We start from the raw sequence: 72,089 nt of genomic DNA, 5'->3' as shown, positions 1-72,089 counted from the left end.
TTTCTGTCTTCCTGAAATGTATGAAACCCAACTGAAACCCAACCGTCTCAGGTGCACTTCCTCAGGACCTCTTGAGATTGTGTAACCCTACACCCTGGTCACTCATAATGACTCAAAATAAGCCTCTTTAACAACATATTTGGCAGAAATCAGTTTTTTCCCCATCTACCACCTACAAATGAGATTTAAAGCATCTCATGAATTTACACACAGTGCCATACTCACGCATACAGGTACACGAAGACCAGGTTAGGAGATTTAAGGAGAAGGTGAGAGGTCCACTCAGACGTCTTCTTCAACAATATACCCAAAATATGTCTCTCATATTAATACTCCTTAATGGAAAAGAATTACAAACATGTTACTCTCAGCTTTCAGAATGAAATAACATTCACCCCTTCAGCAAAATGGTAAAAGAAAAGAAAGAGAGAAAACAGCTAAGGAAACACATGAGCACCAGAATTTCGTTTCAGTTTCCTCCTGTGTGTTTCATGAGTATGACTGTTGGTGGAAAGAGGTGGAGGCTGTGGCTGAGATCAGCTTGTGGTAAGGCTGTGACCATTTGACTAGATTCTTTCACTGGAAGTGGTTATTTCTTTCCATGTCATGTCACGTGTTTGTGATTTTTGAAATCTCTCTAAATTCAACTGGATCCACAATTTAGTATGTGAAATGGGTAATTAGGCTAATGAGTAATTAGGTAATTAAGCTAATGGGTAATTAGGTAATTCAGTACTTTCAGTCCAAATTAAACTGACACTGCTTTGCTAAGAAACTGGCAATCTTGCAGGACGTAAACAGAGAACAAAAACAAGTTCAAAGAGTTTCCAAATGATTTGCCTCATAGTAGGGCAGTTAGAATGGCAGGATTCTCAGACTGGCTGCACCCAACACAGAGTTATTTGGATAATTTATGTCTCCTGACCTCAGGAGATACACCTGCATTGACCTCCCAAAGTGCTGGGATTACAGGTGTGAGCCAAAAAAAATTAGCCAGGTATGGTGGTGGGTGCCTGTAATCCCAGCTACTCGGGAGGCTGAGGCAGAAGAATCACTTGAACCCAAGAGACAGAAGTTGCAGTGAGTTGAGATCGTGCCATTGCACTCCTGAGCGACAGAGCAAAACTCTCTCTCAAAAAAAAAGGATAATTTATGTCTCATGTCTTCCAGTGTCTCTTCCATGCTAAACATTTGTGAACATAATCACACCTCAAACAAGCAAAATAATGTCTACACACCGCAGTGGCTAGGAATGGCATTGCACTATGTTTGATAGCTGGTCTCAAGACTCTCCTTGACCAAACTCTAGTCAGATTCATCTGAGCCCTCTTCTCAATGAGGCCTATGACTTTGGGCTTCTGTTTCTGTCCTTAGAGTGGGTGCTAGAGTTAGCAAGAATCATACTAAGTCAGTTTGGAGAGAATGACCCACATTGACATCTGATCACCCTTCATATCTTATCAAATTCCTTATCCTATACACTTCATATCTGATCACAATGGCCTGCCTTCAGCAAGAATCTCATTAAGTGGGTTTAGCAGACGCCTCCTATCCTTGATGGCTCTCTGAGTAATTTCCATCCACTGACCCACATATTCTGCTCTGTACTCTAAATCCCTATGTGATTTGCTATTTCCTGGGTTGAGCCTGGTCACTAAGGGGACCATTATGTTTAAAAAATAATTGAGTGCACATATACATATACACATAAACACATGCCAACATAAATGCATGCAAGCACACATACATATATATAACACATAAGTGTACAACAGGTACATAAACATGCATGTACATAAACTAACATCCGAAAGACATGACAGTGAGGGGATATTTTATTAATCAAATCTCATATTTAAGTGTCTAGTTTATATTTTCTCAGAAAATAAAGGAATATACTGAGAGAGGTACATGGATGGACTACGAGTATCTTAAATGTGGACTGAATGATGTAAATCTCAAAGAAGACTCAAAGGAAGGATACCAAGATGTCTTTGGAGAAGGGGATGAGTTTTGTAAACAATGTATGTAGAAATAGAGCCTTTTTTATTTTTAATGCATAAACACATCTTTAATGTTTGAATGCTTCCAAGGATGGAGAATTATTACTTTTGTGCTTTGTTAAATGATTCACATATTAATGTCCAAATACATCAAATGATTGACGTTCCATTAATGTGAAATGTTTGATATTTCTCTGCATGCTCACACAATATGTACACGGTTGTAAATCAAACTTTATTGACTTAAATTCAATTTCCCCAATTAATGACTCATTGAGGGAAGATTATTTAACCTTCTGGACATTGATTGAAGATTATTTAATCTTCTTTACATTATAAAATTACAAATACATTATGCCAGATTTTCTTAAATGCTTCAAATACTTGAAGAAACAAAACTCCCCAAATATCACAGTAATTAGCAACCTAATTGTTGAACACACTAAAACTCTTTCTGAAAGTCTTAGTGCCTGGATTTATTTGTAACACTTATTTTTAATTGACACATAATAATTTTACATATTTATGGTGTACGGGCTGATATTTCAAGAAATGTACACAATGTGTAGTGATCAAATCACAGTTATTAGCATATTCATAACCTTAAACATTTATCATTTTTCTGTATTGAAACAATTCAAAGTCCTCTCTTCAGTCTATTGGAAATATTCAATAAAGTACTGTTAACCGTAGTGAGCCTACGATGCCACAGAACACTAGAACTATTCCTCCTACCCACCTGTAATATTGTAACTGTTAACCAACCCCTCCTCAAAATTGACATGGAGTTCAACCAGCATCAGCAGCTCAGCCAGGAGGCCAGAGGGCTTAAAATCCCACTTACGTCTCTCCCCCAGGTTCAGGCCTCCTCACCAGGGAGCTGGTAGAAGGTGTCCTGTCTTCCTGGATGCAACTGTCTGCAGTGGAGTTTACATCATGCTGAGCTGGGATGTGGAAGGAAGGAAGAGCATCTTAGATCAAATACGATGACTGGCCTTACTGAGTTTTCTAGATTTTCTTGAATAAATGTTTCTTCACTTACTCTATGCTGATAGAGCCTTTCCAAACCCTGTAATTTTTCAAAATAATTTTCACTGGTGTCACGAGGGCATGGATTCATTGAGCCCCTCATGCTGTCGAAGAGAAATAGAACTGCTTTGTCTTCACTTTTTAGGGAACACAGCCATGGGTTATAAAATAATGAGTTGACTTTTCTTCCAACACTTTACAGATACCGTGAATTTTCCTGTTGCCTGTAAGGTTTTAACCAGAAGAAAGCTGTCATCATCTTTTCTGTTCTTTTGGAAGGAACGCGCGCTCTACTCACCTCCACGTGTCTGGTGTATTTCTATTTGTCTTTGCTTTTCAGCAGTTTTAATGAGATTTACCTAAATGTGTGTGTGTGTGTGTGTGTGTGTGTGTGTGTGTGTGTGTGTGTGTGTGTGTAGGCGTTGGGGGAGGGGTGTCATTCTGCTTCTGTGTTCTCTGAGATGCACGGATTCACGGTTTACACTCTCTCCATTTTGGGGAACACAATTAGAATAAATGTCAGTGTGAGCCCAGAAACAAGCCTCCCTGAAGGGGGAACAGAGCCACCTGGGGGCGCTCAGGACCCACTGAGCACCAGAGCCAGCCTCAGGGCAGGTGCAGATGGGGGTTAAGGTCTGGTTTCCTGTCAGCCCTGTGGCTTCCTCTCCATAAAGCAGTTTCCTCTGGGGCAGTTCTCTGGATTCTCTTCCTGCGAAGTCTCTGAAGAAGAAACATTTGTCGTAACAAGAGAAAAACTTCTTCACATGCACCAAAGACAGAGTCACCCACAGTCAGTTACTCCTGTTTCTCAGTATCAATAAGTTATCAATGCTTCTGAATTAAATCAGCTAAATCTATAAAAGATGCTGTGTTTAACTCAACACTGCAGCCCCGCTCAACAGAACTCCAAGGGCCAGTGGGCAGCAGGCAGGATAATGCGCAAGTCGTCATGGGGGCAGAGGGAGTTCACATCCAGTGCAAGAGAAGAAAGGCCCCGTGGTGGTCACTGTCAGGGCTCCAAGCCCACAGTTGCAATTACAGATGATCCCATGCAAAGGAAGAGAGACCCTACCAATGTTCAGTGTGGATGTCGAGAATGACGGCTCCACACTCACACCCCAAGTGAATACGAAAAGATTTACCTACTCTATTACTGAGGTGTCTGCTGAGGGCAGCACAGGCAGTTCCGAACCGGAATTTCCTCAGTAGGGCAGGAAAGGAGGCTGTCTCAGGGCTTTCTAATAATCTGGTGGTGGAGTCGGAGGGTGTTTGTACTCAGGAGAAGGAGCTTGTGTGATTTAAATCTCACGCTGGCATCAGATAAGGGAGCTTCCATGATTTCTTACTAGATTTCCCATGTGTGGGGGAAAAGGAGGAGAAAGAATAAACCTTAATTCATCAGCAGGGAGGCACCAAAAGTAAGACCTGACACTTTATTCTCCCTAGCAGCTTAAGAAAACGAGAGAAAAAGAGAGACAAGGGTCCATTGTGTGTGAAAAGCAAACAGATCTAAATAACATAAAAGTATTTATTACTATAAGCGCATAATAAAAAGAAACAGAATGAGGAATCAGACAGGCAGGGGTGCTGAATCAATGTCTGGAGCAGCCTTTTCATTTCTTAGAATTTCATCTACAGCTTTCAGACTCTCAGGTCTCCCAGTTAAGACTTTTATCCATATTGGGCTTATTTTTTGTATACAGTGAGAGAGATGGGTCCAGTTGAATTCTTCCGCAAATAGCTGTTCAGTTTTTCCTGCACAATTTATTGAACAAAGTGACGTTTTTTCTCCCAGTGCTTGCTTTTAATCCAGTTTGCCAGAGTCAGTTGGCTGCAAGCATGTGGCTTCATCTCTGGAATGTCTATTCTGCTCCACTCATCTATATGTCTGTTTTAACAACAGCACCGTGTTGTATTTGTTACAGGACTGTAGTACAGTTAGAAGTCAGGCAATGCATTTACACCACCTTTGTTCTTTTTGATTTGGATTTTTATGGCTATTGAGGCTCTTTTAAGTTTTCATATGAATTTTACTTTTTTCTAATTCTGTTGAAAATGATGTTAGTATTTTGATAGGAATTACTTTGATGCTGTAACTTGCTCTGGGCAATATGATCATTTTAACCTTTCAATCTATGGCCATTAATTATTTCCATTTATGATAATGGGATGTTTTTCAATATTTTGTGTCATCAAAAATTCCCATTATAAGTGTTTTGTAGTTTTTCTTGTGGAGACATCTTTCACTACCTTGGTCAAATTAATGTCCAAATATTTTCTTTTTTATGGCTATAGTAAATAGTCGTGTTTTTAATATGGTTCTTTGCTTGATTGTTACTTGTGTATAAAAATATTACTGGCATTTTTGTGGGTTTTTTTTTTCCTTCATTCTAAAACTTTACTGAATGAACTTATCAATTCTAGGAGAATTTTGAAAGGATATTAGTTTTCTAAGTACAAAATCATATTATCAGCAAATACAGAAAATTTTACTTCCTCTTTTCCAATTTGGGTGCCTTTATTTCTGTCTCTTGCCTAATTTCTCTTGCTAGGATTTCAAGTTCTATATTGATTAAAAGTAATGAAAGTGGGCATCCTTGACATGTTCTGAGTCTTAGGAGGCATACTTTCAACATATTCCTATTTAGTATAATGCTGTGTGTGAGTTTGTCATATATGATTTTTATTAATTTGAGGTATGCTTTCCTTCTATTCTAATTTTTGGAGGGTTTTTATCATAAAGAAATGTTAAATGTTATCAAACTTTTTTCTGCACCCGTTGACAGGATTATGTTTTTTTGTCTTGAATTCTATTTATGTGATGAATCACAGTTATTGTTTTGTGCATGTTAAATAGTCATTGCATCCCTGAAATAAAACTTAGTAGATTGTGGCATATTATCTTTTTGATACGTGGTTGCAATCAATTTTCTTGTGTCTTTGTGAGGATTTTTCCATCTATAGTCAGCAGTGATATTGATCTATAGTATTCTTTTTTTGTGTCCTTGCATGGAGGTGGTATCAGGTTGTTGGTGGCTTTGTGGAATAAGTTAGGAAGAAACACCGTCTACTCAATGTTTTGAAACAGGTTTAATAGAATTGCTAGCTGTTCTTTTTATATACTGGGCAGAATTCAGCTTTTAAATCCATCCATTTTAGGGCATTTTTGTTGAGATTTTCTTTTTAATTACTGCTTCAATATCACTATTTTTTGATCATCTCCTTAGGATTTTTATTTCTTCCTGTTTCAATCTTGGGTGATTTCATGTTTCCAGACATTTATCTGTTTACTCTAAATTGTCTAGTTTGTGAGCCTGGAGATGTTCATAGTAGTCTATGTTGATCGTTTATATTTCTGTGGCATCAGTTGTCATGTTTTAGTTTCATTTCTCATTCTGCTTACTTAGATTGCCACTCTACTTTACTTGCCTGATCTAGCTAGTGGTCTGTAAGTTTTGTTTGTCATCTCAAAAACCCAATCATTTATTTTGTTGGTTCTTTGTATTTCCTGGTTCTTCACTTTATTTCGTTCTGTTCTGGTCTTTGTTATGTGTTTTCTTCAGCTGTGTGTTTGGTTTGTTGTTGTTTTTCCAGTTCTTTGATATGTAATGTTAGGTTTTTAATTTGTGATCTTTCTGTCTTTTCGATGTAGGCATTTAACACTATAGTCTTCCCCCTTAGCACAGCTTTTGCTGTAAACTGGAGGTTTTGGTATGCTGTTTCTCTCTTTTTATCATTTCAAACATGTTACAATATCCTTCTTAATTTTATCATTGACCCAAAGTTTACTCAGTAGCAAGTTGTGGAATTTTCATCTGTGTGTAGTTTTGAGTATTCTTCTAGGGTTTAATTTCTAGCTTTACATTACTGTGGTCTGAGAATATATTTCATTTTCAAGAAGTTTTTGAGACTCTTATTTCTGTCATAGTATATAATTTATCTTAGAAAATATTCTGTGCTAATGGGAGTAATGTGTATTCTGCAGTCCTTAGGTAGAATGTTCTGTTAATATCTGTTAGGTTCATTTGGTCTAGAGTCCAATTTAAGTCTTGTGTTTCTTTGTTGATTTTCTATCTCAGTGATTTGCCTAGTATTGTCAGATGGGCATTGAAGTCCATCACAATTGTGCTGCCATCCACGTTCTTCCTTAGGTCTAATACCATTTGTTTTATGAACATGGGTTTTCTGGTGTAGAGCGCATATAGATTTAGAATTGTTATTTTTACTCAATCGTTTTATCATTATATAATGAGTTTCTTTGTCTTTACTTACTGGTGTTAATTTAAAGTTTGTTTTATATGACTTAAGCATAGATACTCTTGCTTGCTTTTGGTTTCCATTTGCATGACATATCTTTTTCCACCCCTTGAACTTGAATCTGTATGTTTTTACCAATTAAGTGAGTTTCCTGTCAGTGGCATAAATTAGAAACCTCTTTTTAATTCATTCCACCAATCTATATTTTTTAAAATGAAGAATTGAACTCATTTATATTCAAACAATACTGATATGTGAGGTTTTGCCACCAATCTATATTTTTTAAGTGAAGAAGTTAACTCATTTATATTCAAACAATACTGATATGTGAGCTTTTGCTGCTGTTGTCATGTCATTTGTTAACTAGTGGCTTTGTGGTCATTATTGTGCAGTAGTGTTAACAGTGAGTTTTATAATTTCGTGTGTTTTATGACGGTGAGTATTGTCCTATTGCTTCTATGTTTATGTCTGCCTCGAGTATTTCTTGTAGGTCCAGTCTAGTGTACTTAAATGTCCTTAGCATTTACTTACCTTAGAAATACTTTATTTATCCTTCATTTATGAAACTGAGTTTAGCAGGATACAAAATTAATTATTGACATATACTTTTTTCTTTTTTTCTTTAAGAAGTCTAAAATTGGGAGTCCAATCTCTTCTATCTTATAAGTTTATGCTGAGAAGTACACGGTTAGTACAATAGAATTTCTTATAGATTGTTAAACACTTTTCTATTGTGAATTTTAGAATTTTTTTTTCTTCCTATTTACTTTAGATAGTCAGAGGACTGTAGATCTTGGTAATGTCTGTCTTCCAGTGTCTTGTCATGGAGTATTCTGTGCCTCTTTTATCTGCATGTGCAAATCTGTAGCAAGACTAGAGATATTTTCTTCAATTATTTCATCAAATTGTTCTTCTAAGCCTTTTTACTAGTTTTCTCCCCCAGGAATATCCATGGTTTGTTGGTTCAGTTGTTTTACATAATCCTGTACTTCCCAATGAGTTCGTTCATTTCTTTTTCTTATTTTTATCGGACTGGGTTAATTTGAAATGTCTGTCTCTTAGGTTTGATGTTCTTTCTTCTTTTTAGTGTATTTTATTGTTAAATTTTTAAACTGTATTTTGTAATTAATTCAATCAAGTTTTTATTCCCTGAACATTATTTTTTAAAAATAAATCTCTTAGGTCAATCTTGAGTTCTTCTGATTTATTCGTGTTGGTTCTCAATTTTCTTTTGGATTTAATTGAGTTTCTTTAAAATCAACATTTTGAATTATTTATAAACATATCATGTTGTTTAGATTCTATTGCTGGAGAGCTAAGGTGATATTTGAGGTGTTGTAACTGTGTTTTTTCATACTTCTAGAATTGCTGATCTGTTTGTTTTTCATTGGCTAAACTATCTCTTCTTATTATTTCTGAATTTATTTTGATTTTGATGAAAATTCCATTCTGTTGAGTATGTGAATATAATGCATATTGTGTGGGTCTTTTGATTTGGTTCTTGGTTTACTCAGTGGCAAAGACTCTGTAAGAGTTCCTTGTCTATAGATGACCATTATTTAATGGCTTTCAGAAATGATGGTTGTAGTAACAATGTTCTGGGCCCACGAGCAGGCTCACTGGCTCCTGCAGGTCCTAGATATTGGAAGCCTCAGGAACCATTTCCCATTTGGAATGCATTTGTTTCAGCAGATATTGTATTGGCTTGTTAAGTTCACCCTTCACATTAGTAGATGGCCTTACAGGTTTGAGCTGACTGTGGCGGAAGCAGCTGAGTGCATGTTTGATATCTGTGCACAGGGAGAAGGCTCCATTGCCTTAGGTAATGGACTGGTCTATGAAGTGCGCAGTGACCTGAATTCTCTGTTCAGACCTTGAGAGGCGGACAAAGCTGGGCAGAGATGAACCTCCGAGCCTGACAAGCAAAAGCACCAGCCTTGATGGGAATAACCAGGTGAGGAGCATCTACCCTGTATGATTTCTTCTGTTATTAATAGCTTTAGCGCGGTGGCTTGTTTGAATTCTAGTTGTGGTAGTAGCATAGTGGGCGTGTTAGTTGCCCTATGGTCTTTTCCGGAGCTGGAATTACAGAAATATTGAGAATCTAATCTCATTTTCAAGTGCTGTACACATGTCTGAGTGACTTTTTATTAGGTCATGCAGTTCAAACACGAGGCCAGGAGGTGGTGCTTGCAGATAAGAGCCGACTAAGGTGGCAGCAGAACGGTTTATGCTTTAATCATGGTTAAAGTGGGAATATTTGTCATGTTCCAGATATTAGAGAACATACTTTTAGTTTTGTTCTTATTCAGTATGATATCAGAAGAAAGTCTCTCGAATACAACTTTTTTTTTTGGAATCTCGCCCTGTCGGCAGGCTGGAGTAAAGTGGTGCCATCTCGACTCACTACAAGCTCCACCTCCCGGGTTCAAGTGATTCTCCTGCCTCAGCCTCCTGAGTAGCTGGGATTATAGGCACGCGCCACCACGCCCGGCTAATTTTTGTACTTTTAACAGAGACGGGTTTCACTACGTTGGCCAGGCTGGTCTTGAACTCCTGATCTGTGATCCGCCCGTCTCGGCCTCCTAAAGTGCTGGGATTACAGGCGTGAGCCACCACGCCCAACTGTATATAAATTTTCTTATGTCGAAATGTGTTCCTTCTATACCCAGTTTGTAAAGATTTCTTTTTTTTTTTCCAGGAAAGAATGTTGAGTTTCATCAAATGCTTTTTCAGCATCAATTGAAAAAAAATATATTTGGATTAAAGATCTAAATGTAAAACCTAAGACTATAAAATCTCTGGATAATAACCTAGGAAATACAATTCAGGGCATTAGAACAGGTAAAAACTTTATGATGAAAATGCTAGAAGCAGTTGCAACAAAATCAAAAAGTGACAAATGGGACCTAAGTAAACTAAAGAGCTTCTGCATAGCAAGATATACTATCAACAAAGTAAACAAGCAGGCAACCTATAGATTGGGAAAAAATATTTGCAACCTCTATATCTGACAGAAGTCTAACATTTAGAATCTAGATGGAACTTAAACAAACATACAAGAAAAAAATGGCAAAGGACGTGAAAAGACACTTAAGAAAAAAAAGACCTTCATGTGGCCAACAAGCACAGAAAAACGTGCTGAATATCACTATCATTAGAGAAATACATACCAAAACCACAATGAGGTACCATCTCACACCAGTCAAAATGGCTAATCTTAAAAAAAAATAACAGATGCTGCTAAAGTTGCAGGAAAAAAGGGAACACTTCTACACTTCTGGTGGAAATATTAATTAGTTCAACCATTGTGGAAAGCAGTGTGGTGATCCCTCAAATAACCTAAAACAGAACTTTCATTTGACCCAACAGTCTCCCAACTGGACATATACCAGAAGGAATATAAACATGAAGGTTCATTGCAGCACTATTCACAATAGCATAGACATGAATTTGCCTAAATTCCACTGGCAGAATGGGTAGAGACAAATGTGGTACATATAACCATGGAACACTATGCAGCTAAGAAAAGAATGAAATTATGTCCTTTGTAGGAACATGATGGAACTGAAGCTCATTACTCTCAGTAAACTAAATCAGGAAGAGAAAACTATATAATCTCACTTATTTGTGGGAGATAAATAATGAGAATTATTCTCTCAGGGCCTGAGCCTTCCTTATTCAAAAAATCATTCTAAAATAAATGTTCAACAAGTTGCTGATATGCCTTTAAATAGCCTATTTCATCTGGACCACTTATGTCACTCAATAAAGCAATGAGAACTATATTTAAAAGTGGGATTCTAGGATAATAAATATCTTAACAGTGAGAATATGAAGGATACGGATGGCTTTACTAATTCAATTGGTACATAACTGTGGGAGACACTATATTCCCGTCAATAAGATATTCAGAATTCAGAGCTAAGTAATGTTTCCTACATTGTGTGTGTGACTTGGCACTAGCGGATTTGAGAGTGTGGCAGGTGCACAGATCAAGTGGATCAGAAATCAATCAATATGGAAATATGACAATCTATGGATATAAACTAAAAGTTATGTAAATACTTTAATTCTATTTAATGGAGTATGAATTAAAAGCCAAACTTATTAAAAACACAAATTACTTGGTAATTATTTTGGGGTGTATGAATTTATCAAGAAATTCAAATTCCTTTTCTTATTTCAACCCCTGATTACTACTGTCAGTGGGAGGGAAAACTCAGAACCAATCATCACAGGGCAGATGTGCAAACCAAGAGTCTTCCCATTGAAAGGCCTGGGAGCTGAGGAGTCTCAGTCAGGTGCTGTTCATTATATGAAGTATCAAAATATTTTAACATTTTTTCATTGTGTGCCGTGATGATTTTAAGTTTATGTCAGAAATACATGAGAGATCATGTTCTTCCACATCCTCATTGCCATTTGGCATTATGAGAATTGTGGATTTTAACCATTCTGATAGATAAGTAGTGGTATCTCATTGTTGTTTAAATGCACATGTTCCTGATTGAAATTTTATATTTAATTATTTTTAAATAATTTGGATGAAGTGTCTGTTCTGATATTTGGCTCATTTTGTTACATTGTTTTCTTTTGATCAGTTGTGTTTCCTTACACACTCATAATAAAAGTCATTTACCAAGGTAACAAAAAGTCATTTAATAAATATGTGATCTGCAAGTATATTCTCCAAGTCTGTATTGTCTTTCTGCTCCTTTATCAATGTTTCTGGCAGAAAGATATTCATATAAATACATACGTGTGTGTGTGTGTGTGTGCAAACTTGTAACAAATAATTTTCATTTTTCATAGATCATGTTTTGGGAATATATCTAAAAACTCATTATGAAACTCACTAACAGAATTTTTTTCCTTGTCTCTAATCTCAGGCCACAATCACAGCATCAGTGTTTAAATTTCACCTACTTGGCAGGAGGATAATTAACTTAAGATACTTGAAATTCTTATGCATGGGAGGTGTATTTTTTCCAATTTTCTTTATTTAATAAAATATTAATATTAGTATTAGTTCATGGATGTTTACTTTATACTCTGGAAAAGACACAATGCTACATTATTCCTTGTGTATTTCTCAAATCACCACTGCTTTTTTAAGTGCTGTGAGCTCTTTTATTTTGGATTCGGTTTCCTTAGAGCACACCCTATCCTGTTGTTTTTGAGCAATTCTCTATTTCTTGGTATTACAAAAAAATTCTAAGCTCATTTTCTCTATTATCTTTTGATACATAGTCAGTTCTTTCTGCAAGGATTACTGGGTTCCTAGTATTAAATAATTATATTAAAATACATAATTGTGGTATTGGCTGTGTGTGTTGTTAATGTTTTATCAGTGTTTCTAGGATCTCTAAGCCAACAGACCTAGCAAATGTGCATAGGTATATTAACCCATTTTACAGACATATCTAAATGATTTAAGTACCTAATATTCTGTTCCTTTATTACATCAAACCTTAGAAAACGCTGGTGCTGCACTCTACTCTGACACCATGTGGATTTTTCTAGTCTTCCTTCCTTAACTGTCCATAACCACCAACTGAAAAGGCAGGAACCCTTAAAACCATATGCCATACATTGCATTCTTTATACATTTCATTATGCATGCACAGTGCTATCAGAATTGTTAAATAGTACCACTTTAAGAAGAATGTTTATCTACTAGGATACAGTGCTTAAGTTCAATTTCTTTATATTTTACTCTTACAGAATCCCCTCATTTCCAAAGTTACTTAGGTGAGAGACTTTATGTACCACCGGCTTCAGTGAGGTTATTTCAAATATGCTGTATAATTGTTATTTGGCAGTCTGTAAAAGACAAAAGTGTAGATCATGGAAATATATGAGGATTTTCTACAAATATATAGAGAGAGTATAAATTAGGAGAATCAGGCACTGTTTACCAACAGAGAAAATTTCTTCATTATATGCATTAGTGGACACATGACACAATTTGTCAAACCTCATAATTTTATGAGACAAAATGTTAAACTAAATATACGCAACTTACAAAATTATTCCACACCTCATGAACCCCAAGATAAAATGCAGATTCTATAAAAATATCTCGGCCGGGCGTGGTGGCTCGTGCCTGTAATCCAAGTACTTTAAGAGGCTAAGGTGGGTGAAACACTTGAGTCTAGGAGTTCGAGAGCACCTGGGCAACATGGTGAATCCCCGTCTCTACTAAAAGTACAAAAAATTAGCAGAGGCATGAGAGGATCCCTGAGGGAAATCCTCTGAGGAGGCTGAAGCTCAGGAATCACTTGAACTCAAAAGGCAGAGTTTGCAGTGAGCTGAGATCATGCCACTGCACTCCAGCCTGGGCTACAGAGCAAGACTCTGTTTCAAAAAATAAAAAGACAAAATCTAATGACTTTACACAATGCGGGCATAAGACTCAGGCAACATGGAATGAAGTAACTTTCCCCTTCTGCATATAGGATATATCCACTCACAAGAGACTTTCCCTTGATCAGATTCATGTGGAACCAAGATTCCTTCCTGACAAGCAAATAATCCAGAGGGTTCTTATCTACCCTTGACTGAGAAAGATTTCCCTCTAACTCCAGTTCAGTACAGAAACACACTGCCTCTCAGTGGGCATTCACCATCAGACAATACACACACCTGTCCCCACGTGAACCTTTCCCTCAGACAAACACACACATCACCATGTTGACTCTTCCCTCAGACAAGCACACCTGTCCTCACGTGAAATCTTCCCTCAGAGAAGTACACACGTCCCCACCTTGACTTTTCTCTCAGACAAGCACGTATGTTTGATATGTCTGACACTGAGGAGTTGTGTGGCAAAATGAGCTCAGGATAGAGGTAATTATAGACTCCAGCTCTGACATTTGTAGATGTGCATTTTTAAAAATTCTAACTGAAGACTGCAGTATTGTCAAGGACAGTGGTTTGTAGCTCTAAATCCACAGACTACAGGTAGTTGTCTGTTTCCTCTGGGAAAGATTTATTTTCCTTTGTTTAATGTATTTACATGTTAATAAACATTGATACTGTAAAGGTACCCAAACAGAGTCCAACTTAGAGAAAAAGAAACATGATGGGCAAATTAAGTCTGAATATCCAGTCCCAGGAATCCTTTGGCCCTGCCCTCCCTGGAATCCAGAGGCAGAGATGGGAAGATCCCTGCTGAGCAGCACAAACATTTCCACAATGAGAAAGACATGGAAATGAGGCCCCTCCACTGCTAATGAAAAGCAGCTCACCCCATGTCCCTGCAGGTCCTGGTGAAAAGCCATCCAAATTCATGCCCTTCCTCAACGTCCACACCAAGGAGTCAGGGCTGATCTGGACTTCCCTTTTTATCACTCTCAATATCCAGGTTCCCTGTGGTTTAGGCTCAGTGGTGGCTGCTCCACATGAAGCTATTCTCATTCTCTTCCCTCTGTGTTTGCAGAAGTCCGTGTGAAGTTGTCTGAAGAAGGCAGGAGGAGAAATGCTACAGCCCTGGGGTTCTCAGATTTTTCTCCAAAGCCTCTGGATTCACTTTCATAGAAAACAGCATAAGCTTTGTCCAGCAGGCTTCATGACAGGCTTCATGGTGTGGTGGTAACAAAGTAATTCGAGTGGAAGTTCTCCCTGGTACCCTGCTTGAGTAAAAAGAAGATTAACAGTCCTTAAGGACACTCTTTCCAGAAGATTCTCCCTTAAGATGACCAACCTGAGAGCCAAGGACAAGGACGCGTATTACTGTGAGCAAGGCAGGGTCAAAGGGTGTGAGCCCAGACACAAACCTCCATGTAGGGAGGGGCGAGGAAATTGCATTGTAAATGCTGCTCAGAACCACCAGGGGGTGCTCAGGGCACCATGGGGCACTCAAGACACTAGGGGGCATTTAGAACCCCCGGGAGGCACTTAGAATTACCAACGGGCACTGAGGACACCATGGGAGCTCAGGACACCAGGGGGCACTCAGGACATGACAAGGTGCCCAGGACAACATGGAGGGCTAAGAACCACCAGGGGGTGCTCAGAACCACCAGGAGGCACACAGGAAACCAGGGGGTTCTCAGAATTCAGGGGGTGCTCAGGAAACCTGAGGGTGCTCAGAACACCAAGGGCGCTCAGAATAGAAAGTGTGCTCAGATCACCAAGGGGGAGCTCAAGACACCAGGGACCACTGAGGACATCAGGGTGTGCTCAAGACACGGGGGGTCTCAGAATACAAGGAGTGCTCAGATCAACACGAGGCGCTCAGGAAATCAGGGGGAACTGAGAACACCAGGGGGCGCTCAGAACCACCAGGGGGCGCTCAGGACAATAGGGAGTGCTCAGAACCACCAGGGGGCGCTCAGGACAATAGGGATGCTCAGAACCACCAGGGGGCGCTGAGGAAACCCTGGGGCACTCAGGACACCAGGGTGCATTCAGCACACCAGGGGGCGCTCAGAACCACCAGGGGGCGCTCAGGACAATAGGGATGCTCAGAACCACCAGGGTTCACTGAGGAAACGCTGGGGCACTCAGGATACCAAGGGGCACTCAGCACACCAGGGAGTGCTCAGAACCACCAGGGGGCGCTGAGGAAACCCTGGGGCACTCAGCACATCAGGGGGCGCTCAGAACCACCAGGGGGCGCTCAGGACAATAGGGAGTGCTCAGAACCACCAGGGGGTGCTGAGGAAACCCTGGGACACTCAGGACACCAGGGGGCACTCAGCACACCAGGGGGCACTCAGAACCACCAGGGGGCGCTCAGGACACCAGGGGGTGCTCAGAACCACCAGGGGGCGCTCAGGACAATAGGGAGTGCTCAGAACCACCAGGGGGCGCTCAGAACCACCAGGGGGCGCTCAGGACACCAGGGGGCGCTCAGAACCACCAGGGGGCGCTCAGGACAATAGGGAGTGCTCCGAACCACCAGGGGGCGCTCAGGACACCAGGGGGCGCTCAGAACCACCAGGGGGCGCTCAGCACACCAGGGGACGCTCAGAACCACCAGGGGGCGCTCAGGACAATAGGGAGTGCTCAGAACCACCAGGGGGTGCTGAGGAAACCCTGGGGCACTCAGGACACCAGGGGGCACTCAGCACACCAGGGGGCGCTCAGAACCACCAGGGGGCGCTCAGGACACCAGGGGGCGCTCAAAACCACCAGGGGGCGCTCAGGACAATAGGGAGTGCTCAGAACCACCAGGGGGCGCTCAGAACCACCAGGGGGCACTCGGCACACCAGGGGGCGCTCAGAACCACCAGAGGAAACGCTGGGGCACTCAGGACATCAGGGGGCACTCAGCACACCAGGGGGCGCTCAGAACCACCAGGGGGCGCTGAGGAAGCCCTGGGGCACTCAGCACACTAGGGGGTCCTCAAAACCACCAGGGGGCGCTCAGGACACCAGGGGGCGCTCAGAGCCACCAGGGGGCGCTCAGGACAATAGAGAATGCTCAGAACCACCAGGGGGCGCTCAGAACAACCAGGGGGCGCTCAGCACACCAGGGGGCGCTCAGAACCACCAGGGGGCGCTCAGGACAATAGGGAGTGCTCAGAACCACCAGGGGACGCTCAGGACAATAGGGAATGATCAGAACCACCAGGGGGCGCTGAGGAAACCCTAGGGCACTCAGGACACCAGGGTGCACTCAGCACACCAGGGGGCGCTCAGAACCACCACAGGGGTCTCAGGACAGCAGGAGTCTGCTCAGATGACAGGGGGCACTCAGGACACCAGGGGGTGCTCAGAACCACCAAGGGGTGCTCACAACACCAGAGGGCACTCAGGACACCAGAGGGTTCTCAGAACCACCAGGGGGCGCTCAGGACAATAGGGAATGATCAGAACCACCAGGGGGCGCTGAGGAAACCCTGGGGCACTCAGGACACCAGGAGGCACTCAGCACACCAAGGTGCGCTCAGAACCACCAGGGGGCGCTCAGGACAATAGGGAGTGCTCAGAACCACCAGGGGGCGCTCAGGACAATAGGGAATGATCAGAACCACCAGGGGGCGCTGAGGAAACCCTGGTGCACTCAGGACACCAGGAGGCACTCAACACACCAGGGGGCGCTCAGAACCACCAGGGGGCGCTCAGGACAATAGGGAGTGCTCAGAACCACCAGGGGGCGCTCAGGACTATAGGGAATGATCAGAACCACCAGGGGGCGCTGAGGAAACCCTGGGGCACTCAGGACACCAGGAGGCACTCAGCACACCAGGGGGCGCTCAGAACCACCAGGGGGCGCTCAGGACAATAGGGAGTGCTCAGAACCACCAGGGGGCGCTCAGGACAACAGGGAGTGCTCAGAACCACCAGGGGGCACTCAGGACTATAGGGATGCTCAGAACCACCAGGGGGCGCTGAGGAAACCCTGGGGCACTCAGGACACCAGGGTGCACTCAGCACACCAGGGGGCGCTCAGAACCACCAGGGGGCGCTCAGGACAATAGGGATGCTCAGAACCACCAGGGTTCACTGAGGAAACGCTGGGGCACTCAGGATACCAAGGGGCACTCAGCACACCAGGGGGCGCTCAGAACCACCAGGGGGCGCTGAGGAAACCCTGGGGCACTCAGCACACGAGGGGGCGCTCAGAACCACCAGGGGGCGCTCAGGACACCAGGGGGCGCTCAAAACCACCAGGGGGCGCTCAGGACAATAGGGAGTGCTCAGAACCACCAGAGGTCGTTCAGAGCCACCAGGGGGCGCTCAGAACCACCAGGGGGCGCTCAGGACACCAGGGGGCGCTCAGAACCACCAGGGGTCGCTCAGGACAATAGGGAGTGCTCAGAACCACCAGGGGACTCTCAGAACCACCAGGGGGCGCTCAGCACACCAGGGGGCGCTCAGGACAATAGGGAGTGCTCAGAACCACCAGGGGGTGCTGAGGAAACCCTGGGACACTCAGGACACCAGGGGGCGCTCAGCACACCAGGGGGCGCTCAGAACCACCAGGGGACGCTCAGGACAGTAGGGAGTGCTCAGAACCACCAGGGGGCGCTCAGCACACCAGCGGGCGCTCAGAACCACCAGGGGGCGCTCAGGACTATAGGGAGTGCTCAGAACCACCAGGGGGCGCTGAGGAAACGCTGGGGCACTCAGGACACCTGGGGGCACTCAGCACACCAGGGGGCGCTCAGACTCACCAGGGAGCTCAGAAACACCCGGGGGCTGGTGTAGGGAGCTCAGGACAGCAAGGGGCCTGCTCAGATCAGCAGGGGGAACTCAGGACACCAGGGGGCGTTCAGAACCACCAGGGGGTGCTCAGGACAATAGGGGGTGCTCAGAACCACCAGGAAACACTCAGTACAGCAGGGGGCGCTCAGACACAAGGGCTCCCTTAGGAGGCAGCTCCACATTAGGTCCCTGGGGAGGGTGGGGTTTCCTGTTTGAACTTGCTATTTTTTGACCTTGTAAAGAAAAGTTCTACCCCAGGATCTCTTAGCACTTCTTCCTTGTAACTCACATTTTGTCTTGTTTTATTTTTTGGTTTTGGTCACCTACAAAAACTTAACCTTAGAACAGAGATTCAACTCAATTTATAATCCTCCATATTATCACAGTAATACTAGTGATGACTGATCAGTATAATTTTAATAATAAGAATTGTGTATCCTCAATCAAAACTGTATTTTCATGCAAAGGTTTTTGTTTTCTTAGTTGTGTCAGCCACACAACTATAAATGCTTTTCTATCAATAACTCAGTATATGCATGATGTTGACTTTCTTTTACTTTCCTCAGCTGCTTATGGAGCTGAAACACCACTTTAAGACCGGTTTTATCTCTTTTGGTTGTTCCTGGTGATCTGCTCCTCAGACTATTCATCCTCCTTCTCTTCTTCTGTCAAAGCCTTTTATTTTCTTCAGTCTTTGTGTAAGGAAGCAGTAAGTGCCTTTCCTTTATCTCTTCTATATCTGGGGTATCAGTTCGCTTCTGATGGTCAGTGCAACCAATCATGTTTACAATGTTAATAGTTCTTTTTAGAAGATACGTATTCAACTTCAGTCTCTCTTCCTTTCTCACTCTTTTCTAGGGTCCTGCAGACATCACCCCTATCCCACTTTGTTTTAATCTGTTTCTGTTGACCCCAACAGTACCCATAGAACACACGTTTAGGTAGATTTGACTCCTGGAAATAGTGGAGGAGGATTCCATAATTCAGCAGTGCCTCCTGTTCTTCTCCTCAAGTAAACACAAAAGGACAGCAGTGGGGAAATTGTGAATTTTCCCCAATCCTGTGGAAACAGCCAACAAGCACTAGGAACTTCACACTCTAACACCATTAGCACATAAATCCTCAAGTAACATATTAAAATTTCCAGGTTAGTCTTTTTCTATCAGAAATGCCATCCAGTGGCAACAACCCATAATATATGGGTCTGGGTTAAAGATGAAAGTGTGACAATGCGCAGGCTCTGTCTGAGGAGGAGAACACAGGGAAACTGAAAGTCAGTGGCAGAGAATAAGACAAGGACAGTGGGGAAATTTGAAGCCTCTGACGTACATTTTTGGAACAAAAGGTCTTGGCAAATCTGTTGACCTCAGATTCTTTTATCATTGGGCATTTTCAGGGTTCCTAGCTGAGAAAAAAAATGCATAAAACAAAGTGGGATGGGGTGATGTCTGCAGGACCCTAGAAAACAGTGAGGAAGGGAGAGAGACTGAAGTTGAATAAGTATCTTCTAAAAAGAACTATTAACATTGTAAATATGATTGCATGCACTTCCCAAATCTCCACCTGTGTTCTGTTTGCCTCAGATCTCTAAGAGAAAAAAGCCATAAACCTAGGCCTTGTGTCTGTGTAGGAGGCTCATTTTATAGGCTAGAAATTAGGAGGAAAGGAAAATATGTGTTATTGGTACAGTAGATACAAAGTTGGCTTTATTCTGAATGTATCTGCACCCGCGGATGTTCTCAGATGCAACATTCAACTGCAAGAGCCCAACGAAGAAACAAGGCACTCCCCAAATCCTACAAGTTTTTGTATTCACTGTGTGTTCACTGACTCAGGAAATGTGAAACTTCATAGAAGGGACTCCCTTCTGTGTCATAGAATCTTTGCTTCGGGTCTCCCTGTCGAGTTCAATAGGTTTATTAAGGCTAACCAATTCTTAAAAGACGTGGTGTCAACAGTATATTGTGTCACTGAAGGAGTGACACAGCACGACACAGACACTCCATGGTGGGCTGGAGACTGTGGGGAAAAATGTCTGTGAGCCACCACGGCAACCTCACTGCAAGGCAAGGGCTTGGCTGGAGAGGGCACTCGGGAGCCACCAAGCACAGGTTCCAGCCCCAGAGCAGGTGCACAGGAGGTTGGAGAGAAGGCTCAGGGCCTGGGTCTTCCTTTGTCAGAAAAAAACAATCTAAAATAACTCTTCAATAGGTCACTGACGTGCCTTTAAATGTCCTGCTACATCCAAAACATTCATATAACTTAAGGAAATGAAAACTATTTTTAAAGTGGGTTTCTAGGACTATAATATCATAATAGTGAGACTATAAAGGAAGGGCATGTTATTACTAATTCAAAGGGTACAGACTAGTTGAAGAAACTATATTCCAATAAATAAGAAATTCATAGGAATTTCAGACTTCAGTTTTAAGTAATGTTGCCTGTGTTGTGTGAGTGACAGGGCAGTGGTGGATCTGAGAGTGTGGCAGGTGCACAGATCTAGTGAGTCAGAAATCAATATATAAAGATGAGGATCTATGGATATGAACTGGAAATATTTAAATACTTCATGAAAATCTAATAAACGGAGTTCAAAAAACGTAAGCCAAAATTATGGAGAACACAAATTAGAGAGTTCATAAAGAACTTCAAACTCCTGCTACATCTTCTGATTCCCATGGTCCATGAAATGAGAAAATCAGCTCTAATTATGCATCACAGGGCCAATCTGTAAACCAAGAGTGTTTCTCTTGAAGAGCCTGGGGGATCAGACACCAGGCAGGTGCTGGAGACACTGTTTCCAGAGCACACAGCAGATCTCAGGGCCTGCTGGACACTCAAGTGGGACATCAGCAGTAACTTTCTGAGAGTCACCAGTGAGCTGTGCTGGTACCTGATGGGTCCAGGAAAAGACCAAGGCACCTTCTCAGTGTCATGGAGAATGATGGTCCCAAAAATGATCCAGGTGGTCTCTATGCTAATCAAATGCAGGCTTGCAGTGAGGAGCCTGTTCTATCTGGGCTTATTCTTTAGTGAAAGGACCTCTGCCCACAAATGTTTGTAAATGGAGCAGGGTGTGCATTTCCTCCAGCAGGATTAGGGCTTGGACCATCAGCATCTCACTCTTGTGTAGCTGATGTGTCACTTATCTTCCCTTTCTTATCATGGATCAGGCTTTGAGCTATGAAATGCTCTGTCTTATGAATATGCAAATATGCTGATATCCACTGCAGTAAATATGTTCTGTGCTCTGAGAACATCACTCAACAACTGCATCCAACCTCAAGAGAAGCCCCTGAGAGCACAGTTTCTCACCATGGACTTGACCTGGAAGATCCTCCTCTTGGTGACAGCAGCCACAGGTAAGGGGTCCCCAGGTCTCATTCTTGAGAAGCGAATTGAGTCCAGTCAAGGGGACGTTCATCCACTCCTGTCTTCTCTCCACAGGTGCCCACTCCCAGGTGCAGCTGGTGCAGTCTGGGGCTGAGATTAAGCAGCCTGGGGCCTCAGTGAAGCTCTCCTGCAAGGCTTCTGGATATACCTTCACTAGCTACTACATGCACTGGGTGAGACAGGCCCCTGGACAAGGCCTTGAGTGGATAGGACTGATCTCCCCTTACAATGGTAACAAAGGCTACGCACAGAACTTCCAGGGCAGAGTCACCATAACTACGGACACGTCCACGAGCACAGGCTACATGGAGCTGAGCAGCCTGAGATCTGAGGACACAGCCGTGTATTACTGTACAAGAGACACAGTGTGAAAACCACATCCTGAGAGTGTCAGAAACCCCAGGAAGGAGGCAGCTGTGCTGGCATGGAGGAGATGACAAAGATTATTAGATTGAAGACTTTCTTAGAAAATGACATTAAGACATTAAAGAAAATGACCAATATCAATGTGTATTTGAGAAATTTCAGTTATTTGAGATACTTATCATACAAAATTTATTCTGTAAGTAAATTTCAGGGATTGGAGAATGAATAAAATTAACAAATCTGATACAGAACTTCCTCTGAATCAATCTTTGCAAACATCAATTTCTGAATCAATGTTGGAAATATTTTGAAACACAAAAGCAAGTTCACATTTTAACTCTTTTATCTCTAGTTAAGAAATGCCAAAAAATCTCATGTTGTGCATGTAACATTTTGAATTCCCACCGACAGTGCATGAAATTTCTTGGTTTTCCACATTCATATTGCCATTTATCATCATGAGAATTGTGAGTTTTAACCATGTTAATAGGTGAGTAGTGATACCTAATTTTTATTTAAGTGCACATGTCCCTAATAAAAAATTGTATTTAACAATTTTTATATAATTTTTGGTGAGATGGCTCTCCTGATAGGTGGTTCATTTTTGACTGCATTGTTTTCTTTTGATTAGTTGTAAGTTTACTTGTATGTTGATTATAAAAGTCATTTAACAAATTAAAATAATTCATTTAACAAATATGTGACTTGGAAGTATTTTCTCCAAGTCTGTGGTTGCTTTTTACTCCCTTATCGGTGGGTATTGCAGAAAAATATGTGTGTGTGTGTGTGTGTGTGTGTGTGTGTGTGCACAAATTTAGATAAAAAACATAAAAAAATTATTCATTCATAGATCATGTATTTGGCATTATATCTGGAGTCTCCTTATAAAATACACTAATACTGATTATTTTTTACCATGTCTCTTATCTCAATCATGAGTGTTTAAACTTCACCTACTCCTCCAATCAAGGAGGACTCTCCACCGGAGATATTTGGAACACTTCTGTAAGGAGATGTGTTCTTCCCATTATTTCTTTACTTAATCATCTATTAATATCCTTATTGGTTTATGGATGTCTATTTCATAATCTGAAGAAGATCCATGCTGCATTATTCATTTTAGTGTTCAAATCACCACAGCTTTGTTAGGTGCTGGGAGCTGAATTATTTTGGATCCTGCATCCTTACAGCACAGCTCATCCTTTTGTTTTTGAACACTTCCCTGTTTCCTGGTGTTACAATAGATTCTAAGCTTGTTTTCTATGTTACCTTTTTTTGCACATAGAATCAGCCATTTTTCCAAAGATTGCTTGTTTCTAATTTTAAAGAATAGTATTAAAATAAAATATTGTGATACCGGGTATGTTAGTGTGGTATAAGTACTTCTAGGACCTCTCAACCAATTGGCCTAGTAAATGTGCATGTTTATATGAACCTGTGTTTATGGACACATCGAAATTATTTAGTATCTAATCTTTTGTAACTTTATTACATTAGAAATGAGAACACAATGGTCTCTCCACCTAACTGTGCTGCCACACGGACCTTCCTAACCTTCCTTTTTTGACTGTCCATAACCACCCACTGCAAAGTGAGGAATCCCATCCCACCATCTGCCTTTTTATTAATTAGCTGCACAATTTCAGGGCACATGCACAGCAGCATCAGAAATGTAAAGCTGTACCCTTGTAGGAAACAGGTTTATCTACTAGATAGAGTGCTTATGTGTGATTTCTTTACAATTTAAGCTTATAGAACCTACTTATTTTTCAAAGTTACTTACGTCAGCAACTTCATTTTCCACTTTCTTAGGTCAAGTCATTTCAATTACACAGTATAGTTTCATTTCTTTAAATTATGTAAAAGCCAAAACTATAGTCAAGTAAACAGACAGGATATTCCAGGAATTTAGAGAGTTGGTATAAAATAAGTAACACAGGCACTGTTTAAGAAGAGTTAAGACTATTCTGGTGATATGCAATGGTTGAGACATGACACAAATAATTTGTCCAAGCTCATATTTTTGTTATGGAAAATATAAACCTAAATATATACAATTAAAATACATTTAGCAGTTCATTAACTTCGGGATTAAATACACACTGTATAAAATTACCTTAATAATGTATTTGGGAGTGTTATGAGATGTTATGAGATGCAACAAAGAATAGAGTAACTTTCCTCGTTTGCATATATGATGCTTCCATTCACTAAAGACCTTTAATTAAAAAATATCAACTTTCTATGTGACCCAGGTTTTTTCTTCCTGACAAGCAAACAACCGAGAGCATTATTTTCTTTTCTTGTTTGAGAAAGAATTTCCCCAAACTTCAGCTCAGTTCAGGCATACACTGTCTCTGAAAGGAGATGGGTACATACACCTGTCAACATGTGGACTCTTCTGTCAGACAAACACACCTTTACTCATGAGGATTCTTCCCTCAGACAAACACACATGTCCCCACATGGACTCTTTCCTAAGACCACCACATATGTCCTTATATTTACTCTTTCCTCAGGAAACAGATATTTCCTCATGTGGACTCTTGTCTCAGACAAGCAAACATGTCTCCATGTGAACTCTTTACTTAGATAAATACGCATATTTCCACATTGACTCTTTTGTGACAAAATAATCTCAAGATAATGATAATTATTAACCCCAGCCCAGACAAAGTATAGATCTTCATTTTCTTCATTGTAACTAAGCTTTGCCTCATTGTCAGGAACAGTGGTTGGCAGCTCTAAATGCACTGATTACAGACAGATGTCCATTTCCTCTGGGAATGTTTTTCTTATGTTCTTACTGGACTTATTTGTCGATAATGTTTGCTGCTATGAAGATACCTGAACAGTATCCAATTTATAGAATAAAAAAGAGTAAGGAGTAGATTAACCCTGTGCATCCAGACCCAGGAATCCTTTGACCCTTCCCTCCCTGAAATGCAGACACAGAGGATGGATGAGCAATGCTGAGCAGTGCACCCATGACCACAAAAAGAAAGACATGGAAATGTGTCCCTTCCCCTCCTCGTGAAAGGCAACTCATCCCCTCCTCCTTCAGGCCCTGGTGAGGAACCACTCCATGTCTGTGCCCTTCCTCAGTGTCCGCACCATGGGGTCTGCACTGATCTGGGCTTCTCTCTCATCACCTTCAATCTTAGTGTCCCTTATAAATCAGGTCCAGCTGTGGCTGCTCCACACAGGGCTGCTCTGTCTGTTCTCTCTGTGTTTGCAGAAGACCTGTGTGAAGCTCACTGGTGGAGTCTCAGGGGAAAAATTGTACAGCCCAGCGGTTCTCTGAGCCTCTCCTGCACAGCCTCTGGATTCACCTTCACTGACTGCAGCATCAGCTTGGTCCAGCAGGCTCCAGGATCAGGATTGGTGTGGGCGGCAACAGGGAGAAATTCAAGAGGAAGTTCTCAGTGGTGCCCTCCATGAATACAAAGAAAGTTCATAGTCCCTAGGACACCCTTAGGTGCATGGTTTCACTGACATCTTTACTCCGTTTATCACGTTTGTTCTGTAAATCACAACAAATGGTGCATTCTTCATCTATTATACGTTTGTTAAGTCTTTTTTGTGTCTTTTAAAAAAACTGGTCACTTCGTTCTATGTAATATCCCTGTTAAGTCCTAAAAGTGTTTTTTTGATGTTGACTTTGTCTGCAATTTACACAGCTACTATAGCTTTCTTTTGGTTCATGTTTTCATAATCCATGTTTTCCCATCTCTATCTTTTCTATTTGTGAATATGTAGGATAACTTTCTTGTACAAAGCTAACAGTTGGGTCTTGTTTTTTTTTAAATCAGCTATAACAAATTCTATTTTAAAGGTAATATTAATTTTTCTGTTATTTTTTGTTTAAATTAGCATTTTATAATGATGTTTATTTCTCTATTAACAGATTATTTAATTCATGTTTTATAAATATGGTATTGGTTACCATAAGGTTTACAGTAAGAATTGTAAATAATTGGATTCTAATGCAGACACTGAGATGGCCTTGATGTGAAATACAGAGATAGTGTAACTGTGTGCTTTGAATTCCTCCTTCTCACAACACTTTCTTGCTTATCCTCAGTTGGCACTTACATATAAAATATAACATATATTTTTATCGCTTTATATAGTTATATGTTATAGCAATTACAAAGATAATAACTGCACTTCCTCTTGATTTTTCCTTTTTTTACAATCTTAATTTCTTTGTATAGATCTATGTTTTGAGTGCATAGCACATGGCTACTCGCAGAGAAACTTTGCTAACATGTGCCCTGAAACATAAATCTGCTGACAAATTGCCTCAGGATTTTTTTTAATAACATAGTTTTATTTGCTTTCACATTTATATAAAAATGAAACGCATGTATAATTTCAGTTTGCATTTCACTTGTAATTTATTTTCTTGCATTTAATTTTTTCTTGTAGGAGATGATCACATATTACATTCTGCTGGGCCTTTATTAACCACGTTTCTGTGAGTCTACTCAGGGCTGAATTTCAAGTGTATGGTTGCAATGGCTATCACAGTTGAAGTCAACTTCTCCTGTTCACAAGAGCTTCAAGTTCCTCCAGCGATACCTGATTTTGTGTCCCTGTTTGGCTTTGGGTTTTCACATTTCATTCCCCCCAGAGAGCCTCTTTCAGCTGTGGCAGGTGCATCCTGAAGGGTTTATTTTTTGTAGTTATTCATGGTTTTTGTTAATGAGGTCAGAGTAGGATTAATTTCTCAATTTTTACATTATAATCCTTAGTATCTAATTTCTAAATAAAATTCAGAAACTGAGTCAACATATCAAGTATCCATTATTTAGTGCATTGTTAAACAATTTGAGAAATATTAATGTAGCAAAATACAATGAACCGTTTAAATCAAGGCATGCCTCATTCACATACGAACATGAGGATATTATAAAATAATTGTGGTGAGTGAAGGAAGCTGAAGAATTCACAGTAAATCTCAAGTGATCTTTTTTTTTTTTTTTTTTTTTTTTGAGACGGAGTCTTGCTCTGTCACCCAGGCTGGAGTGCAGTGGCGCAATCTCGGCTCACTGCAAGTTCCAACTCCCGGGTTCACGCCATTCTGCTGCCTCAGCCTCCCATGTAGCTGGGACTACAGGCACCCGCCACTGCACCCAGCTAATTTTTTGTATTTTTAGTAGAGACGGGGTTTCACCATGTTAGCCTTGATGGTCTCGATCTCCTGACCTTGTGATCCGCCCCTCTCGGCCTCCCAAAGTCCTGGGATTCTCAAGTGATTTTATTTGTATGAATTGTAGAAGATGCAACTATTGTAAATTAACATGAAGAAGATCTGAATTTTCTGAGAAAAGGGTGGTAAGAGTAACAAGGTGGTGAAATGAAATTACACAGAAATGAGAGAAAGAAAATAGAGGTTAATTGAATTGCTAACAGCATGATTGAAGTGCTGACTCAATGACTGCACCCATACACCCACATTTCCCAAATGCTGCACTGTCAATTTGTTTTCATTATTAATTGGTTTTAATAAAGCAGTAACAAAAAAGAATATATTGGCTGAGAAAAAAACAAGAAAAAGATAAATATTGACACTTGAATAATCACGGACTCCTGACAATACACACATGTGAACACTGATTGTATATTTCAGGTAAACACTAGAAACGGCAAAATTACATAAAGTTGTTAGGACAGGTGGGACATCCTGAAAACCCCTCTAGGCATGTCCCACATCACCCTGGAGCTGTCTCAGGGGAGCCGACTCCTCCAGTGTTTAGAGTCACAGGTACAAATAATAGGGCTAACTCTGTCCAGATGTGTGATATTGGACACATTGCACAGCTGCTCTGTTCTGCATGTAATTATCTTCTCTAAAATTGTGACATTCACACTTGTGTTAAGTATATTCTACAAGTATGTAAAAATTAAATAAGACGATGAATACTAAATGATTATCAAGACACAATCACATAATCTGAAGTTATATTTCCTGAGAGACAGAATTGACTCCAGTGTTTTCCGGGACACTCTCATCCGCTCTGAGCACTGCCCTCTCCTCAGCCGCCCCACCCCAGAGCTTGCTATATAGCAAGAGACATGCAAATAGGTCCCTCCCTCTTCTGATGAAAAGCAGCCCAGCCTTGACCCTGCAGCTCTGGGAGAGGAGCCCAGCCCCAGAATTCCCAGGTATTTCTGTTCGGCGATCAGCACTAAACACAGAACACACCATGGAGTTTGTGCTGAGCTGGGTTTTCCTTGTTGCTCTTTTGAAAGGTAATTGAGAGTGAAGTAGAAATACTGTGTGTGAGGAGACATGAGTGAGAGGAACAGTGGATATGTTTGGCAGTTTCTGACCTTGGTGTCTTTTTGTTTGCAGGTGTCCAGTGTGAGGTGCAGCTGGTGGAGTCTGGGGGCGGCTTGGCAAAGCCTGGGGGGTCCCTGAGACTCTCCTGCGCAGCCTCCGGATTCACCTTTAGTGACTACTACATGGACTGGGTCCGCCAGGCTCCAGGGAAGGGGCTGGAGTGGGTCTCACGTATTAGTAATGGTGGTGGTAGCACATGGTACGCTGACTCCGTGAAGGGCAGATTCACCATCTCCAGAGAGAACGCCAAGAACACACTGTATTTTCAAATGAACAGCCTGAGAGCTGAGGACACGGCTGTCTATTACTGTGCGAGAGACACAGTGAGGGGAGGTCAGTGTGAGCCCAGACACAAACCTCCCGGCAGGAACGCTGGGGAAATCAGCGGCAGGGGGCGCTCGGGACCCACTGATCAGAGTCAACCCGGAAGCCGGTGCACACGGAGGCTGATTTCCTGTCAGGATGTGGGACGTCATCTTTCTACAGTTCCTGTAGTGAACCTCTCTGAGTTCAGAATTCTCTGATTACCAATGTCATCTCTAAATATTTTTTAAACGACTATTTATTATGATAACCTATTTTCATATGCACAAAATGCAGATTGTTGCTTACAGAGATGAAAAGTCCTCACCAGGATCAGAGTCCTGAGGAAGCTCAGCGGTGCCTGGTGAGTTTTCTCCAATCAGACCCAGGACAGAAACCTCAGGGAGATTCCTGGACTAGAACAGTCTTTGGGATTCTGATCGCAGTCAATAGAGAGGCTGGGCCAGGGTCAGTGTCATGTAGAAGCTCACAGGTTTCTCCTCTGACCCTTCTCCTGACACTAAAGCCAGTCAGTATCAGACTGACCTGGTGCTGCTTTTGCTCACAGACTTCGTTCTTTCTTTGTAGTGTTTGTTCTTCCTTTTAAATTTTATTTTCCTGCTTTCTGAAAAAGAAAAAGATGGTCTCCATGGTCTCCATTCCAGGGCTCAAGGCATTTTCTTGGAGCTCAGGTGAGGCTCAGGCTGTGGCTCCTGCAGCCACGTGGGTGAGGCTGATGGAACTTCCTTCTCTCCCCATTTTCTCAGGACCCTCCACTGTGTTGTGTGTAGACTCATCTAGGAATGCAATTGGCCATTAGCGGTGACTGGGATACGCTTATGTGATCAAAATGGGATGTGGATGTGGGATTAACCCTGTCCTATGCAAACTGTCAGAGTCATCCTGCTTCAGAAGTAGTGTTAGAAAGTTTGTGAAATGCATCAGAATCAAAATGGAGCCACTTGTGTTAAAACCCTAATGAATGAATTTGGGGAAGGCCATGAAGGAGGGTTCTAGCACACATATGCCTGATAACAAGAACTACCATCAACAGACTCTGCACAACCACAACTTTGCACAGAGGCCACTACAACCTTAAAAGAATTGTTTCTCCAAGAATAACTGCCCCGCAACTGCCTGTTCAACATTACACTGATGTCAACCCTATTATTGATCCTTCTAGCCCAGGATAATTGTCTAAAACAGCTGATGTAACCCTCCTCATTTTTTTTTTTTTTTTTTTTTTTTGAGATGGATTCTCATTCTGTCGCCCAGGCTGGAGTGTAGTGGCCAGATCTCAGCTCACTGCAAGCTCCGCCTCCCGGGTTTACGCCATTCTCCTGCCTCAGCCTCCCGAGTAGCTGGGACTACAGGCGCCCGCCACCTCGCCCGGCTAGTTTTTTTTTTGTTTTTGTTTTTGTTTTTTGTATTTTTTAGTAGAGAAGGGGTTTCACCATGTTAGCCAGGATGGTCTCGATCTCCTCACCTCGTGATCCGCCCGTCTCGGCCTCCCAAAGTGCTGGGTTTATAGGCTTGAGCCACCACGCCCGGCCATTCCTTAATTCTTTATCTTCCTTTACTCATCTGAATGCACTCATACATATTTCAATTGCAATACATATCCCAGAATAAATATTATTATATTTTAGAGTCTCTTTCTTTCTGTTATTCAGGGCTGACAAGCTACAGATGGACACGCCACTTTTCTGTGAGACGTAGAGGATGACAGTTTTGATGATGGCTGGGAATATCCGGTGTACCTAAGATCATCCACCAATAAGTGTAGGTTGAGGTCCCAGAGAGAGGCAAGGCTGCTCAGTCACCATGGAATTTCACTTTCTCCAGTTCTGCTCTGATGGAATCAGGGCCACCCGTTTTACTTGTCCTAAGTAAATTCATAGCACCACATTTATTGGTGTTGGAGTGAGTATCTACAAAGTCTACTCTAACCAAGTGTACCATGGAACTTACCATTACCCAGAGGGAAGAATCTTTAACATGAGAACTATGTTCTTAATTTTTTTTAAGGTGAAAAACTGATCACTATCCAATCAGGCAAATATTATTTTGCTAATGAGTTGCAGATGTTGCATGTGTATTTTGGATATCAACCCTTTTTCAGATGCGTGGCTTGCAATTATATTTTCCCATCATGCTGTAGGTTGGAATTTTTTCCATGCTTTGCAGAATCTTTTTGTTTTGATGTAGCTCCACCTGTTTAATTCTGCTTTTGTTTCATGTGTCTTTAATGTGAAAACAGGAAATCATTGTTAATATTATTTTCTGGGTCAGGGAAATTTTACAATTGCAGGCCAGATGTTTAAATATTTAGCCTTTCAGAGTGATTTTTGTGTATATTCTAATCTAAAATTCTTAATTCTTTGCATGTGTAGATCCAGCTTTTCTAACACACTCTTAGGGAAAGACTTGGTTTGTCCATTGTATATTGTCGGTTCTCATACTGAAAATCAGTTTGCCATTGATATATCAGTTTATTTCTGAGCGCTTTCTACATATTTATGACAATGCCATCCTGTTTTTATTATTCTATTTTCGTTATTGCTTTTGAAATCTGGAAGTAAGATGTCATCACGTTTATTTTGCCTTTTTACAAAGGTTTATTTTTACAAAGGTTTATTTTTACCTTTGTAAAAAAAAAGGTTTATTTTTACAAAGGTTTATTTTAACCTTTCACTCTTCTGTATGATAAAAATATGGCTTTACATGTGACTTTTATTATATACAGGTTATATCCTTGTTTTCCTACTTTTTAGAGGTTTTATTATGAAATCTTGAATGTTTTAAATGTTATTTTCTGTGTCTGGTGAGAAGGTGATTCTTTTCCTTTATCCTCTTAATTTAGCGCATCAAATTTATTGATTTGAAGATGTTGAATGATCAACGCATCTCAAGAATAACTTTGAGCTTATCATACTGCAGAATCCTTTTAAAGTCTTGTAGAACTTAGTTGACTATGATTTTGGAGTACTTTATTTATATATACTAAGCATTGTCAGAAGTTTGATTCTCTTCTTTTGCCTTTGTCTATTACGGGTAATACACTGATTGGAGACTCTTAGAAAGAGTTTAGAAGGTGGGCACCTCACGAATTTTTTTTAAAAGTTAGAGAATCATTGGAGTTACTTTTTTAAATGCTGAGAGTCATTTTTATCTAATATATAACCCATCATGAAGAATATTTATATGTGCTTGGGAAGCATGCGTATCACGCTGCTGTTGGTTGGAATGTCCCGTAGATGTCTATTAGGGCAGTTTGTTCAACAGTGCTTAAGTCCACGGGCTTCCTAAGAATGTTTCTCTGGATGTTCTATACATTATTGAGGGTGAGGTGTTGAAGTCTCCTCAGTTTTTTATTGTTTTCTATTTCTCCTCTTATATGTCTTAGAGTTTCATAAGTGTAGTTATATTTCTATTTTTTCAAGTATGTAAAAGAGAAATAAAATAATAATTGTTAGTAATTTTAATGAGAAAATCACATAACAAGAAATTATGTTTTCCAAACGCTGCCATCAACATTAAACTCCCCCAGGATTCTCACATCAGCCCTGGGCTCTGCTCTCTCCTCAGGCGTCCCACCTCAGCATTTACTACAGAGGAGGGGAAGTGAAAATAGGGCCCTCCCTCTCCTGATGAAAACCAGTAGAGCCCTGACCCTGCAGCTCTGGGAGAAGAGCCCCAGTCCAGCATTACCTGGAGTTTCGATTTGATGATCAGCTCTGAACACACGTGGCTCACCATAGAGTTACGGCTGAGCTGGGTTTTCTTGTTCCTATTTTAAAAGGCAAAACATGGAGACCTAGAGATATTGAGTGTGAGTGCATGTAAGTGAAAAAATAGTGATTGTAGGTGGCAGTTTCTGACCAAAATGTCCCTATGTTTGTAGGTATCTAGTGTGAGGTGCAGGTGGTGGAGGCTGTGGGAGAGGCAAGTGGCAGAAAAGTGCACAGGAGGCCGAGTGAGGCTGTAGACACTGTCAGCCCACTATGCCAATCTCACAACGAGTGCTGGAGAAGGGTGGGATTCTGATGGAGCTTCCCAACAACCGTGTGGTCTAAGCTAATTCCATCAAGGCCATTGGTTCCCCCCGGAGTGTAGTTTCCCATCAGGAATCCCCCATGTGCCCAGCAACAGCCACACCTTCGCATCTTCACTGAGCACAGTCACTGTTTGGGAGGAGCTCCAGGATGTGTCTCTTTGTCAAAACCCGGGTGATAGATGTCAGAGAGCTGTGCTGGGTTCCTGGTCCAGGTGCTCCCTGATGTTGGAGGTATAGGAGGTGTGTTATCAGGATGGAAATACCGTTTATGGATATGTACATAAGAAAACACGATTTTCCTTGGTTCTCTTAGATGACATGGAGAAGCAAGCGTGCAGCCTGCAAACAATTGTAATTTCCTACTTTACGCCAAGTTCATAATTTCTTGTAAACTTTGGTTTCTGTCCAAGTACAGAGATATTGATTAGAGTGAGTTTGCTTCTTTCCACACACTCACCTTCACCTCCTCCAGATAAAGAACAACCTGTCCTCACTCTGCGTCTGAGGGAGGAGCTGTTCCTGTACAACTAAGGGCCTGCAGAGACCCCCGTGTGCAGCTTTGCAGAGTCAGATCTTTCCTCATGTGAGGTGACCTCCACTGCTGATGATTGCTGCTCAGGTCTAATTGTGGATTCAGGATTATGACATACTTTAGGCTATCACAGGACAATCTGATTCTGAACATCACCATTATCATAGATAGAGGTAATAATCCAATGCCCATTCTTCTATCAGCACTTGGTCTTTCTTATTTGGTTGAAAGTTTGAAGAAAAAATGTGACCATATATTTGTCTAATTCTAACTTCTGAATCTACTATTTGCTCTCGGGGACACACAAGTTGCAACACAGTGAGTTCCTCCTTCTCATCCACACAGGGAGCTCCTCCTTCTCATCCACACAGGGAGCCCCTCATTCTCATCCACACACTGAGCTCCTCATTCTCATCCACACACTGAGCTCCTCATTCTCATCCACACACTGAGCTCCTCCTTCTCATCCACACGGGGAGCTCCTCATTCTCATCCACACAGGGAGTTCTTCATTCTCATCAAAAAGTGAATGTTTGTGAATTTCAACGTGTTGCTCAGAACCTGTGCATGCCGACAGCTGTGATTCCCGGCGCACTCCCGGCCTGGTGAAGCCCTCACAGACCCTCTCCCTCACCTGTGCCGTCTCTGTTTCTCCATTACAACCAGTGCTTCCTGCTGTAGCTGGATCATCAGCCCCCCAGGGAAGGGACTGGAGTGAATCAGGTGCACAGGTCATGAGGGAGTGCACAATCCAACCCACTCCTCAGGAGTCCAGTCACCATCTGCAGATCCATATCGAAGAAACAGTTTTTCCGATAGCTGAGCTAACTGAGCAACGAGTACACAACCATGAGTTTTTATACAAAAGACACAGTGAGGGGAAGACATTGTGAGTCCAGACACAAACCTCCCTGCAGGGTCCTGAGGGACAGCAGGAGGCGCTCAAGACACCAGGGGGTGCGAAGGACACACATCAAGGCAGGTGAAAGACGGAAAAGGGGCTGGAGATGGGGTTTGGCATCACCATCATATTTCACCACTGGACACCCGCCACTGTGTTTACTCTCATGTACATGATTCTTTGTATTATTAAAAAATGGCATTTATATAAATGTATAACCATATGTAGGTGCATCAAGTCGTCCTCTCCATCTTATATGCACCTTTTCCATTAAGACTCTGAGTCCCCGTATTTATTTGAACTCCTCATAAATTATGGTCAATTATGTAGGATCTGTTTTTCTTCTTTCTCCCTTTTTCCCTCCTTCTCTCTCACTCACAAACTCATGCACACACACAGAATTCTATAACTTCAATTACCTGATGTGTTGAAGACAATTGATAAAAGTGCAGGTTTTCCAGTTTAGCTGCTGTTCATATTGCTGTAAGAATAAGAACGTTGTGTTTCTCAGCTGTGCACTTCTCTAAAATGAGTAGCAGCTTTTTAAATAATACCCAGATACTGAAAGCAATCAAAATGTCAATCAACAGTTTAATCAATCAAAAAATTGTGGTAAATTCATTCACTGGAAAAACACCCACTGTTACAATCAGGTACTGCTGGGTACACTCAACAGCGAGGGTGAAGGCACAAGTACATATGATGAGTGAAAAAGGACAAACACAAGTCCATATATACTATTCCACTTTTATAAATTCTATAAAGTGAATACTGATCTAATGTTACATGAAGAAAACCAGCAGTTGACTCTGGACATGGTATGAGAAGGGAAGGTGGAGGAAGCAGAAGTTATAGGAAAACAGGAAGAAATTTTGAGGGTGGTTGATTTTTTTTTCTATATTGAGAAACGTAATGGTTATGTCACTATTTGTCAAACCGTACACGATACAGGATGGCTACTATTTGCTAATGTCACCTCATTAAAATATTACAAATTTAAACACATATAATTTGGTAGACAATGAATTAGACAGAGATGAATAAAACATAAGAGAAATAGAAAGGAAAATCACAGAACAATGGCATAAGGACTTCACTCACCAAACTGAAGAAATTTTAAATTTCTCAACACAGAATTAAAGATTTAATTAAATATATATATATATGAAATCAAAGAACCCGGAATATACATGTGAATCAACCCTATGCCTACCTATATTTTTAAGGAAATGCTAGAATACAGTGATTTCATGATTTCGTTACATAACAGGTTAATCAACCACTCCAGGCATGTCCAGTTCTGTCCTGGGGTTGGTTCAGGGAACAGGGGCATCCTGTGGTGAGGAATCATGGCACCAAGCTCAGAGCATCAGTCCTAGTTCAAACAATGCAAAGGCCAAGAGATCTCAACTAAAATGCTGTGTGGATGTCACATCTGTGGGTGCTGCACACTCCCGCTTATGAATATGGAAAGGTTAATGACCTCAGGAGTTGTCTGCGGAGATTAGTGCTCATCTGTTAGGAATGTCCAAAATGGCTCAATAGAGCAAGAAAGGAGACTGACTCAGGGTTTCTATAGTGGTTTGGTGGTGGAGGCGGCGTGAGGGTTCTCACTCAGGAAAGGAGTCTGTGGTGCTTGAACCTCCAATGGCGTCAAATGGGGGAGTTCCTGTGATTCCTAACTAGATTATTCACCTCATGGGAAAGAAAGGAGAAGATGGAGGAAGCGGCCTTAAGTTATCAGCAGTCAGACTCAAAACAATAGTCTGATGACTTATTCTATACAGCAACTATAAAAATCATGAATAAAGAAAGACCAGTGTCTAATATGGGTGGACAACAACAGGTCTACAAAAAATGAGAAGACTGCTTATAAGAATAAGCAATTAATAATGAAATGGATGAAGAAAATCAGGAGAAAGAGGTAGGTGAAAGGTACAGGCAGGGGATTACACAGGGGTCCTGTCCCAATGTCTTGTGTGGAGACTTTTCACTATCTAAAATCATCCACTTATTCTGAATGTCTTAGGTGAGCTCTCTGCTCCAAAACATCAGAAGCGCCAGAGGATTCCTGAGAATATTTAGTTTAGTATCTTCTATTTGAAGTGCCTTACAATTGTGTAAAATTCTTAGTTAATATTATTACAATTAGAGATAGGCTCTCTTGCACAGGTTGGAGCGCAATGGCACAATCATAGGTCAATGTAACCTTGAACTCCTGGCTCACAAAATCCTTCTGTCTCATCCTGAGTAGCAAGGACTAGAGGGGTACACCACCACACCCAGCTGATTTTAAAAATTATTTCATAGAAATGGGGTCTCTCTATGTTGTCAGGCTGGTCTTGATCTCCTGGTCTCATGTGATTCCCCTGATTTTGCTTCTCAAAGTGGTGGAATTATAGGCATGAGCCACCATATCTGGTCTGACCTGAGTCTTTAGTTGCAAAATATCACACAAGAATTGATTCCCTGAATTTTTTTCTGCAGTGTTTTTGTCAATAGTGCCTGATAAGATTTATTCCAATGTGTTTCAACAGCAGAATTCCTTCCTGATGTTTCTTCTAGCATATATAATGCCATGATTGAAGATTATAAAACACTGGTAAAAGATGACATAAAAAGGCAACCTTAAACTTTTGGTAATTGGAGTGAGTATAATACAAAAATTACTTTCAATATTGTGTAACACATACATGGAATAGGACAGAGGTGAACCATGAGGGTAATATTTTTCAATGTATGAATCCTACAGATTCCCAGTCATAGGATAGTAACTGATGTGTCCTGAGGGAGGGACCATGGTGCCATAGTGCTATTGGGATAACTCTTGGCCAAGAGAGTCTCCATATTTTATTAGAAGTTTTATGTTTTATATTTAAAGATGCCATTTTTCAACATATCCATTTTGCTAGTCTAGATAAAATAGATGTGAACACACTCTTAGTATCCAGCCAGGTCTCCTGTCTACATTATTAACCACATAGTAACTGACATCACTTGGGGCTCGTTCTAGTTATCCAATTACTTACTGATTTATCTCAATGCCTCTGGATTATTATGTATGGCTATTTTAGTAGAGAGTGAAGAAAGACAACCTAGGCTGACCAAACAATGAGGAAAATCACAACCTGATGAAACAGGAAGCCTGGAAGTGAGTGGCTCCAGGACTGAATAATTTGACAGCTCGTCTTCCCAGGCAGTTTCTTTTCTCAGTTTTCCACACTGATGCATCCACAAAGTCAGCTTCACCCCCAGGGGACTCCCATCATGCAGTGACATGGTGACAACATTCCCAAGGGTCACACACATATATTATATATTGGTGGGAAAATGGGCAGAGACATTTCTGCAATTCTCCTCTGCAGGACCAGGAACACCTCAACAGACCATCTCCCCTGCCCCCACGACTAGAACTGCACCACGTGCCCACATGGACCCTCATCCCTGATAGGGAAAATAAGATGCCATTGATGAGGCCAACCATTTTATAATAAGAATTACTAAAGACTGATATAAAGGTTTCAAAAATGAATTGAAGTCTGTCCTACTATGTCCACCAGAGACTACAGATCCTCCAATGATACCTTCTTTGTCTTTTCTGCCTGACTTTGTCTCTTCACCTCGTTCCATCCTCCAGAGAATCTCCTTCAGCTCCCTCAGGTGCACTCAAGTGTTTTATTTACTGACAATTTCTAAATTAGACTAAAGGGTCCATATTCCTAGAACCATATTCCTTGGTCCATATTCCTAGGAAGGCATTGTGACCTGGAGTCTGGGCGTGAACTTCTAAGTGTTTCTGACCCTCCTCCAGATGAGATGCTGGTCTGTGTGTTCGTACTCCTTCCCCTGGAGTAGAGTCCTCCTGTTTTCCCCAGGTGTTCCCTCCCACAGCTCCAGTGTTCTCCATCGGTGTCATCACCTTCCAGACATGCTGCCCTGCCCTGCAGACTAAGGCTCTGATTCCATAAGAAAAAGAGGGGAGCTGCTTCTCAATAGACCTTTGGTGGGGACGTCTGTTCCCATCTCAATTCCTGAGGGGTTGAACTAGTGCCCCTAGGATTCTTGTTTCAGTGGCTTGCCTTTGCAGAATAAATTCTTAGTTCTGTAGTGGAAATAAGGGAGTTGGGTCTGAATACATTTTAGAATTGCGGCTCTTCTTTTCTCCCAAACAGATATTTCGAGAAAGGAAGATTTTTGTGACCGTTCCCTTTCTTGTTGAAAGAATTTCAAGAGGATAGGTTAGCTTTTCAGTATGTGGTCCCTTAAAATTTTACACTACAAAACACTTGCCACACTATATTTCAAACCATCCAACATATATTTGTATTTTTTCTTGGAATAGCCTATATTCCAGACTCTGCCTTAGATAATTTCATACTCTAGATTTATTACTTTCTACAAGAACTTGCTTCTTGCTAAATTTCAGATTTATTGTATGTTTTGAAACTTATCAGAATATTACTTCTGTTTAATACTTATCAGTAGTATTAAAGAACATTTGCAAAATTTCATCTTCCATGTTTTTCTGTTATTGTTGATGCAGTTTTTTAAAAAATATGAAAAATATATTCATTTTGTAAGTACGTTTCCAAGCTTAACAGCAGATTTTTAAGACCCAGAATAATAAAAAATTCAAATGTTGTTCAGCTGCTTAATAAAAAACAAATTATGATAAATTTTGTTTGCTAGAATACTACCCAGCATTTGTAATAAGTGCCTGAAATACACAACTACAAGGCAAAATATCTAATTATTTATGCAAGCTAAAATAAGCCAAACAAATAAGAATATATACTATGTTAGTTCATTTTTATAAATTATGATAAATTAAAATGAATCTGCAGCAATATAAAGATCAGTAGTTGCCAGGGAAATGGTAGAAGAAAAAAGAAAGGGAAAGGAGTAAGAATATAGAAGAAAACAAGGAAATGCTGAGAATTCTCTTGTCCACCTTGATAATGATAAAGGTTACATCACGTTTATCAACTGTAGACTTTAAATATGTGAAAGTTTATTATCTCCAAATGGAAACATAAAATTTATTACAAGCAACAAATGGAAACTTAGATAAAGAAGGAGTGACAGAAATATCGAAAAAAATGTATATTAAATTTCAGAAATACTTAAGAATTTCTCTACCTGAACTGTAGTTCTCACCATATTTTAGGTAAACGCTAGAATGCAGCAAAATCACACATGTTTCCAATACAGGAAATGGGTTCCACAAACCACACTAGGCACGTCCACCTCTGTCCTGGAGCTGGTTCAGGGAGTAATTGGGGCCAGTGATGAGGAGCACAGGCTTAGGTATCGGGGCTTACTCATCCCAGACATGAGCTCTTAGACACATACTTAGCATTTGTACATGGAGAAACCATTGGCTCTGACAAAACGTAATTTACACAAGTATGTACAAATAAAATAGGGTGATCATTTCATAGTGTTTATCACAGCATAATTTTATAATGAGACAGCATATTTTCCAAATACCATCATTGTCACCAAACTCCTGCAAGGCACAGTCATCTCATCTGGGGACCGTCTTCTCCTCAGGCGTCCCACCCCAGTGCTTGCCATATAGTAGGAGACATGCAAATACCGTCTTCCCTCTGCTGATGAAAACCAGCCCAGCCCTGACTCTGCAGCTCTGGGAGAGGAGCCCCAGCCTGGGATTCCCAGGAGTTTCCACTTGGTGACCAGCACTGAACACAGACCACCAACCATGGAGTTCGGGCCGAGCTGGGTTTTCCTTGTTGCTATTTTCAAAGGTAATTCATGGTGAACTAGAGACACTGAGTGTGAGGGGACATGAGTGAGAGAAACAGTGGCTATAGGTGGCAGTTTCTGACCAGGGTGTCTCTGTGTTCGCAGGTGTCCAGTGTGAGGTGCAGCTGGTGGAGTCTGGGGGAGGCTTGGTCCAGCCTGGCGGGTCCCTGAGACTCTCCTGTGCAGCCTCTGGATTCACCTTCAGTGACGACTACATGGAGTGGGTCCGCCAGGCTCCAGGAAAGGGGCTGGAGTGGGTTGGACAAATTAATCCTAATGGGGGTACCACATTCCTCATGGATTCCGTGAAGGGCCGATTCACCATCTCCAGAGACAACGCCAAGAACACGCTTTATCTGCAAATTAACAGCCTGAAAATAGAGGACACGGCCGTGTATTACTGTACTAGACACACAATGAGGGGAGGTCAGTGTGAGCCCGGACACAAACCCCCCTGCAGGGGCGCGCGGGGTCACCAGGGGGCGCTCGGGACCCACTGAGGACGGGACAGGTCCCAGGAGCAGGTGCAGGGGGAGGTTTCCTTTCTCATTAGCTGGAGAAGTCAGGTTTGTGTTTGCCGGACTCTGAAGAATTCTAGGCTGTGACATTTTATTACTTGTGTTTATTATGAATTTATTATTGCTAGTATTTAAATTTTAGTAATTTAAAAATTATATATATATACACGAATACACTTTAATGAAGTAAACATTCCTAATTATTTGCACGGATTATTCCAGAGTTTTATTAACATTTGTTGACATCAGCAGCTACAAAGCTATAGGGACACAAATTTACAACCATAGAAAGATGTATAGTCCAGGCGCGGTGGCTCACGCGTGTAATCCCAGCACCTTGGAAGCCTGGCGGTGGGGAGGCGGATCACTTGAGGCCAGGAGTTCGAGACCAGCCTGGGCAACATAGTGAAACTCCGTCTCTACTAAAAATGCAAAATTTATCTGGGCGTATTGGCGCGCGCCTTCAATCCCAGCTACTCGGTAGGCTGAAGCAGGAGAATCACTTGAACACGGAAGGCAGAGATTGCAGTGAGTTAAAATGACACCACCGCACTCCAGCCTGGGCGGCAAAGCAAGATTCGATCTGAAAAAGAAAGAAAGAAAGAAAGAAAGAAAGAAAGAAAGAAAGAAAGAAAGAAAGAAAGAAAGAAAGAAAGAAAGAAAGAAAGAAAGAAAGAAAGAAAAATGTATAAATACACAGACATATGCATACATGTGTAGGAATTCATAATATACATTACAATAAATTAATTCTAAAAATATGGCCTAAAGAATCAAACTTAATGATGAGCTAAATGCAAATTATTTGTGTATTTCATAATTGATTTTGGTTATTTTTAATTATATCAATTGATTTATATTTGTTCATTTAACTACTGTTAAATGATGGTAATTTCAAATGTGGTTGTCACAATAAATGATAAGAATTTGAGGTGATGAACGATAATTATCTTAATCATTTCTTAATTATCTTAGTTATTCCATATTGTATTCACAAGTCTTAACATTGCTTCTTACCTTGTAAATACGAACAACCATAATTTGTGAATTTAAAATTTTTTATTTTAATTTTAAAAAATTTATCCCAGATCATTATCTTTTTCTTCAGTTCCAGATCTCATTTGATCGTCTCGAAGGACCATCTGCACCCCTGTCTCCTGAAGGCTTCTGGGAGTGGCTGCAGGATGGGCAGAAGCAAAACCCCATGTGAGTCCACACGACCTGGAGCCTCCCTCTCCTTGGGTTAGGCCATCTCCTCAGGACCACAGGCCAGTATTGGAGGTAAAACCTCTAAATGTGTTTTTTCCAGCTACCAAGTCATAGGACAATAACAGAAACATCCTTGGGGCAGAGGACCATAATGCCACAGTGCTAGTAGGAGTACATTTGTCCAAGGGAGTTCCAGGGTTTATTAAAATTATGATAATTTTAATGTAAGAATATAATTCTTCTAAACTTATGTGGAAGATTATGGGAAGTTATAACAATGCGGTGCTTTAGCATCAGCCATGCATCACAGAATCACTTTATAATAGTTCCTTCCATGGGTGTGCTTCACTCAGTTCATGCAAAACCTGGCAGGTTAGAGGCTAAAAATACAAAATACAAAAGTCTTTAATCATCTGAAAGGGCTGTAGCCTTTTCTCAAGGAATTATTTCAAGACACGGAGAACAGATAGATGATAAATAAAATACATTCACATCCCAGTAAGGGTAGAAATTGAGGAAAGTTGACCTAACTGTGTCCAAAGGGCCCTGTGGCTTGGTTTCTGTTTAGGTCCCTATGTTAGGGTTCTCCCAGGAATTTGTGGCTAGCTGGTCACACCTCATCAAGAATTAACCTTTGCTATTTCCTCAATTTGTTTATTTAATCTGACAACCAGTTTGTCTATAAACTGTAGAGTTGAAATGCAACACGTATTCATTGGAAATAATCTGGCACAAATTAAGCAAAATTGATAATGATGTTTTTTCATTCATTCATGTTCAAGATCAGAGCCTAAGCATTGATATTTTTGATAACATCTGTGGCTGTCTCAGCAGTTTTCTCTTCTGAGGATATGATATGGTGTGGCAGTTTTCTTAGCTTTAGTGTTACCTCTTTTTGCATTGACTTCCACCTTTATACTTGCCCGGAATCTGGGATACAGGAGTGCCTCTAAGAGTTCCCTAATTTGCCCATTTTGCCAGGTTTTCCAGAACATATGAGATGCTCTTTTGTTTACAAAGCACCCCAAAGCCATGCACCGTGTCCAAAGGTGTTTCTTTCCTAGTTTGACAAATTAGAAAGTTCTAATAAATACAATCACTTTTGCCATCTGGGATGATTTTATATCAGATAGAGGACTGTGTTCTAAAGGAAATCTTACATTAGTAACAGCAGTTTTAGTCATTAACCTAGAGTTTTACCATTGAGGTGCGAGTCATAAGAAATAATATTAGGTCGAGGTTCTCAGTGGCACTGTCTAAATCTCTTGTGTGTCCAAGGTCTTCCCTATTAACATGAAGCATTTATGTGCACAGTCATAGTTTCCAGTCATGCTTCTCCCTGTCTCACTATCACCACAAATTATGACCCCACCTGGAACCTGAGTTAATTTCCAAACAAGTTATTCATTAATCTTTGTGCCTCTAGATTATTACATAAGTCCATTTCAGTAGAAAGTTAAAAAGAACATTTGAACCGACTAAACAACACAGAAAATCACTAATGAAATGCAAAGCCTAGATGTTAGAGGCTCCAGGCCTGGATAATGCAACAGTTCATGTGTGCAGGTATTTTCTTTGCCCAATTCTACACTGATACGCCCAGCATATCAGCTTCATGCCCCATTTGACTCCTATTATGTTGAGACATGGAAATGACATTCTCAAGGGCCACACACACATATGAAAATTGGTAGGACTAACGGAGGAGACGAGACTGCGTTTCTCTTCTGAAGGACCAGGAAAGCCTGGACAGACCATCTCCCCTGCCTCCATGACTGTATCTCGTGCCCATATGGACATTCATCCCTGATAGGATAAGAGGACTCCATTGATGAGGCTGAGTATTTTATGATATAAATTACTAGAGAGTGACATTGAGGTCTCAAAATCTAATATTTATAACCTAAATTTAATTGCCACCAAATTGTTACCTCTTTCTTCACTGAAAAATTGCTTTTCATGATTGGGATTTAGGTAGATTCCAAATGTTCACAACAGAGCTTCCAAGAGAATATTGGGAGCAAAAACTGAATGAGGACAGAGAAACCCATCCTTACTGTATTCACCACTAAACTCAAGTGGACTCAGCACTGCCTTTGATGGCTGCTGCTTCTCTGCAGAGTTCAGGTTTCCACTTCTCACAATTCCAACACAGGCTCTCTCTCTCCAAAATGTTTGGCCTCCACTTGATGTAAGGTCACACTCTGTTCTTAGTTTGTTCTCTGAACCATTTTCTGAGGGTGGTGATGAGCCATTGAATGGAAATTTTATATTTTCTCAGCATAAATCCCATGGACGGTCATGAATTATTCTTCTGGTTTTAGTAATTGATTTTTCCTGGGGTGTTCATTACTAGTAATATTCAAAGTCATTTCATTTAAATCTTTGATGCTTCACTTTTTGTTGCTATGACATTCTTTCTTCTGTTGAATCTTCCCACTAGCATTATAACAAGATTTAGTATCCAGGCTCAGTTGTCATCAATAATAACCACATATGTCAAAAGCTATGTATTCTTTTCACAGGATTCTTTTCACATAATTTTCTCTTTTCAGGGGATGAACACACACTGCTGAGCGACCCCCACTCACAAGTACATATACACATTTATGATATTTTCGTTTATTGACTAATAAGATGTATCATTCTCCCTTAAAATGCTTAACCCCACAGAAGGCCGTGACAAACTCTTCTGCGTCTGTTCATGCCACAAACTCAGAAAACAAACCACATGGTGAGTAAACGCTCACGTGGTTCTGGATATTGGGTCCATCTCTTCCCCTCCAATGTCCTGAAGCACCTCAGCCCACCTGTCCTGGTTCTATCAAGGAAGTTTACCTCCAGCACAGTAAAGGAAACAGTTGAATGAGGAGAGAACCACAAATGATAGACAATATTGAAAACTATTCATATGACAAGGGATTACTATCAAGCACATAAACTCAACTGAATTGCAAATAACAATATGATTAATAATGGGTGAATAACATGGATAAACATCTCTCAGAGGAAGGCATGCAAAGGATGGATGGATAGATAGATAGATAGATAGAGAAATTGCTAGAAATAACTAATATCAGGAAAATGCAAATTTACAACAAGCTATCTTTTCCTTAATGTTTGCTGGAAAGTCTGTTATCAGAAAGACAAAATAAGGAAAACAAAAGCTGGCCAGGCTGCATAGAAATGAACACTTTTATAGACCACTCGTGGAAATGTAAATTAATACAGCCATCATGGGGAAAAAAGACAACTACCATATAAATCAGCAATGCAACTGCTGAGTGTATATATACTTTTCAAATAATTAAAAGAAAAAAACTAATATTGAAGAGACACGTGTAGACCCATGTTTATTGCAGCCCTAAACACAATAGCTACGATATGAAATCAACGTGTGTGTACATCAACACATGAATGGATAAATAAAATGGGGTATATTTACACAATGGAATATTATTCAGCCTTAAAAATGAAATTCTGCTATTTGAAGCAACATGGATGGAACTGGGCACTGTTGTGTTGAGTGAAACAAGCCAGACACAGAAAAATAAATACCTTATTCTCTCAATGTTATGTGGAAGTTTAAGAAAGTTCATCTTCTAGAAGTAAATAGTAGAGTAGTGGTTATGAGATGCTAGGAATGGGAGGAGACTGAGAGATAAGAAGTGGTTTGTTAACAAATGCACGATTACAGGTAGACAGGTGGGATACGCTCTAGTGTCCTACAGCACAGAAGGGTGAATACAGTTAACAATATATTGTACATTTTATGTGTATAAGTAGCCAGAAGAGAGAATTTTGTATGCTACCAAGCAAAGAAATGTCAACGTCTGAGCTGATGAATTACCTCGTTGTTCTGATTTGGTCAAACCACATTGCACATACATATTGAAATATCACACTGTACCCCATAAACATAAACAATCATTATCTGTCAACTTAAAAATCCTTTAATTAAAAAAGATTTTATGTGCATACATTATGGATGATTCAACACAGAGCCAGGAATAAATAACATTTTTATTGAAATAGTGAAATTCCTAACAAAATAGTTACATTCATTTGCACCAAACTATGTATTTGATCATGATAAGTACAGACAGACTTATGCAAAGAATAATATATTTTAATTTTAGACTTCTACTTAATACTATAAATGCAAATAATTTTAAAACAGCTAAGTAAAAAGAATAAAGTAGAGGAAATGTGTGCGTGGTGTGTGATGTGTGAGCTTTTTCTTGTAACTATGCTGTCCATGGTGTATGTGTGGTGTGTATGTCTGTGCCTGTTTGTGTTTAATCTGCTTGAGGTTCCCTCTGTGATTCTCCGATCTGTACTTCAGTGTCTTTCACAAAATTGGGAACATTCTTAGCCATTACTTTTTCAAATACTTTCTCTGTATCTATAATTTCTCCTCTTCAGAATTAAAATATACATATACTATACTTTCTGGTATTAATGTTTAGTTTCTTCACTCTCCTTTCCTTTGCAATTCACTTTGTGAAATTTCTAGAGACAATTTAAGCACATGGTTTCATTTAAAAGCTGAGCCAGCTCTACGGAGGGGTGTGCCCAAAGCTTGCTCAATATTTATCCTGTACTTCCTTTGGTTTCCTATGCATTTCCATTTGATTCTTTCTTAATATTTATATCTCTCAGTTCCCTATCTAGTCCTGCATTATGTCCATAGTTTAAGAGATTTTTACATAAGAATTATAGTTACTTCACATATCTTATTTAATTAGATATTTCTAATATCTGTATCATTTAGAAATCTCATTCCGAACATTTATTTATTGTGACTTTAGCATTTATCATTAATATAGGTAATAATTGTTGATAACCAGACAGGTTAGGTTGGACAGTTGATATTGGCTTATTATTTCATTTTATCCATTTTCTGCCTGTATCTGACCACACTTTATCTTTGCCAGGCCATTATTGTGGAAATGTCTGAATCTTCTCAGAGCTACATTTAACATTTACTTTTGCAGTGGACGTCCAAGTTGAAGTCTGTTCTTCTGTATCCACCAGAGACTTCAGATCCTCCAGTGAGACCTTGTTTTTCTTTCCTGCTTGACTTTGTCTCTTCACCTGTTCCCTCCTCCAGAGAATCTCCTTCAGCTCCTTCAGGGGGGCTAAGATGTTATATTCAACTGACAATTGTAAAATTGGTTGAAGGCAATAGAATAAAGGGATATTTTCTGACCTTTCATGGGTCCATATTGTGATCCTGAGTCTGGAAAGGAAAATCCTTTCCAGTGTTTCTGAACTTCCTCCAGATGAGATGTCCATCTGTGTCTTCTTGCCCTTTTCCCTGGAGTGGAGTCCTCTTGTTTTCCCCAGTTGTTCCCTCCCGCAGCTCCAGTGTTCTATTTTGGTGTTATCACCTTCCAGATTTGCTGACCTGACCCATAGATTAAGGCTCTGATTCAATAAGAAAGAGAGGGGAGGTACTTCTCAAAGGAATTTAGGTGAAGACCTCTTTTCCCATCTCAGTTCCTAAGGGATTGCCCGAGCACCCCTAAGATACTGGTTTTGGTGGCTTGCCCCTGCAGAGTAATTTCTTGGTTCTGCAATGAGGATAAAGGAGGTAGGTCCAAATGTATTTCAGAGTGTGGGTTCTTTTTTCTCTCTCAGACAGACACATTGGCACAGAAAGATTTTTTGGACTCTCCACATTATTGGGAAAAGTGATTCAAGAGGATAGGAAAGCTCTTCAGTATGTGGTCCCTGAGAAATTCACACAACACATTTACCACACTTGACTTCAAGCAATCCAATATATATGTGTGTTTTTATCTTGTAGTAGCCCACATTTTATATGCCAGACTCTGCCCCAGTTCGGCTCATACCCTGGCCTTGTTACTGCCTACAAGAACTTGCTTTGCCCTGGATTTCAGATTTGATGTTTTTCTTAAAACTTCAAGTACTTAAAGTATTTCTAAAATTTGCAAAATCCTATCTTCTCTGTTTATCTGTTATTGTTGATGTTATTGTAAAAAAAATAAGTAAAATATATTCTTCATCTATGTACATTTGAAAACTGAGTTGCAGATTTTTTTGGCAAGACCCACAGTAACAAAAGAATGCAAATATTGTTAAGCTGCTTAATAGAAAAACAAATTATGGTAAATGTGTTCACTGGAATACTACCAATCATATATAATAAATAAATGCCTGATACACAGAACAACAAGGTAAACTATGTAAGTATTTATATTGAGTAAAATAAGCCAAACAAATAAGAATATATACTATTTTATTTCATTTTTATAAGTTCTGATAAATAAAGATGTATCTAAAATAATATAATGAAGATTGGTTGTTGCCAGGGGAAATGACAGAAGAAGGGAAGGGGAGAGAGGAGGAATACAGCAGACCAAGAGGAAATGTTGAGAAGAATTCACTTGTCCACTTTCTTGATAATGATGACAGTCACATCACGTTTATTCATTGTACATTTTAAATATGTGAAATGTATTATCTTTCAATTAAGTCACATAAAATGTATGACAAGCAAACAAATGGAAACTTAGACAAGAAAGAAGTAATAGCAAGATAGAGAAATACATTAAATGTCAGAAGTACCTGAAAATGAATGTGCCTGGTCTCTCGATCTCTCCATATTTTCAGGTGAGAGCTGGAGTGCGGCGACATCACACATGCTCTTATTACAGAAAGTGGGTTCTGAAAACCACACCGGGCACATCCAGCTTTGCCCGGAAGTTGGCTTAGGGAGCAGTCAGAGCTAGTGGCGAGGAGCACAGGGCCAGATACTGGGGTTCATTCATCCCAGACATGAGCTCCTAGATGCACACAGAGCCCCCTCCACTTGTGGGTTCACTTCCACATCTGCAAATGGAGAAAATGTTGACTCCAACAGAACATAATTTACACGAATATTTAAACATGAAATAGGGTGATCAGGGCAAAGTGTTTATCACAGCACAATTTAATAATAAGACAGCATATTTTCCAAATACATCATTATCAGCAAACTTCTGCAGGGCACCGTCGTCTTATCTGGGTACCACCTACTCCTCAAGCGTCCCATCCTACTAGAGCTTGCTATATAGTAGGAGACATGCAAATAGGGCCCTCCTTCTACTGATAAAAACCAACCCAACCCTGGTCCTGTAGCTCTGAGAGAGGAGCCTTAGCCTTGGGATTCCAAGGCATTTCCACTTGGGGATCAGCCCGGAACACAGAGGACTCACCATGGAGTTGGGGCTGAGCTGGGTTTTCCTTGTTGCTATTTTAGAAGGTGATTCATGGAAAACTAGGAAGATTGAGCATGTTTGGATACGAGTGTGAGAAACAGTGGATTTGCGTGGCAGTTTCTGACCAGGATGTCTCTGTGTTTGCAGGTGTCCAGTGTGAGGTGCAGCTGGCGGAGTCTGGGGGAGGCTTGGTCCAGCCTGGAGGGTCCCTGAGACTCTCCTGTGCAGCCTCTGGATTCACCGTTAGCAGCTACTGGATGAGCTGGGTCCGCCAGGCTCCGGGAAAGGGGCTGGAGTGGCTTTCAGACATTTATGGTAGTACCATGTACTACGGAGACTCTGTGAAGGGCCGATTCACCGTGTCCAGAGACAATGCCAAGAACTCGCTGTATCTGCAAATGAACAGCCTGAGAGCCGAGGACACGGCCGTGTATTACTGTACTAGAGACACAGTGAGGCGAGGTCAGTGTGAGCCCAGACACAAACCCCCCTGCAGGGGTCCCCGTGACCACCAGGGGGCGCCCAGACACAAACCTCCCTGCAGGGGTCCCCGTGACCACCAGGGGGCGCCCGGACACAAACCTCCCTGCAGGGGTCCCCGTGACCACCAGGGGGCGCCCGGACACGGAGCTCGGGGCTGTCTCCAGGGCAGGAGCCGGTGCTGCTAAGACCTGGCTTCCTGTCATGGTCTGCGGCTGCCTCATTGTCAAATTTCCCCAGGGAACGTCTCCAGATTTACAGTCTGTACTAACAGTTCACGTCTCTGAATGCAATACTTTTTTTGTCCTTTTTGTTTCTTTGTTTCTGTAACAGGAGTACTTATCTTCACCTCCACAGAAGCCAGGGTGTCACTTTGGGGGCAGAAATAATCCTTTCGTGGTCAACAGGACGTGAATCCTGAGGAATCCTAGAGAAACCTGGAGAGTGTTTTCCAGTTAGACCCAGGGCAGAGACCTCCATGGGAATCTCTGATTAGAACAGGCTTTGAGTTCTGATGGGCTCCAAGAGAGATGCTTGCCCAGGGTCGGGGTCCTTGAAACCTGATGGTTTTCACAGCTATCCCCCCTCGTCTTGTAAAACTGGGCCCGTCTGACTCAGACTGACTCAGTTGACTCTCTTTCTGCTAATCCATTTTCCTTCTCTGTAGACTTGATTCTCACAGTTCCCTTTCTTCTTCGTTGCCTTAAAAACAGACTATGTGTTTTCTGTAGTCAAAATCCGAGGCCTCGGGTCTGCAGAACCTGGGTAGGCTGAGGGGACTTTCTCACTCGCTATTGCCTGGACACTTCTGTTGTCTTCTGTGCATGGAGGCATTTGGGAAATGAAGTGGACTTTAGTCATGAAGGGAATAATACTAGTTTTCTCCAATGGGATACTGATGTAGAGCTGAACTTGTGCTTCTCACACTGTCACAGAGTTTGCACTGTCACCCGTGACTTTGAGGAGAGCTGAGGATGTGAGCTCCGGGTAACAGTAATTGTAGGGTCTGCCTAGGCAGCCTCAGGTCTTGCTGGCCCTCAGGAAAGACAAGCTGGAATTCCTGGGAAGGCCTGCATCTGCCACCACCACGGAGTCCCATTGTCTTCTGTTGTGCTGTGATTGAATCAGCCCCACCTAGTTTATCTAGAACACTCTTCATGACTTAGGAAAACATAATGGCAGGCTCTCCTAGCACCTGTGTTATGCCATGGGAGCAACACCTAAGCTAGTGTGTGATTCAGTAGATGAGACTGTGGTCTAGTCAAGATGACAGGTAAAATTGATAGTTGTCATTATGATATTTTATTTTTTATTTGGCAATATAATCGTGCTCATAAATACTTTTGCTACTTTTTTTGTGTGTCAGAGGCTTTGGAACTGGAACAACTGCATCTTGAATAGGGGCTAGGGAAAATAAGACTGAGACCTGCCGGGCTGGATTCCTAGTAAGTTAAGGCAGTAAGTTAGTCACAGGATGAGATAGGATGTCTACACAAGATACAGGTCATAAAGACCTTGCTGATAAATCTTACAGTAAAGAAGCTGGCCAAAGCCCTCCAAAACCAAGACAGTGGCTGAAGTGACCTCAGTTTGTCCTCAGTGTTCATTATACTCTAATTATAATGCATTAACATGCTAAAAGACACTCCCTCCAGCTCCAAGACAGTTTACAAATGTCCAGACAACATCAGGAAGTTTCCCTGTGTGGTCTAAGAAGGACGGGGTGGGCCGGCAGGGGGTGGGGAGGGACACTCAGCTTCAGGAATTGCCATGGGGACTCATGAATAATCCATCCCTTGTTTAACATATAATGAAGAAATAACCGTAACTTCGGCAATCAGGAGCCCACACTGCTGCTCTGCCTCTGGAGTAGCCAGTCTCATTATTTTACTTATGTAATAAACTTGTTTTACTCTGTGGATTTTCCCCGAATTGGGACCCCTTTCTGCTAACATTTGTGCAATTATTCCTGTTCTAAGCAGAAAGCTCCAAGATGGAATGACGTTTCCCTGCATTGTTATAAGAAGTACATTCACCCCCTTGAGTGAAAATGCACCAGGGGTGGAATGAGACTGGGAAGCTGATGGCATATGATGGAAGCCCGTCCCTGAGTGAAAGAGACAGTGAGGGAGGATTGGGTGGAAGATTCCTATATTTTTGTGCTATGCAAGGAAGCTGCAAAAGGTAACTGAGTCTCGTGTAAGTCAGGGTTATCTCTCAGGGGATCCCTATGACTCCAAAAGAGGGCTCTCCTTAGGAATCACTGTGGAGTCAGTCCTTTCATTAGAGTAGACCACAGGGCATGGGCCTCAGCACACACCATGCCACAGATGTCAGAAAGCAGCGGCTGGGAACCTGATCCACCTGCATTTTGCTGCCTGTATGTGGAGGGAGGGAGGGTCACCATTCTCAGGGTCAACACACCGTTTGTGAATTTTTATAGAGAACACCTGCTTTTACTGTATTTTATTGGAAAATATATGAAAAAGTGTGCACCTGCACACAATTGTAATTTTCACATTTACTTCAGTTGCATTATTTCTTTTTTTTATTTTTTATTTTTTATATTTTTTATTATTATTATTATACTTTAAGTTCTAGGGTACATGTGCATAACGTGCAGGTTTGTTACATATGTATACTTGTGCCATGTTGCTGTGCTGCACCCATCGACTCGTCAGCACCCATCAACTCGTTATTTACATCAGGTATAACTCCCAATGCAATCCCTCCCCCCTCCCCCCTCCCCATGATAGGCCCCGGTGTGTGATGTTCCCCTTCCCGAGTCCAAGTGATCTCATTGTTCAGTTCCCACCTATGAGTGAGAACATGCGGTGTTTGGTTTTCTGTTCTTGTGATAGTTTGCTAAGAATGATGGTTTCCAGCTGCATCCATGTCCCTACAAAGGACACAAACTCATCCTTTTTTATGGCTGCATAGTATTCCATGGTGTATATGTGCCACATTTTCTTAATCCAGTCTGTCACTGATGGACATTTGGGTTGATTCCAAGTCTTTGCTATTGTGAATAGTGCCGCAATAAACATACGTGTGCATGTGTCTTTATAGCAGCATGATTTATAAACCTTTGGGTATATACCCAGTAATGGGATGGCTGGGTCATATGGTACATCTAGTTCTAGATCCTTGAGGAATCGCCATACTGTTTTCCACAATGGATGAACTAGTTTACAATCCCACCAACAGTGTAAAAGTGTTCCTATTTCTCCACATCCTCTCCAGCACCTGTTGTTTCCTGACTTTTTAAGGATCGCCATTCTAACTGGTGTGAGATGGTATCTCATTGTGGTTTTGATTTGCATTTCTCTGATGGCCAGTGATGATGAGCATTTTTTCATGTGTCTGTTGGCTACATGCATGTCTTCTTTTGAGAAGTGTCTGTTCATATCCTTTGCCCACTTTTTGATGAGGTTGTTTGTTTTACACCAGTAACAGACAAACAGAGAGCCAAATCATGAATGAACTTCCATTCACAATTGCTTCAAAGAGAATAAAATACCTAGGAATCCAACTTACAAGGGATGTAAAGGACTTCTTCAGGGAGAACTACAAACCACTGCTCAGTGAAATAAAAGAGGACACAAACAAATGAAAGAACATACCATGCTCATGGATAGGAAGAATCAATATCGTGAAAATGGCAATATTGCCCAAGGTTATTTATAGATTCAACCATCCCCATCAAGCTACCAATGAGTTTCTTCACAGAATTGGAAAAACTGCTTTAAAGTTCATATGGAACCAAAAAAGAGCCCGCATCTCCAAGACAATCCTAAGTCAAAAGAACAAAGTTGGAGGCATCATGCTACCTGACTTCAAACTATACTACAAGGCTACAGTAACCAAAACAGTATGGTACTGGTATCAAAACAGAGATATAGACCAATGGAACAGAACCGAGTCCTCAGAAATAATACCACACATCTACAGCCATCTGATCTTTGACAAACCTGAGAGAAACAAGAAATGGGGAAAGGATTCCCTATTTAATAAATGGTGCTGGGAAAATTGGCCAGCCATAAGTAGAAAGCTGAAACTGGATCCTTTCCTTACTCCTTATATGAAAATTAATTCAAGATGGATTAGACACTTAAATGTTAGACCTAATACCATAAAAACCCTAGAGGAAAACCTAGGTAGTACCATTCAGGACATAGGCATGGGCAAGGACTTCATGTCTAAAACACCAAAAGCAACGGCAGCAAAAACTAAAACTGACAAATGGGATCTAATTAAACTAAAGAGCTTCTGCACAGCAAAAGAAACTACCATCAGAGTGAACAGGCAATCTACAGAATGGGAGAAAATTTTTGCAATCTACTCATCTGACAAAGGGCTAACATCCAGAACCTACAAAGAACTCAAACAAATTTACAAGTTGCATTATTTCTTAATTCTGCATGACATCTTGTCACAGAGTTGAGTTTTTCACAGGGATTGTTCAAAGAATCGAGACCATGCATTTTCCACATTCACTGGTTTTTCTCCATGTGCAGAGACCTTGAGTAGAGTACATCTGGCCCTCTTCCACACTATCTCTTGTGTCCCTACGGAAAAAGCAGAGATTTGTCTGACTGTAGAATCTGGGGTAGGAGTCTGCACACCTCTGAGCCTACAGAGAAGCCCAGTGAAGTTTCATGGAGTCAGAGGGCTATCCCATGTGCGGGAAATCTAGCTTCCCTACTGCCAGAGATTGCTGGTCAGCTGTAATCGAGAAGTTAACAATTAGAGCACTTGGAAGCCCATTTCATCACAGCTCCATTATGTCACTTATCACCATTAGACTGCAGGTAATACCTCAATCTTGATTATTCTGACCCCATTTTCTCATCTTATTGATTTGTAACTTTGGTTATACAAAATGTTATCTTTTAGTTTCTGATTCAAACCTCAGGTTTGTATAAACTCATCAGGAATAATACAAAATGTGTCCAGTTTTTGGGAAATATAAATGAATTTCCATACTGTTTATGTGTGTGTCCGTGTGTGCGTGTGCGTGTGCGTGTGTGTGTATGTCAGTCACTTACACCCTGATGAACATGGTTCCTTAATTATATAGTTGAAATACAATTATGTTTGTGGAAAATCACCTGCAGTAAGGTCCACGAAGCTGACCCTGTCACATTGCTTTGAGGAAGCTCAGTGCACAGGTGAGATCTCACAGGAGACATCCAAGGTTCAGCCCCCAGGACTGTTTGAGCTCCTGACCTGGAACGAGATGTAGGACTGGGCATCTCAGAAGCAGATCCCCCAGCCCTCCTTTATCTGGGCTGCATGGACAGCAGAGGGCCCACAGGAGAACCTTAGAACTCAGCCAAGACAGATCACCATTTAGGAGCAGGTGCGGCAAAGAACCAGCCGGAGAACCTTTGACTATAATCTAGGGTTGTCTTCTTTGACTTGACAGCATCCAACCCTAAAGAGACCACCCGCTATATCATCTGTAACTTTGTTGTTACAAAGAAAACCACAAGTGAATATAACTCTGCAGTTAACTCCTTGAACCTGCATTGATGAGTGTCCACGGCCTTGTGAGCGCAGAGACCACACCCAGTGCAGGTGCAGACCAAGGCGGCACCAGTCAGCCAGCTGCTCCCTGAAGAGTCTTCCAGTTCCCTTGTCCAAAGCGTCTGCTCATTCATGGGCTGAGAAAGGGGAAGTCACGCCTACAGCCTACTCTCTCCATAGAGCTGACAGGGCACAAGGACAATATCGATTATTCTTGGAACTTGCCTGTAGGAATGCAGCTGTGTGCAGACACACTGATAAGCACACACTTCTTTACATAATTATTTGGATTTTTTTTTATTTATTCTCTCCAACTTTTTTTAAAAAAATTCATCACTTTCCCCCTAATCAAAGAGGATTTTGATCGGAATTCTTGTGGGGAGCCCCCTGCTCTCCCAGATGCCCACCTTCATTTCTCTTGAAGGGAAGAACACTAGCTCTCTTGATTTCTACTCTAATCCTCTAGGACTGAAACCAGAAGGTTGCATGTCCCCTGCGTGAGTATCCAAGAAGATCCTGTCTGTGGAAGCAGGAGTGTCACAGCCTTGACTGAGAGCTATGGTCCTGAAATGAGACGGTGTCCCCAATGGAGAGCACATGTGGACGCCCACATCTGAGGGCTCACTGCGCCTCACCACAGATGCATTCCCCTCCTGAGTCCTGAGACCTGAGTGCACCCCATAGAGTAGGGCTCAGATGAGGGCATGCAAATCTCCACCAGCTCCACCCTCCTCTGGGTTGAAAAGCCGAGCACCGGGACTGGCTCAGTGACTCCTGTGCCCCACCATGGACACGCTTTGCTCCACGCTCCTGCTGCTGACCGTCCCGTCCTGTGAGTGCTGTGGTCAAGCACTACTTCAGGGGTGAAATATCTGCACTTTTCTTTGTGGGTTTCATCTTCTTATGCTTTCTCCACAGGGGTCTTGTCCCAGGTGACCTTGAAGGAGTCTGGTCCTGCGCTGGTGAAACCCACACAGACCCTCACGCTGACCTGCACCTTCTCTGGGTTCTCACTCAGCACTAGTGGTATGGGTGTGGGCTGGATCCGTCAGCCCTCACGGAAGACCCTGGAGTGGCTTGCACACATTTATTGGAATGATGATAAATACTACAGCACATCTCTGAAGAGCAGGCTCACCATCTCCAAGGACACCTCCAAAAACCAGGTGGTTCTAACAATGACCAACATGGACCCTGTGGACACAGCCACATATTACTGTGCACGGGTACCACAGAGACACAGCCCCGGGCGCCTCCTGTACAAGAACCCAGGCTGCTTCTCAGGGGTGCTCCCTCCTCATCTCTGCAGAACAGGAAAGAGTGGCTGAGATGCCTTTTCCTGCCAGGGCCTGGGTTTCTTTTTTTTTTTTTTTTTTTTTTTTTTTTGAGACGGAGTCTCGCTCTGTCGCCCAGCCCAGGCTGGAGTGCAGTGGCGCGATCTCGGCTCACTGCAAGCTCCGCCTCCCGGGTTCACGCCATTCTCCTGCCTCAGCCTCCCGATTAGCTGGGACTACAGGCGCCCACAACCGCGCCCGGCTAATTTTTTGTAATTTTTTTTTTAGTAGAGACGGGGTTTCACCGTGGTCTCGATCTCCTGACCTTGTGATCCGCCCGCCTCGGCCTCCCAAAGTGCTGGGATTACAGGCGTGAGCCACCGCGCCCGGCCCGGCCTGGGTTTCTTATCCCCACCTGACTCAGACCCTTGTCTTCCTCCCTCTTCTTTACTAATAAATGGCATGTCCCCTGCTAGTGGTTCATGCAAGCAGAAGCTGTAACCTGTCTGACAAAAATTCAGCATGAAAGGTTCCTGTTACCCCCCAAAAAAGACAGAGGAGACTTAATTAACCTAAAGAATTTTTTTCATAACCACAGAGTGAATAGGCAATTTGCAGAATGACAGAAAAATTTTGCACACTTTGCCTGTGACAGGGAACTAATGTGAAGTATTTGCAAGGAACTCAAACAACTCTACAACAACAGTAGCAACAAGAACCAAATAACCCCACTAAAATGAGCAAAGGACATGAGTAGATGTTTCCAAAGAACACATAGAAATGATAATAAATATATAAACAAGGCTCAACATCACTGACTATCAGGGAAATGCAAATTAAAACCACAATAAGATATCATCTTCCACCAGTTGCAATGACTATTACTAAAAACTCAAAAATATCAGATGTTGGTGAGGATGGAAAATAAAGGCAACTCTCAGACACTGTTGATCAGGGTGTGGACGAGTACAACCTCTATGGAGAATGGTATGGAGATTTCCCAGAAAACTAGAAATAGACCTGCCATTTGGTCCAACAATCCCACTGCTGGGTAACTACCCAAAGGAAAATAAACCATTATTTCAAAAAGATACCCACACTTCTATGCTTACCATAAAACTATTCCCAATAGCACATGTGTCAAACAGAGTGTCTGCCAATGGATGATTTTATAAAAGAATATAGCATGTATGCACAGTTCAATACTAGCTAGCCACAATAAGGAATAAAACTGTGTCTTTTGCAGCAAGATGCATAGAATTGAGGGACAATATAATTAGTGAACTACCTAACAAACAGAATGTCACGTGTCACACATTATTACTTATAAAAGGGAAGTAAACAGTGTGTACACAATGACATGTAGAGAGAAATTATGGACATTGGAGACTTAGAACGATGGGAGGACACAAGGTGGGAGCATGATGAGACATGACATAATGGGCACAATATACAATAAGTAAGAGTTGCCCAATGATCTTAAAATTAAAATGTAAAATATGATCAACAAATGAAATTGATATTAGTTGACTTCATTAAATTTAAAAACTTTTTCTACTCACATGACTATAAGAAAATGAATGCCAGGTTACAGATGAGAAACTGTTTGCAAGTCATATAACCACCAATGTAATTATAATAAGAACCCTCAGAACTCAACTGTGAATAAAAAGGAAACAACCGATGGATAAATTAGACAAGGGTTTGTACAGACATTTCATCAAAGACGATGTGCAGACGACACAGAAGCACATAAACAGGCTCTCAACAGGATTTTCCATTAGAGAAATTGAAATCAAGTCCACAATGAGCCACCAGTACACACTTTTTTAAATGACTGAAATGAAGAGGAAATACAGATAACACCAATGCCGGTGAGCATGCCAGGTGGCTAGAGTCTAAATCATTGCTAACGGGAATGCAAAATGAAACAGATACTCAGGAAAATAAGTTTTAGTTTTCTCCAAAATCAAACATGCCCTTAACACCTGACCCTAAGATCCCATTCCTGAATATTTGCTTCAGAGAAATACAATCTTATATTCACACACAACTTCTATTCAAATATTCAAGATATTGTGTGTGTGGGTGTGTGTGTCAGAAACTAAAAACAACATAAATGTCTCAAAATTTGAATAGGTGAAGAAACTAGGAAGCATCTACAAATTGAACACCATCAGCAATAAAAAATTAACAAGTGACCGAAACATAAACCATTACCGGTGAACTCCAGACATGATGCTAAGTGAGAGAAATCAGTCTCAAAGATCAAAGGGACACAGCTGTCAGCACCACGGTCATCCTCAGGTGTCAGTGGTTTGGCTGAACTTTCTCTGCCTCTTTCCTGACCAGGCCCAGATGTTGAGCTCCAACACTTGCAGATGGAAAATCCTACTATTTTCAATCATGCTCTGAGGTTTGAATTGCTTCACACACTGAGGCAAACAAACATGGGCTCCTTTGAACAGTGTCCAGCATTTGTTCCAACCACAAGAGAATGTCCTTCAGCTCTCCCCCTCCTCAGTTCTCTCCTGCAAGCCAGCAGCCCTGCAGTTTAGTCTGCATCTCCCGTGCATCCACCAATCTCCTTCCAAGGGCCTTCCACCACACCCTCCACTGTTTTTGAGAGCACTGGCAGGCTTTGAACTTTTCCACGTTCTGTTGTTATTGAAGTTAGGATGTTTAGGACCAAATTAAGGATGATATTTTATGACTGAATTCCAGCACTTCCTCTCCCCTGGGACAGAGCACATAACCAAGATTCTGCAGGTGGAGACAAAGTTGAGATTTTTCTACCTCAGCATAGGAGATGAGCGCTAAGTGGAGGGTTGGGCAGAAGCTTCTGATGTTCCCAGTACTCTAGTTCTGGTGGGGTGGAACCTCTGCCATAGGACAGAGCTAGAAACCAGGGACCCAATGTTCCCAGCGGCACTGGACCCAGGGCAGAGCCTCCATCCATGAGTGGGGTTCCATGGAAGAAGTGAGTCTCTGGCTCTCAGTAGCTCTTGTCCAGAACTGAGCCTCAGCATCACGTGCTGTGGGCAGGGTCAGAGGGCCAATGTCCTGGCCCCTGGGGAAGAGTTTCCTCTGGTGGGAGCTGGTAGAAGATGTCCTGTCTTCCTGGATGCATCTGTCTACAGTGGAGTTTACGTCATGCTGAGCTGGGATGTGGAAGGAAGAGCATCTTAGATCAAATACGATGATTGGACTTACTGAGTTTTATAGATTTTCTTGAATAAATATTTCTTCACTTACTTTATGTTGTTAGAGGCTTTCCAAACCCTGTAATTTTTCAAAAGTTTCAAAATAATTTTCACTGGTCTCATGGCGACATGGATTCATTGAGCCCCTTATGCTGTCAAAGAGAAATATAATTTTCTTTCACTTTTTAGAGAACATCCGTGGGTTATAAAATAACGAGTTGACTTTTCGTCCAACACTTCACAGATACCATCAATTTTCCTCTTGCTTGTAAGGTTTAACTAGAAGAATGCTGTCGCCATCTTTTCTGTTCTTTGGGAAGGAATCCCCCCTCTGCTCACCTCCACTTGCCTGTGTGTATTTCTATTTCTCTTTGGTTTTTAGCAGTTTTATTATTTATTTATTTATTTATTTATTTATTTATTATTATACTTTAAGTTCTAGGGTACATGTGCACAACATCCAGGTCTGTTACATATGTATACTTGTGCCATGTTGGTGTGCTGCACCCATCAACTCATCAGCACCCATCAACTCGTCATTTACATCAGGTATAACTCCCAATGCCATCCCTCCCCCTTCCCCCCTCCTCATAATAGGCCCCTGGTGTGTGATGTTACCCTTCCCAAGTCCAAGTGATCTCATTGTTCAGTTCCCACCTATGAGTGAGAACATGCGGTGTATGGTTTTCTGTTCTTGTGATAGTTTGCTGACAGTGATGATTTCCAGCTGCATCCATGTCCCTACAAAAGACACGAACTCATCCTTTTTTATGGCTGCATAGTATTCCGTGGAGTATATGTGCCACATTTTCTTAATCCAGTCTGTCACTGATGGACATTTGGGTTGATTCCAAGTCTTTGCTATTGTGAATAGTGCCACAATGAACATACGTGTGCATGTGTCTTTATAGCAGCATGATTTATAATCCTTTGGGTATATACCCAGTAATGGAATGGCTGGGTCAAATGGTACTTCTAGTTCTAGATCCTTGAGGAATTGCCATACTGTTTTCCATAATGGTTGAACTAGTTTACAATCCCACCAACAGTGTAAAAGTGTTCCTATTTCTCCACATCCTCTCCAGCACCTGTTGTTTCCTGACTTTTTAATGATCGCCATTCTAACTGGTGTGAGATGGTATCTCATTGTGGTTTTGATTTGCATTTCTCTGATGGCCAGTGATGATGAGCATTTTTTCATGTGGCTGTTGGCTGCATGCATGTCTTCTTTTGAGAAGTGTCTGTTCATATCCTTTGCCCACTTTTAGATGGGGTTGTGTGTTTTTTTCTTGTAAATTTGTTTGAGTTCTTTGTAGGTTCTGGATATTAGTCCTTTGTCAGATGAGTAGATTGGAAAAATTTTCTCCCATTCTGTAGGTTGCCTGTTCACTCTGATGGTAGTTTCTTTTGCTGTGCAGAAGCTCTTTAGTTTTATTAGATCCCATTTGTCAATTTTGGCTTTTGTTGCCATTGCTTTTGGTGTTTTAGACATGAAGTCCTTGCCCATGCCTATGTCCTGAATGGTATTACCTTGGTTTTCTTCCAGGGTTTTTGTGATATTAGGTCTAACATTTAAGTCTCTAATCCATCTTGAATTAATTTTTGTATAAGGAGTAAGGAAAGGATCCAGTTTCAGCTCTCTACTTATGGCTAGCCAATTTTCCCAGCACCATTTGTTAAAAAGGGAATCCTTTCCCAATTTCTTGTTTTTGTCAGGTTTGTCAAAGACCAGATGGCTGTAGATGTGTGATATTATTTCTGCAGATTCTGTTCTGTTCCATTGGTCTATATCTCTGTTTTGGTACAAGTACCATGCTGTTTTGGTTACTGTAGCTTTGTAGTATAGTTTGAAGTCAGGTAGTGTGATGCCTCCAGCTTTGCTCTTTTGGCTTAGGATTGTCTTGGCAATGAGGGCTCTTTTTTGGTTCCATATGAACTTTAAAGCCGTTTTTTCCAATTCTGTGAAGAAACTCATTGTTAGCTTAATGGGGATGGCATTGAATCTATAAATGACCTTGGGCAGTATGGCCATTTTCATGATATTGATTCTTCCTATGCATGAGCATGCTATGTTCTTCCATTTGTTTGTGTCCTCTTTTGTTTCACTGAGCAGTGGTTTGTAGTTCTCCTTGAAGAAGTCCTTTACATGCCTTGTAAGTTGGATTCCTAGGTATCTTATTCTCTTTGAAGCAATTGTGAATGGAAGTTCATTCATGATTTGGCTCTCTGTTTGTCTGTTACTGGTGTATAAGAATGCTTGTGATTTTTGCACATTAATTTTGTATCCTGAGACTTTGCTGAAGTTTCTTATCAGCTTAAGGAGATTTTGGGGTGAGATCATGGGGTTTTCTAAATACACAATTATGTCATCTGCAAACAGGGACAATTTGACTTCTTCTTTTCCTAACTGAATACCCTTGATTTCTTTCTCTTGCCTGATTGCCCTAGCCAGAACTTCCAATGCTATGTTGAATAGGAGTGGAGAGAGAGGGCATCCCTGTCTTGTGCTAGTTTTCAAAGCACATGCTTCCAGTTTTTGCCCATTCAGTATAATATTGGCTGTGGGTTTGTCATAAATAGCTCTTATTATTTTAAAATACGTTCCATCAATACCGAATTTATGGGGAGTTTTTAGCATGAAGGTCTGTTGAATTTTGTCAAAGGCCTTTTCTGCATCTATTGGGATAATCATGTGGTTTTTGTCTTTGGTTCTGTTCATATGCTGGATTACATTTATTGATTTGCATATGTTGAACCAGCCTTGCATCCCATCTCCATTTACTTGGTAAATCTTCCTCCATCCCTTTATTTTGAGCCTATGTATGTCTCTGCGTGTGAGATGGGTCTCCTGAATACAGCAAACTGATGGGTCTTGACTCTTTATCCAATTTGCCAGTCTGTGTCTTTTAATTGGAGCATTTAGTCCATTTACATTTAAGGTTAATATTGTTATGTGTGAACTTGATCCTGTCGTTATAATATTAGCTGGTTATTTTGCTCATTCGTTGATGCAGTTTCTTCCTAGCCTCGACGGTCTTTACATTTTGGCATGTTTTTGCAATGGCTGGTACCGGTTGTTCCTTTCCATGTTTAGTGCTTCCTTCAGGATCTCTTGTAGGGCAGGCCTGGTGGTGACAAAATCTCTAAGCATTTGCTTATCTGTAAAGGATTTTATTTCTCCTTCACTTATGAAACTTAGTTTGGCTGGATATGAAATTCTGGGTTGAAAATTCCTTTCTTTAAGAATGTTGAATATTGGCCCCCACTCTCTTCTGGCTTGGAGAGTTTCTGCCAAGAGATCTGCTGTTAGTCTGATGGGCTTCCCTTTGTGGGTAACCTGACCTTTCTCTCTGGCTGCCCTTTACATTTTTTCCTTCATTTCAATTTAGGTGAATCTGTCAATTATGTGTCTTGGAGTTGCTCTTCTCGAGGAGTATCTTTGTGGCATTCTCTGTATTTCCTGAATTTGAATGTTGGTCTGCCTTACTAGGTTGGGGAAGTTCTCCTGCATGATATCCTGAAGAGTGTTTTCCAACTTGGTTCCATTTTCCCCCTCACTTTCAGGCACCCCAATCAGATGTAGATTTGGTCTTTTCACATAATCCCGTACTTCTTGAAGGCTTTGTTCATTTCTTTTTCCTCTTTTTTCTTTAGACTTCTCTTCTCCCTTCATTTCATTCATTTGATCCTCAATCGCTGATACTCTTTCTTCCAGTTGATCGAGTCGGTTACTGAAGCTTGTGCATTTGTCACGTATTTCTCGTGTCATGGTTTTTATCTCTGTCAGTTCGTTTATGGCCTTCTCTGCATTTATTATTCTAGTTATCCATTCATCCATCTTTTTTCAAGATTTTTAGTTTCTTTGCCCTGGATACGTAATTCCTCCTTTAGCTCTGAGAAGTTTGATGGACTGAAGCCTTCTTCTCTCAGCTCATCAAAGTCATTCTCTGTCCAGCTTTGATCCGTTTCTGGAGATGAGCTGCATTCCTCAGTTGAAAATGCAGAAATCACCTGTCTTCTGTGTCACTGGCGCTGGGAGCTGGAGACTGGAGCTGTTACTATTCGGCCATCTTGCTCCGCCGATAATCAGTTTTTAGCAGTTTTAATAATATTTAGCTAAATGTGTGTGTGGGTGGAGGGGGTGGGGACGGGGACAGGGTGTGTTACTCTGCTGTTCTGTGTTCTCTGAGATGCATGGATTCACGGTTTACTCTCTCTCCATTTTGGGGAACACAATTAGAATAAATGTCAGTGTGAATCCAGAAACAAGCCTCCCTGAAGGTTGAACAGGACCACCTGGGGGCGCTCAGGACCCACTGAGCACAAGAGTCAGACTCAGGGCAGGTGCAGATGGGGGTTAAGGTCTGGTTTCCTGTCAGCCCTGTGGCTTCCTCTCCATAAAACAGTTTCCTCTGGGGCACTTCTCTGGATTCCTTATCCTGTTCTTCCTGTGAAGTCTCTGAAGAAGAAACATTTGTCGGAACGAGAGAAAAATTTTCTCACACGCACCAAAGCCAGAGTCACCCACAGTCACTGATGCCTGTTTCTCAATGTCAATAAGTTATCAAAGCTTCTAAATTTAGTCAGCTAAATCTAGAAAAGGTGCGGTGTTTAACTCAACACTGCAGCCCAGCTCAACAGAACTCCAAGGGCCAGTGAGCAGCAGGCAGGATAAAGTCCATGCTGGGCACTGGGGCAGAGGGAGTTAGCATCCAGTGCAAGAGAAGAAAGGCCACATGGTGGTCACTGTCAGGGCTCCAAGCCCACGGTTCCAATTGTAGGTGACCCCATGCAAAAGAAGAGAGACCCCACCAATGATTAGTGTGGATGTCAAGTCTGATAGTGCCACACTCACACCTCAGGTGATCATGGTAATATTTACCAACACTGTTATTGTCTGCTGAGAGCAGGACAGGCCTCTCAAGACATTCCAAATTGGAATTTCCTCAATGAAACAGGAAAGGAGGCTGGATCAGGGCTTTAAAATGATTTGGTGGTGGTGTCGGTGTTTGGGGGTGGTGTATTTGTACTCAGGTGAAGGAGTTTGTGTGATTTAAACTTCACACTGGCATCAGATAAGGGAGCTTCCATGATTTCTTACTAGATTTCCTGTATGTGGGGGACAAGGGGGAAGAAGAACAAACCTTAATTCATCAGCAGTGAGGCACCAAAAGTAGGGGCTGACATTTATTCTCTCTAGCAGCTTAAGAAAATGAGTGAAAAAGCAGCCAAATTCTACCAGAGGTACAAGGAGGAGTTGGTACCATTCCTTCTGAAACTACTCCAATCAATAGAAAAAGAGGGAATCCTCCCTAACTCATTTTACAAGGCCAACATCATACTGATACCAAAGCCTGACAGAGACACAACAAAAAAAGAGAATTTTAGACCAATATCCCTGATGAACATCAGTGCAAAAATCCTCAATAAAATACTGGCAAACCGAATCCAGCAGCACATCAAAAAGCTTATCCACCATGATCAAGTGGGCTTCATCCCTGGGATGCAAGGCTGGTTCAACATACGCAAATCAATAAATGTAATCCAGCATATGAACAGAACCAAAGTCAAAAACCACATGATTATCTCAATAGATGCAGAAAAGGCCTTCAACAAAATTCAACAGCCTTTCTTGCTAAAAGCTCTCAATAAATTCGGTATTGATGGAACGTGTCTCAAAATAATAAGAGCTATTTATGACAAATCCACAGCCAATATCATACTGAATGGGCAAACACTGGAATCATTTCTTTTGAAAACTGGCACAAGACAGGCATGCCCTCTCTCACCACTCCTATTCAACATAGTGTTGGAAGTTTTGGCTAGGGCAATCAGGCAAGAGAAAGAAATCAAGGGTATTCATTAGATAAAGAAGAAGTCAAATTGTCCCTGTTTGCAGATGACATGATTGTATATTTAGAAAACCCCATCGTCTCAGCCCAAAATCTCCTTAAGCTGATAAGCAACATCAGCAAAGTCTCAGGATACAAAATTAATGTGCAAAAATCACAAGCATTCTTATACACCAGTAACAGACAGAGAGCCAAATCATGAATGAACTTCCATTCACAATTACTTCAAAGAGAATAAAATACCTAGGAATCCAACTTACAAGGCATGTAGGGGACTTCTTCAAGGAGAACTACAAACCACTGCTCAGTGAAATAAAAGAGGACACAAACAAATGGAAGAACATAGCATGCTCATGCATAGGAAGAATCAATATCATGAAAATGGCCATACTGCCCAAGGTCATTTATAGATTCAATGCCATCCCCATTAAGCTAACAATGAGTTTCTTCACAGAATTGGAAAAAACGGCTTTAAAGTTCATATGGAACCAAAAAAGAGCCCTCATTGCCAAGACAATCCTAAGGCAAAGGAGCAAAGCTGGAGGCATCACGCTACCTGACTTCAAACTATACTACAAGGCTACAATAACCAAAACATCATGGTACTGGTACCAAAACAGAGATATAGACCAATGGAACAGAACGGAGCCCTCAGAAATAATATCACACATCTACAGCCATCTGGTCTTTGACAAACCTGACAAAAACAAGAAATGGGGAAAGGATTCCCTATTTAATAAATGGTGCTGGGAAAATTGGCCAGCCATAAGTAGAGAGCTGAAACTGGATCCTTTCCTTACTCCTTATACAAAAATTAATTCAAGATGGATTAGAGACTTAAATGTTAGACCTAATACCATAAAAACCCTAGAAGAAAACCAAGGTAATACCATTCAGGACATAGGCATGGGCAAGGACTTCATGTCTAAAACACCAAAAGCAATGGCAACAAAAGCCAAAATTGACAAATGGGATCTAATAAAACTAAAGAGCTTCTGCACAGCAAAAGAAACTACCATCAGAGTGAACAGGCAACCTACAGAATGGGAGAAAATTTTTGCAATCTACTCATCTGACAAAGGGCTAACATCCAGAACCTACAAAGAACTCAAACAAATTTACGAGAAAAAAAGAAGCAACCCTATTCAAAAGTGTGCAAAGTATATGAATAGACACTTCTCAAAAGAGGACATTCATACAACCAACAGCCACATGAAAAAATGCTCATCATCACTGGCCATCAGAGAAATGCAAATCAAAACCACAATGAGATACCATCTCACACCAGTTAGAATAGCAACCATTAAAAAATCAGGAAACAACAGGTGCTGGAGAGGATGTGGAGAAATAGGAACACTTTTACACTGTTGGTGGGATTGTAAACTAGTTCAACCATTGTGGAAAACAGTGTGGCGATTCCTCAAGGATCTAGAACTAGAAATACCATTTGACCCAGTCATCCCATTACTGGGGATATACCCAAAGGATTATAAATCATGCTGCTATAAAGACACATGCACATGTATGTTTATTGTGGCACTATTCATAATAGCAAAGACTTGGAATCAACCCAAATGTGCATCAAGGACAGACTGGATTAAGAAAATGTGGCACATATACACCATGGAATACTATGCAGCCATAAAAAAGGATGAGTTCGTGTCCTTTGTAGGGACATGGATGCAGCTGGAAATCATCATTGTCAGCAAACTATCACAAGAACAGAAAACCAAATACCGCATATTCTCACTCCTAGGTGGGAATTGAACAATGAGATCACTTGGACACAGGAAGGGGAGCATCACACACTGGGTCCTGTTGTGGGAAGGGGGTAGGGGGGAGGAATAGCATTAGGAGATATACCTAATGTAAATGATGAGTTAATGGGTGCAGCACACCAACATGGCCCATATATATATACGTAACAAACCTGCATGTTGTGTACATGTACCCTAGAACTTCAAGTATAATAAAAAAAAAAAAAGAAAATGAGTGAAAAAGAGAGATAAGGGTCCACTATGTGTGAAAAGCAAACAGATCTAAAGAAAATTAAAATTTTTATCATGATAAGCATATAATAAAAAGAAAGAGAAGAAGGAATGAGACAGGCATGGGTGCTGAATAAATGTCCTGGGGAGGCCTTTTCATTATCTACAGTCATCAGTTTATTCTGAAGGTCTCAGGTCAGCTTCCTGCTTCAAAATGTCACTGGTCCTTATTGGGTATATAAAAATCCTTCTAGGATATCCACAGTTTGTCATTCTTTACTAAAGTAGTCTAATAATTAGATGAAGTTCTGAATTTAATCTTCAGTTGTGTTAAATATTTAAAAATACCACCATCTACAGATTAGGAAACTGAGACTATATTTTTATCAAGGATTACAGCCATCCCACAGGCTGGAAAGCATAGTTTGGGTAAAGATGAGAGACTGACACTCCCAAGAAGGGGTTGGGCAGAAGCTTTATGCTGAACGTGTTGGCTAAACAGACATAATCAACAGGTTACAGGAGGGGCTACTGATGTTCACGGAGGTGGTGCTGACACATGCACACTGAACAAACACACGTGCAGCATATGAGCCCTGTTCACTTACCAGTGGTGACTGAGCATTTAAATTCATTACAGACAGGCCCTATGTGCAAATAGCAGAAGCAGAGACACAAAGGCGCTCAGTGTGCAGCCTCTGTAAACGGCCAGAGCCAGGCCATGGTGAGTGGTCTCTCATCAGGAGAAAGTTCCTCATATCAAATGTTCAATCAAAGCTGGGATTACAGCTTGTGGAACAGGGGTCAGTTCATCAGGGGATGGGATGCAATTGTCTTCACAGTGCTTGTCTCAGTGTCAGTGCTTACTGAGCCACTAGAGAAAAAGGTTTAATTGAGCTTCTTTAAAATCAACATTTTGAATTATTTATCAGACATTTCTAATATGTCATGTTGTTTAGATTCTATTGCTGGAGAGTTAATGTAACATTTGGGGGTTTGTAACTCTGTTTTTTCATACTTCCAGAATTGCTTCTCTGTTTCCTTTTCTTTAGCTAACCTGTCTCGTCTTATTATTTTTCAATTCATTCTGATTTTGATGAATATTTCATTCCCTTTAGAATGTGAATATAATGTACATTGTGTGGGTCTTTGGATTTTGGTTCTTGGTTCACTCAGTGGCAGTGACTCTGTAAGAGTTCCTTGTCTATATATAGCCATTATTTAGTGGCTTTCTGAAATGGTGGTTCTAGTACCAATGTACTGGGCCTGTGAGTAGACTCACTGCCTCCTGCAGGTCCTAGATAGTGGAGGCCTCAGGAACTGTTTCTGATTTGGAATGCATTTGTTTCTGAGATTTGTGTTGGGTTGTTAAGTTCACCTTTCATGTTAGTAGGTGGCCTTACAGGTTTGAGCCGACTGCGGGAGAAGCAGATGAGTACATGCTTGATATCTGTGCACAGGGAGAAGCTCTCTGTTGCCTCAGGCGATGGGTTGGTCTATGAAGTGCACAGTGACCTGAGTTCTCTGCTCAGCCCCTGAGAAGGGCACCAAGCTGGACACACACGAGCCACCGAGCCTGGCAAGCAAAAGCATCAGCCTTGATGGAAATGGCCAGGTGAGGGGCATCTACTCAGTGTGATTTATCTTGTTATTAATAGTTTTAGTGTTGTGCCTTTTCCAAATTCCAGCTTTAGTAGTAACATACTGAGCATGTGAGCAGGCCCGTGGTCTTTTGCGGAGCTGGAATCACAGAAGTATTGAGAAGCTAATCTCATTTTCACCTGCTGTACACTGGTGGTAGCGGCTTTGTATTACGTCATGCAGTTTGAACACCAGGCCAGTAGGTGGCGCGTGCAGGTAAGAGCCGGCTATGGGGGCAGCAGAAGGATTTACGCTTTACCAGTGGTTAAAGTGGGAAATTTGTCACGTTCCAGATCTTAGAGAAAATACTTTTAGTTATTTCTCATTCATTATAATACTACCTGAAAGTCTCTGGAACACAACTTTTTATTATGTCGAGATGTGTTCTTTCTATACCCATTTTTTATGTTTTTTTTTTCATGAAAGGATGTTGAGTTTCATCAAATGCGTTTTCAGCATCAATTGAAAAAATATTATAAGTGGATTAAAGATCTAAACGTAAAACCTAAAACTATAAAAACTCTGGATAATAACATAGGAAATACAATTTAGGACATAAGAGCTGACAAATGCTTTATAATGAAAATGCTAGAAGCAGTTGCAACAAAATCGAAAATTGACAAATGGGACCTAAGTGAATTAAAGAGCTTCTGTATAGCAAAAATCCCATCAACAGAGTAAACAGGCAACCTATAGAATGGGAAATAAAATATTTACAACCTATACGTCTGACAAAGGTCCAATATCAATATATACATGGAACTTTAACAAATATTCAATAAATAAAAAGTGACCAAGGGACATGAAAAGGCACTTCAAAAAAGACCTACATGTGGCCAACAAGCATAGGAAAAATGCTGAATATCACTATCATTAGAGAAATACATATCAAAACCACAATGAGGTACCATCTCACATCAGTTAGAATGGTTAATCTTTAAAAAAAAACAGACTTTTAAGACTGTAGAAAAAAGGGGAAATGTATACACTTCTGGTGGGAATATACATTAGTTCAACCATTGTGGAAAGCAGTGTGGTGATGCCTCAAACAGTCTAAAACAGGAGTTTCATTTAACCCAACAATCCTACAAGTGGACAGATACCTAAAGGAATATAAACAAGTAGGTTCATTGCAGCGCTATTCACAATAGCATAGACATGGAATTACCTAAATCCCCATCACTGGCAGAATGGATAGAGAAAAGTGTGCTACATACAACCATGGAATACTATGCAGCTAAGAAAAGAATGAAATTATGTCCTTTGTAGGAATATGATGGAACTGGCAGTCATTACTCTTAGCAAACTAATTCAGGAATGGAAAACCAGATATTATATGTTCTCACTTATTTGTTGGAGATAAATAAAAGGAAATATTCTTCCCGGGCTTGAGTCTTCCTTATTCAACAAGTCATTCTAAATTAAGTGTTCAACGAGTTGCTGATAATCATTTAAATATTCTATTTCATATAGACCACTTATATCACTCAAAAATCAATGAGAACAATATTTATCAGTGGGATTATAGGATAATAAATATCTGATTGTGAGAATATGAAGGATATGGACGGTTTTTTAATTCAATGGGCACATAACTAGGGGAGACACTATATCCCTATGAAAAAGTTATTCAGACTTCAGAGATAAGTAATATTTCCTACGTTGTGTTTGTAGGAAAGACTGGGGCCTGCCTCATCCCTTTTCACCTCTCCATACAAAGGCACTACCCACATGCAAATCTTCACTTAGGCACCCACAGGAAACCACCACACATTTCCTTAAATTCAGGGTCCAGCTCACATGGGAAATGTTCTCTGAGAGTCATGGATCTCCTGTGCAAGAACATGAAGCACCTGTGGTTCTTCCTCCTCCTGGTGGCAGCTCCCAGATGTGAGTGTCTCGGGGATGCAGATATGACGATATGGGAGGCTGTCTCTGATCCCAGAGCTCACCGTGGGTCTCTCTGTTCACAGGGGTCCTGTCCCAGGTGCAGCTGCAGGAGTCGGGCCCAGGACTGGTGAAGCCTTCGGAGACCCTGTCCCTCACCTGCGCTGTCTCTGGTGGCTCCATCAGCAGTAACTACTGGAGCTGGATCCGCCAGGCCCCAGGGAAGGGACTGGAGTGGATTGGACGTATCTATGGTAGTGGTGGGAGCACCGACTACAACCCCTCCCTCAAGAGTCGAGTCACCATTTCAACAGACACGTCCAAGAACCAGTTCTCCCTGAAGCTGAGCTCTGTGACCGCCGCGGACACGGCCGTGTATTACTGTGCGAGAGACACAGTGAGGGGAGGTGAGTGTGAGCCCAGACACAAACCTCCCTGCAGGGAGGCGGAGGGGGCGGGCGCAGGTGCCGCTCAGGACCAGCAGGGGGCGCGCGGGGCCCACAGAGCAGGAGGCCGGGTCAGGAGCAGGTGCAGGGAGGGCGGGGCTTCCTCATCTCCTCAGTGCTCTCCCTCCTCACCAGCACCTCAGCTGTCCCCGGGGCTCCTCTTTCTTTGATATCTGTGGTTCTGCTTCCTCACATTCTTCTGCCAGAAAAGAAAGGAGGAAGGCACATTTTCCTCTTAGAATTGAGGTTTCACCGATTACTAGGAACTTTCCTACAAGTTCCTGCATGGCCCATTAGTCCTTAGTGATTAAAAATATATATATTCTAATGCTTCTCACCATCTCTTGGTTTGTGTCATCAATCGAATTGTGCCCTCTTTGAAATTCATATGCTGAAACCTTAAAATCAATGGATCTATATTGGACTTTTAATGACACAATTAAGGTTAAATGTGGTCAGAAGTGTGAGAACCTAATGCAATAGACGTGCTGTCTTTATAAGAAGAGGAAGAGACACCAGAGACCTCTCACTTTTCACGTGCACGCAGAGAAGAGGCCATGTGGAGACGCAGTGTATTAGAAGGTGCCCCAGTGCATGCCAGGAAGAAGCCGCACCAAGAACCAACCCTGCCAGCACCTTGATCTTCAACATTCAGACTTTAGATTTGTAAAAAAATCAATATTTGTTGTTTAAGCCACCCACTCCGTGTTGTCTTCTTAG

General features: G+C 41.4%; 2 long non-coding RNA genes and 4 gene segments (V, D, J or C); 5 read left to right on the top strand and 1 right to left on the bottom strand.

The window, feature by feature from the left end:
- The first annotated feature begins 6,445 nt into the window (after positions 1–6,445).
- On the top strand, positions 6,446–11,945 carry LOC135964474 (uncharacterized). Of its 2 annotated transcripts, XR_010576979.2 has the most exons (3): positions 6,446–6,480; positions 9,090–9,243; positions 9,991–11,945. It is a non-coding gene; the product is annotated as an uncharacterized lncRNA (long non-coding RNA). The 2 variants fall into 2 exon arrangements; XR_012416343.1 differs by having other exon boundaries at positions 6,446–9,243.
- Positions 11,946–14,266: 2,321 nt separating this feature from the next.
- Positions 14,267–22,171, bottom strand: LOC141407402 (uncharacterized). Of its 2 annotated transcripts, none has more exons than XR_012416345.1 (2): positions 21,765–22,171; positions 14,267–14,926 (listed from the first exon to the last, which is right to left on the bottom strand). It is a non-coding gene; the product is annotated as an uncharacterized lncRNA (long non-coding RNA). The 2 variants fall into 2 exon arrangements; XR_012416344.1 differs by having other exon boundaries at positions 14,267–14,923.
- Positions 21,749–22,905, top strand: LOC102139688 (immunoglobulin heavy variable 1-18-like). The segment is given in 2 exon segments: positions 21,749–21,811; positions 21,897–22,905. Coding segments are annotated over 2 exon segments (363 nt in total).
- Positions 22,906–28,349: 5,444 nt separating this feature from the next.
- On the top strand, positions 28,350–28,994 carry LOC107130509 (immunoglobulin heavy variable 3-23-like; the record flags this gene model as incomplete). The annotated part of the segment is given in 2 exon segments: positions 28,350–28,466; positions 28,570–28,994. Coding segments are annotated over 2 exon segments (471 nt in total), but the record flags the coding sequence as incomplete, so codon positions are not given.
- A 19,993-nt stretch (positions 28,995–48,987) lies between these two features.
- LOC102134353 (immunoglobulin heavy variable 3-7-like) lies at positions 48,988–52,058 on the top strand. The segment is given in 2 exon segments: positions 48,988–49,113; positions 49,217–52,058. Coding segments are annotated over 2 exon segments (567 nt in total).
- Positions 52,059–55,847: 3,789 nt separating this feature from the next.
- Positions 55,848–56,406, top strand: LOC135971728 (immunoglobulin heavy variable 2-70D-like). The segment is given in 2 exon segments: positions 55,848–55,910; positions 55,997–56,406. Coding segments are annotated over 2 exon segments (456 nt in total).
- Positions 56,407–72,089: the final 15,683 nt, after the last annotated feature.

This window comes from Macaca fascicularis, chromosome 7 (genome assembly GCF_037993035.2).
Source record: "Macaca fascicularis isolate 582-1 chromosome 7, T2T-MFA8v1.1".
Classification (NCBI taxonomy): domain Eukaryota; kingdom Metazoa; phylum Chordata; class Mammalia; order Primates; family Cercopithecidae; genus Macaca; species Macaca fascicularis.
This window is presented reverse-complemented; position numbering and strand designations above follow the sequence as displayed.